General features: G+C 36.0%; 5 protein-coding genes across 6 annotated transcripts; 4 read left to right on the top strand and 1 right to left on the bottom strand.

The window, feature by feature from the left end:
- Positions 1–15,060: 15,060 nt before the first annotated feature.
- On the top strand, positions 15,061–18,196 carry LOC132272804 (uncharacterized). The gene is made up of 2 exons (XM_059773894.1): positions 15,061–17,494; positions 17,847–18,196. The coding sequence occupies exons 1-2, from the start codon at positions 15,061–15,063 to the stop codon at positions 18,194–18,196; spliced, it is 2,784 nt and encodes a 927-aa protein (XP_059629877.1).
- Positions 18,197–18,256: 60 nt separating this feature from the next.
- LOC132272795 (uncharacterized) lies at positions 18,257–21,421 on the top strand. The gene is made up of 2 exons (XM_059773888.1): positions 18,257–19,828; positions 19,973–21,421. Exons 1-2 carry the CDS (start codon positions 18,257–18,259, stop codon positions 21,419–21,421), a joined length of 3,021 nt encoding a protein of 1,006 aa, XP_059629871.1.
- Positions 21,422–34,007: 12,586 nt separating this feature from the next.
- Positions 34,008–35,082, top strand: LOC132272786 (F-box protein CPR1-like). The gene is made up of 2 exons (XM_059773881.1): positions 34,008–34,956; positions 34,999–35,082. The coding sequence occupies exons 1-2, from the start codon at positions 34,474–34,476 to the stop codon at positions 35,080–35,082; spliced, it is 567 nt and encodes a 188-aa protein (XP_059629864.1). The 5' UTR covers positions 34,008–34,473.
- A 3,485-nt stretch (positions 35,083–38,567) lies between these two features.
- On the bottom strand, positions 38,568–45,565 carry LOC132297891 (probable aldo-keto reductase 2). Its single transcript, XM_059794943.1, has 5 exons — positions 45,180–45,565; positions 44,900–45,100; positions 41,784–41,956; positions 41,595–41,697; positions 38,568–39,195 (listed from the first exon to the last, which is right to left on the bottom strand). Exons 1-5 carry the CDS (start codon positions 45,390–45,392, stop codon positions 38,860–38,862), a joined length of 1,026 nt encoding a protein of 341 aa, XP_059650926.1. The 5' UTR covers positions 45,393–45,565; the 3' UTR covers positions 38,568–38,859.
- A 1,055-nt stretch (positions 45,566–46,620) lies between these two features.
- On the top strand, positions 46,621–50,461 carry LOC132297907 (probable aldo-keto reductase 2). 2 transcript variants are annotated; one of them, XM_059794945.1, is made up of 5 exons: positions 46,621–46,911; positions 47,016–47,216; positions 48,313–48,485; positions 48,578–48,680; positions 49,873–50,461. In XM_059794945.1, the coding sequence occupies exons 1-5, from the start codon at positions 46,699–46,701 to the stop codon at positions 50,206–50,208; spliced, it is 1,026 nt and encodes a 341-aa protein (XP_059650928.1). In that variant the 5' UTR covers positions 46,621–46,698; the 3' UTR covers positions 50,209–50,461. The 2 variants fall into 2 exon arrangements, with proteins under 2 accessions (XP_059650928.1, XP_059650927.1); XM_059794944.1 differs by lacking the exon at positions 49,873–50,461 and adding an exon at positions 48,844–49,208 and having other exon boundaries at positions 46,631–46,911.
- The last annotated feature ends 21,628 nt before the right edge of the window (positions 50,462–72,089 follow it).

Genomic DNA, 72,089 nt, shown 5'->3' with positions numbered 1-72,089 from the left:
ATTGGAAAATCAAAATGAGAGCATTCTTAAGAGGCATAGATGTAGATGTTTGGAAAGCCGTAGAAAAAGGAGACCATGTTCCAACCAAGATAGTAGAGGGTGAAAATGTTCCAACACCCGATATTGAATGGACCCTCAATGACCGTAGGCTTATACAATGTAATGTCAAGGCTATCACTAATCTCTTTTGTGCCTTAAGCAAAGACGAATTCAATAGAATTTCGGATTGCGAAACGGCTAAAGAAATTTGGGATAAACTTGAAGTTACCTATATAGGTACTAGTCATGTTAAGGAATCCAAAATGAATATGCTTGTCCATAAATATGAACTTTTTACCATGAATAATAAAGAAACTATTAGTGAAATGTACTCTCGTTTTACTAACATTGTTAATCCTTTGAAAGCTCTTGGAAGAAAATATACATCATCCGACAATGTAAGAAAAATCCTTAGATCTTTGCCAAAGAATTGGGAAGCAAAGAAGACCGCCATCCAAGATGCCAAAGATCTTAACACACTTCCCATTGACGAACTCATTGGTTCATTAATGGCTTACGAGCTAGAAATGAATGATAGAGATGAAGAAACTCAAAAGAAGGATATAGCTCTACAAGCTACTACCAAAGAAGTTGCAATTGATAAGGCTCCTCATGATGAAGAAGAAGAAGAAGTTGCTCTCATTACCAAAACCGTGAGAAGAATCCTTCAAATGAAAAAGTTCCAAAAGAGCAACAATTTCAAAAGAAATGGGTCATCTAGTGAGCAAGGAAAAAGAGAAGCACCTACTTGCTTCCATTGTGGAAAACCAGGGCATTTCAAATCCGATTGTTATGCCTATAAAAATGAAAAGGAAAGGAAAAAGAAAGGAAAGGCCATGCAAGCTACATGGGAGGATGATGATTCAAATGGATCCGAAAGTGACGATGAACTCAATGAATTGGTTAATCTTTGCCTCATGGCCGATGACGATGAGGTAATTTCTAATCATGACTCATTTAATTTGGAAACTACTTATGATGAATTGGTTGATGCACACAATTACTTGCTAGATGCCTTTAGAGAATTGCATGATGAATTAGGCAAAATGGTTCAAAAATGTGCTACTTTAAAAAGGGAAAAGAATATCATCTTTCAAAACCTTGAAAAATTTCAACTTGAAAATGAAGCTTTGAAAAAGGAAAAAGAATTAGCTAAAGAATCGGTTTCAATAGATTTAATTTCTGAAAATAAATCATTAAAAATTATGATTGAAGATCAAATTGAGACTTTAGCAAAATTCACAAAAGGTAGAGAAAATTTGGGTCTCATACTTGGAAAGCAAAGAAATTTTTATGCCAAGGATGGACTTGGATTTGATCCTCACAACAAAAATTCTTGTTTATTGAAAAAAAGAGAACCTTTGAACAATTACTTTGTTAAAAATTCCTCTTTTAGTCCACAATGTAATTATTGTAAAAAAATAGGACATAAAATCAATCATTGTCCTATTAGGCCATTTAGGACAAAAGAAGTTTAGGTTATTAAAGGGACTTATACACCTCTTCCTAACTCTCATGGACCCAAGAGAATGTGGGTACCAAAAGAAGATTATTCAAATTCCTTTTGTAGGTTTGCTTGAAGTCTCCATATTTATCCAAGGACAAATGGTTTCTTGATAGCGGATGTTCAAGGCATATGACGGGAGATCAATCAAAATTTCACTCCATCAAACCTTATAAAGGAGGAAGCGTCACATTCGGTGACAACTCAAAAGGTAAGGTCATTGGCATTAGAACTATTGGTATCTCCTCCTCCTTATCTATTGATAATGTGTTACTTGTTAAGGGCTTAAAACATAACCTATTTAGTATTAGCCAATTATGTGATAAAGGATATGATGTTTTGTTTAAATCGGACAAATGCATTATCAAAAAGGATAATGTTGAAGTTTTCCATGCTCTAAGAAATGGTAATGTATATTCTTTGCTTTTATGTGAACTACACGATCAAGATGTCAAGTGTCTTGTATCCTCAAATGAGTATAGTTGGTTATGGCATAGAAGGTTAGGTCATGCTAGTATGGATTTGATTTCAAAACTATCTAAGAATGAATTGGTCAAAGGCCTCCCAAAGACTAATTTTTCTAAAGATAAAACTTGTAGCGCATGCCAAATAGGCAAGCAAATCAAGTCATCATTTAAAAGGAGAAAGGATATAACAACTTCAAGACTACTAGAATTAATTCATATGGACTTATTCGGTCCGGAGAGAATTGCTAGTCTTGGTGGAAAACTCTATGCATTTGTCATTGTGGATGACTTCTCTAGATTCACTTGGGTATTTTTCCTTACACATAAAAATGAGGTTCATACAATCTTTACTAAATTTTGTAAGAGAGTCGAAAACGAAAAAGAATGTAAGATCAAGTCCATTAGAAGTGATAGAGGTAGAGAGTTCGATAACCAAGATGTGGAAAGATTTTGTGATAAAAATGGATTCAATCATAATCTTTCGGCTCATAGAACTCCTCAACAAAATGGAGTTGTTGAAAGGAAAAATAGGTCTCTCCAAGAAATGGCTAGGACTTTGTTAAATGAACATAATTCTCCTAGATCTCTATGGGCTGAAGCTGTTAGTACCTCATGCTATGTCATAAATAGAGTCATCATTAGAAAACTCCTTAATAAGACTCCTTATGATCTTTGGAACAAAAGGAAACCAAATATTGGATACTTTAAAGTCTTTGGGTGTAAATGCTTCGTGTTAAATGACAAAGATAATCTAGGAAAATTTGAACCTAAATCAGATGAAGGTATTTTCCTAGGATACTCTTCTCGTAGCAAAGCATTTAGAGTGTTTAACAAAAGAACACGAGTGGTTGTGGAATCAATACATGTTGTATTTGATGAATCACCATTATCCCCTCTTAGATGCTCATTGGATGAAAATGAAGATGTGATTGAGATTGAAAAGAATGTTGAAAATCTTGATTTAAATGGTCCTTCTCATAAAGATCTCTCCAAAGATGTTCCAAAAGAAAGTCACTCCCATGAAGACACTCCTCCTAAGGCTTGGAAGCAAGTGCTTAATCATCCAATAAATCAAATTATCGGTGATCCATCTAAAGGTGTAAGAACTAGATCTCAAATGAGTAATATTTGCAATTATGTAGCTTTTGTTTCCCAACTTGAACCAAAAAATATTCATGAAGCCGAAAATGATGAATCTTGGCTTTTGGCCATGCAAGAAGAACTTAACCAATTCGAAAGAAATAAAGTTTGGCTTTTGGTTCCAAGGCCTAAAGACAAAACTATCATTGGCACAAAATGGGTATTTAGGAACAAAAAGGATGAATCGGGAATCATAGTAAGAAACAAGGCAAGGCTTGTTGCTCAAGGATATAATCAAGAAGAAGGAATTGATTATGAGGAATCCTTTGCCCCCGTAGCTAGACTTGAAGCTATAAGAATGCTCCTTGCTTTTGCATCCCATAAGAACTTCAAGTTATATCAAATGGATGTAAAAAGTGCTTTCTTAAATGGTATCATTGAAGAAGAAGTATATGTTGATCAACCACCGGGCTTTGAAAGCTATAATTACCCAAACCATGTTTTCAAATTATCAAAAGCCTTGTATGGTTTAAAACAAGCTCCAAGAGCTTGGTATGAAAGACTAAGTGGTTTTCTACTCGTTAATGGTTTTATTAGAGGTAAAATTGATAATACTCTTTTCACTAAAACCATCGATAACAACTTATTGGTCATTCAAATTTACGTTGATGATATTATCTTTGGATCAACCAATAGTGTGATATGTGAAAAGTTTGCTTCTAGTATGCAGAATGAATTCGAAATGAGCATGATGGGTGAACTTACTTTTTTCCTAGGATTGCAAATCAAACAAACACTTGATGGCATTTTTGTTTGCCAATCTAAGTATGTTAAAGATTTGCTAAAGAAATTTGGCTTGGAGGAAGTCAAACATGCCCATACTCCAATGAGCTCATCTTTGAAACTTGATAAAGATGAAAAAGGCACTGATGTAGATATTAAAAAAATACAGAGGTATGATTGGTAGTCTCTTATATCTAACCGCAAGTAGAACGGATATCATGTTTAGTGTATGTTTATGTGCTCGTTTTCAATCTTGTCCTAAAGAATCTCATTTATGTGTCGTTAAACGAATCTTTCGCTATTTGAGCTATACCACATTCTTGGGACTTTGGTATCCTAGACATACATCATTTGACCTTGTTGGTTACTCGGACGCTGATTTTGGTGGATGCAAAGTTGATAGAAAAAGTACTAGCGGGACTTGTCACTTCATTGGACAATCATTAGTATCTTGGTCTTGCAAGAAACAAAATTCCATAGCTCTATCAATGGCGGAAGCCGAGTATATTGCAGCCGGTAGTTGTTGCGCTCAAACACTTTACATTAAACAATAACTAGAAGACTTTGGAATCTATTTTGATCACATTCCTATTATGTGTGATAATACAAGTGCAATATGCATCTCTAAAAATCCTATTCAGCATTCAAGAACAAAGCATATAGAAATTAGATACCATTTTCTTAGGGATCATGTTTCTAAGGGTGATATTGATCTTATATTTGTGACTACTGAAAAGCAATTAGCTGACATCTTCACAAAACCACTCCAAGAGGAGAGATTCTATCTACTCAGAAGAGAAATTGGAATGATCACAGAGCAGAATGTCATGCAGTGAAGTAGCAGCAGCAGAGCCGGCTCCAATCTAAATAAGAGCCGCCTCTATAGAAAACAAGAGCCGGATCATCTCATTCAAGAGCCGCCTCTCCAACCTGCATCCAAGAAAATCACAAATCCTAACTCTCGGTATCTCTAGAGCCGGATCACAAAATTTCATGAGCCGGCTCCCCAAAACCTGTATCCATGTCCAAACTCTCGGGATCTCTCAAAACTCATCAAGAGCCGGCTCCAAAAATCAAGAGCCGGCTCCAAAAAGCTCTTGAGCCAGCTCCAATTTCCCATGAGCCGGCTCCAATCAAGTGTCTCTCTGTTTATTACCTCGGGCAGTAGTCATTTTGAAACAATCCACCATTCCAGAGAGCATAAACCGTAAGAGCTTCTTCACCATGAGTATGGGTGCTTCCCCTTATAAGGTTTCACAATGATTCCATCCATCATGTAAATGTCTAGTGGCCTTCATTCTGCATCTTGATTTATTCTCCTCTCACTGTTGTGCGAAAATTTCTCCATCTCAGGTAAAAACTTCAACCTCATTTGTTCTCCTTTCTTCATTATTTCGTCTATCATATATATGTATTGATCCATGCTTTGATGTAATACTCCATGAATTGCTTTAAACTCATCTTAAATTGAATGTTGTTGCATGAATTCCTTTCAATTTTGAACAAAATTTTGGTTTAATCTCCTTTATATTACATGTTCAAACCCTAGAAATGTCATATTTTGATCCAAAATTTTGGTCTTGCTTCATGAATCTAAGCATTCTCTTGTGGATTATGTTGAATTTCCCTCTTGGGTTTACATTTCCATAATATTTTACCAATTCCACATGAATTGTCATAATTGATTCAACATTTCTCAAGACTTAATTTTCTATCAAACCCTAGAAAATTAATACTTTCATCAAATTTTTTTTTGGGGGTTGCCTTGTGAATTCATTTCTTTTTAATTTTATTCCATTAAAATTCCATTTTAAGTCTACATTTCAAAATTCATTTTTTAAATCCAACGACAATCACATTGTTGCTCACAATTTTTTTGGGGTTTTCAAACATAGTTTATTTTATTGTTTTGTTCTCCAAATTGTCTAGATATGAAAAATTTTGTTCAAAGTCTTTTGAAAATGCCTCCATATCTTTCAAAATTAATATAAGTTTTGTTTTTAAATTGTGACTTGTTTAGGTCCCTACTGAGTTTCCATGGCATCATCCTCCCGTAGAAGGAATCCTTCTCATGGCAAAACTAGGATCACTCAATCTCATGACTCTATCCCAAATGAACAAACTCCTCCTCCAAGTCCAATTCAAATTTCTGCCACAAAGTTATATAGAACTCCTACTCACAAGAGGCTATATGAGAAAGAATTTCTTCATAGGAAAGTGGCCAAAGGAAAGGTTCTGTCACACACAATTTGTGATGACCTCAACCTCAACACCTACAAACTCTTTAATGCTATTGGCCTTGGGTCATTTGTTGGGATGAAAAACAAGTATTATCCAAGACTTATTCAGTTATTCTACACCCACCTTGAGAAAATGCCTGGTGTAGAGAAGTTACAATGCTATGTGGCTGGAATGGAATTCGATCTTGATGTTAAAAGCATTTCCAAAATCTTTCATTTTATGGATGATGGTATTCAATTCTACTCTCCTCAAAAATGGTTCACTGGGAAAGATTTTGACAAACTAGCAGCCATTCGCCAAATGAGCTATGATTCCCGCACTACCAATATCAAAGAAGTCAAATCCAAACAATTGACTATGGAAGCTCGATTGATTCACAAAATTATTGCATACTCCATTCTTCCTAAAACCGGCAGTCGCTCAAAAGTCTCTCGCATGGAAATCTTTCTGATTTGGTGTGTCTTAAATGGAAAAGATTTTGACTTGGCCTACATTATCTTTCATCACATGTTGGCATGCAAGAAAAAGAAAAAAAACTCCACTCCACTATGCCATGGTTCTCACTCACATTTTCATGGCTAACAAAATTCCACTTGACAAAAGTGAATCGGCCAAACTAGGCCCAAGAGATATCCTTGATGCTTTCAATCTAGACACAGTAGGGATAAAAAGGGATCCCGATGGTATGTGGTTTTATCCTAGGCAGAGAAGATTCGAAGAGGCTAGAGCTCGTGGAGAAGAGATTGAGGATGTTGATGATGGGGATGAGGAAGAACATGAAAGCAATGACAGTGCTGAAAATGAGGATGTTCCAGTTGCACATCGCTCAAATCATGATCTTTTATTGGAACTTCTAAATGTTTCTCGTCAAAATCAAGCCACTCTTCAAGAACAACAAACCACTCATGAACACCAACAACAACAACTTGACGAAGTGCTTATGACTGTTACTCATATCAGTGAAGACTTTGAAGCCTTTCGAAAAGGCCTTGAACCCCCTCCTCTTTCTACTTAGAACAATATCACCTCGTCTAAAAACTCTTTTTGTGCACTCACTTGTTTTATCTGCTTTGAAGAAGCCTCTTTTTACTTATGTCGTTTTTCTTTTTGAAGTCTTTATCATGATCTATGCTTTTGTCTAACATCTGCTAGTTATGTTCATATTTTCCTTATCTACTGTTTTGACTTCTGTCATCTATAAAATGACATATTTCCTATTTTATTGCCCTTTAAATTCTCATTCTCTAATAGTTCATGACTTGGCATGTATTTTCTCTTTCATAGAAGTAAACTTTTTGAGATGACAAAGGGGGAGAAAGATGTGTTATTATGCTATGTGTCTACTCTACTTTTTATATATATCTTGATTGATGCATATTGATAGGGGGAGACTTATAAAAATATCTGTAAAAAGTTAAATGAAATCAAGCATGATATGATACTTTAGATATGCTTATTGATAGGGGGAGCACTCTTTCAAATACAACTCTACTTTGTCAATAAACACATCAATGTTTTGTCATCATCAAAAAGGGGGAGATTGTTGGCCTAAGGATTTTTATCTAAAGGTCAAACTTATTTTTGATGATTACAAACCATTAATGATGTTTATGTACTAATATTTTCATTGAGTTATATATAGTTCATATCTTATATGATGAGCTAGATGAGCCATTTCAAGCATTCAAGTACTCAAGCTATGGACTCAATGAAGCCTCAAAGATTGCAAGAAATCAAAGAAAGACTCAAACTTCAAAGATCAATCAAACAATTTCAAAGAAGAAAGCAAGTCTTCATCAAGCTCAAAAGATCATGGTCAGGGAATGGAGAAAAGGGTAGATAGGATGGTGAGAGCTTTAGATTTAAATGTTAAAGCATATTTGAATATCTTCTGAAGCTCAAGTTTTTAGGTTCATGTATATTTTCTCTAAAAATCAGTGTTTAGAAGGCCTAAAATCTTTCCATGAACTTTACTTATGCATGCTCTCATAATAGGAAGTGCACAGAACAAGATGTGTTTCATTCTTAGTCTTACACAAGGATTGGAGCCGCCTCCCAAATGTAGGAACCTGCTCTTTGCACTCCAGTAGCCAAATTGTGTGTCGTAGAATGCATTTTGTGAATTGGAGCCGCCTCCCAGTTATTGGAGCACCTCCTATTTATTGGAGCCTCCTCCAATTTTTTGAAGAGCCGGCTCTTCTACGTTATTTGAATCTACAACGGCACTTTTCTGCATTTAAGTCTTCCAACTACTTCTAACAGACATATTAAGCTACGGTTGTCTATATAAGGAAGGCTCATTTACTGAAGTAGTGACACCACTGAATAATACATTCAAGAGAGCATTCAAGAGCATTCAATAAGCTATTTATTTTCTTCTCTGAGCTTTCACTTTCAACCATCACTACATTCTCTCATCCTAGAACTTGAGCTTCATTAATATTCTGATATTCTCTAGTTGTGAGCTTACACTTGTATATCTATTGAGAGAGATTCTTGTATTTCATTTACAAACTTTGTTACAATCTTGTAAGGGTTGGTGTGACCCAAAAGAAGCTTAGGAGAAGGGTGTTCTCCTAGCAAGGAAAAGAAGCAAGGTCTTGCTTCAAATTTGAAGGTTTGTTCTCCACCATTAAGGAGAAGCTCTAGTGAATTTGGGAAGTCTCAAGGGGGATCTTGAGCGGAGGAGTATGAGTTTCCGAACCTCGCTAAATCACCGAGTTCATTGTTTGCATCTTCCTATCTCTATCTCTTCTTTACTTGTGCTATATATTGCTTAATTTTTCCAATTAATCATTGCATAATAGTTGTTGTAAAACAAATTTCATAAATTGCGAAAATTGGCCATTGACTCTATTCACCCCCCCTCTAGAGTCAATTAGTGGTTAACAATATTTACTTTACCTTTCAAAAAAAAAAAAAAAAAAAACCTTCAATAGTCGATCTCAACCCCCCCTTTAAAACCTATTGAGACTAATGAATTTTGTTATCAAGTTCCAAAACATTGATCAAGATAACATTACTTAAAACATATTTTTAAGCAAAACTAAATTGACTATGATGAAACTATGATGTAATTCTTATGCCATACTCCTGGTTATTATGGAATCTTTATAATGAGATACTTTTGGTCTCTCGGTTGCAAGGGAGGACCAATGAATTATTGTGAATTAATATTTTTTTTGGGTGACTAATATAAATAATTTTTTTTTTTTAGCCTCCCTTGCTTGGTTGTATCTAGCATGTTTGTGTGCAGGTGATGTTTATGAGTGTGAATCTAACATGTTGTTTGGTTATAGAATCTAGCAGGTGATCACCTTAAAAAAAAAAAAATGGTTTTGGGGCAAAGATAGTAATTGCTGAATACATGAGCATATCAATGTGTTGGACTAAACAATTTGATATTGATATGAGTGGATGACTATTTTATTGGGTATCTGTTAACTTATGATCTAGAAGCCAAACGTGTAATGCATCCTCAAATTTTGGATCTAGGTATCCCTTGTTTATGGACTCGTGCGGATGCTTATACTGAGAGAGCTTTTATTTAATGCAAAATATCATGATAAAATGTTTTATACATGGAATTATTTTACAAATTCAAACGTAATTTAAAGATTTTTTACACTTTACCCAAAAATAAATAATAAACTCTCTCTCTATAATGTTAGTAACTAGGTATTAATAATAGGGTAAAGTGAAGGAAAAAAAAAAAAAAAAAACCTCTGTTAAACTATGTTCAAATTTGCAAATAATCCTTTTGAAGTATTTTTTGTGCATCAAACTTCTTGAACTATCACATTTAGTTACAAAATGCTCCATTGCCTTGACTATTTTTTATTAAATAATTATAATACCATTTCTTATTGAATTACACTTGATTTAACATATTTTTTTTTTAAAAAAAGGTAAAAGTAAATTCATTTCAAAATGCGGGAAATACAAAAAGGCCCAAAGGAGCTAGCACAGTGCTAACTACAAAAGAGGCCAAAGCCCAATGGGAAAACAAAATTGCCCAAAAGGCAAAAAAATAACCATAGGAAGAGCCCAAACCATGCCAAGCATAAAGAACACAAGACCGTTTATAGTCAGCAGTTATATTCCGATGAACAAGGAATAATCTCCGTCGAGAAGAATCTGCAATCAATCCGGCGATTTTTCTGATGGTCGAATTACTGATTCGGGCGATTCCCACTCTAGAGTGATCTTTCTAGAGTTGAGTGAATCATTGATGGATGAGATTAGGATCTTTTCTCTGACTGTTTCAAGAGTGAGGTGGAGTAATGAGTTGGCGGTTGCTGCTTTCTTCTGGAATATCTTGTGATTGCGTTCATTCCATATGTGGTACACAAGTGAAGCTAAACCCATTTTTGATATAGAGAAGTTGTGATATTCTGAAACACCACGCTAGTGATGTGAAGCCCAAATGATGAGCTCTCTCCATAATGAAGGTTGGATATAGAACCTGTATCGTGCTTGAAGAAATGCCCATAAGGTTGACAAAAAGGCATTTAAAGAATAGGTGGTTATGGGACTCTGGATCAGAGTTGCAGAGGATACACATGGTTGAGTTTATGTGTGAGGTACATCTCTTGTTCAGTGTTGGGAGCCTATTTTGAATAGCAACCCAGATGGTAAAAGAGTGCTTTGGAATTGATGGTTTGGTCCAGACCAGTTGGTGCCATGGAAGTGTAGGTAGGTGCTTGTTGAAGTGTTTCAGTGTTTTGGATATGGAGAATAAGCCAAAGTTAGAAAGGATCCATAGAAACTTATCTCTGCAGTTGGTTTTGGGGGTTGGTAGTGATGCAGTGCATTGCAACTGTGGAAGGATAGTTGTGATGGCTTGTGGAAAGGTCCAAGAGGTAAGAGTGATGAATGTACTTACTTTGGTTTTTGAATTAAATCTTGAATCAAGCATCTATTGCTGGGAGATTAAATGATGAAGAGGGCCAAGAGAACACCACCTGTCAAACCAGAAATTGGAATAGGTACCATCCCCAATTTTAAGTTTGACAAGAAGAGAAATTAATTCTCTAAGTCCCAGCAATCTCCTCCAACTCCAAGAGCACGGTCCAAGGACTTTCACTTCTAAAAACACTCCTATCCTTCAAAAGATAGGTATAGATCCACTTCACTCAAAACATATCTCTTGAATTAAATAAATGCCAGAATTGTTTCATGATTGCACATTCATTCCAGGTATGTAGATTAGGCAGTTTTAGACCCCAGCCTCTTTGGTAAACATCAATTGTCCTAAGCAATTTTAGCATAAGTCCTCTTGAGTGTAGGACCAAACCAAAGGAATGCACCAAAGATACTTTCAAGTTCTTGAGTGATGCTCACTGGAAGAATAAATTTGGAGCTCCAGTACATTTGTGTGGAGTACAATACAACCTTTATAAGTTGAAGTCTTCCTACAAATGAGAGGCTTTTACTTGTCCAGTGCCCTATTCTGGAAGTGATTTTATCAATAAGGATTATGCAATCATTTACTCTAGGCATAGGTGTCACTAATGGCACCCCAAGGTATTTCACAGGTAGGGACCCTTTGTCCAATCCAAGAATATTGAGGATGGTGGATTCTAACTACCCACTAACACCTGGAAAAAAAAAACTGACTTTTGTCATTGTTAAACACTAATTGACTCTAGAGGGGGGTAAATAGAGTCAATGGCTAATTTTTAAAATTTGCAACTATAAATTTCTAATTAATAAATATGCAATAATTAATTAAGATAGACAAGTAATTCAAAGCATAAATGTAAGAAAGATAGGGATGAGAAATTGCAAACAGTCGCTCAGAGATTTTAGCGAGGTTCGGAAACTCCTACTCCTCGGCTCAAGATCCCTCTTAAGATTCCCAATCCACTAGAGCTTCTCCTTAAGGGTAGAGAGCAAACCTTCACATGAAACAAACCCTTACTTCTCTTCCTTGCAAGGAAAACACATTTCTCCTAGACTTCTTTAGGGTCACACCAACCCTTACAAATTTGTAACAATGTGTATATAAATAAGGTACAAGATATATTCTCTCTCAAGAAGTGTTGTACAAATTTAGCTTACAACTATAGTAGATATATGAATCAAATGAAGCTCAAATCTCTAAGATGATATGAGAGAATGAAATATATGAAGTGAATAATCAAATAAGGACTTGAATGCTCTTAAATACTCTCTTGAATGCTCTTGAATGCTCTAAAGAATGCTCTCAATAGTTATGTGTATATTTCTTAAAGTTTAGCCCATATTTATAGAGAGAGGAGCACAATATAGCTGTTAGAGGTGAGGTGTACAAAGTCAACATCTGTAGGTAGTCGTTGGTTTTGAATCTGTGAATGTGTCGGTCGGCTGATGGAGTACTTTCGGTCGGCCAAAAGTCCCTTGTCGACCGGCTGACCCTCAATCATCGGTCGCCCAAAACGTCTATTAGAGAAATTCCAACTCTTTATTTTTATGAGGCTTCTTATCGGTAGGCTGAATTACCAATTCGGTCGGCCGAACCATTTTTCATTTGAACCCTATATCGTGAAACCCTTGTCAGTCGGCTGAACCTTATGTTCGGTCAGCCGAAACGTTTGTTGTCCAAAACTTAACTCTCTATTTTCTCTGTCGGCCGGTTGACTCTTCAATTTGATCAGCTGAAGCACCTTGAATGTGAAGCTAATTCTCTGTTTCTCTGTGCTAGGTCTTTAAGGACATGTTATGGACTGTGTAAGATGTCATTTGATTCAAATAATTATGAAATGTATGTTCTTAGGATGTGAGCTTCATGAATTTCATATACTACTTTGACATTGAAATCTAAAGCGCTCACCAATCCTATCTACCCCACTTGAATCGTCAGTCTTGATTATTTTTCTCCTTCATGTTTCATCTATGAGGCTTTGGGATTGAATGACTTGACTTCCTTTATCCTTGGAGTGCATAGAATGAGTCTTGCTTGACTTTTTCTTACCTTTGATTTCTTCTCCATTTTGGACTTCAATTTGATATATTTGTGTTGGCACTAAAACTTGGCAGCCACTTCAGCAGCAACATGGACCAATGGGAAGCCGATAAGGGTTGAGCATGTCCAAGAATGAATCGGCCAGTTTGAAGATATTAGGAGCAAATATAGAAAGATATATTTCAACCACCTAATGATATGGCAGTTGCTGAAATATAGCAACTCACATTTGACTTTTTTCAAAATAGGATGTTAACAGAAAAGGAAAAGGCTAGAGTTTGGATGAAACTCAATAACTAAATTCCAATAAAATAGGAAGTTTAGTTTGATGAAAGAAGGAAAGCTTTGAAGACATGGCGCTAAAGGATGGGCCACTTGGGATAGAACACGGCTGCTAAACTTAAGGAGGGGAGTTGCTAAAAATTAGTAACTTTTCAGCAACTTTCTAGCAACGTTTTAGCAATATCTCGGCAACTTACATGTGATTAAATCGAGGAAGGTTGTTTTTACAGAGATTTCCTACTGAAACAAAACAAGAAATGAAGCAGAATAACAATAGGATTTGACTGAGTTCAAATTGTGAAGAAAAAGAATCAAAGAAGGAGAGATTTTCTAGCAATAACTTAGGAAAATAAGTTGAGATAGAACTTCTATAAATAGAAGTATTGTATTCCATTTCTAACTTGTCCAGCACCACCACAAAACATGCATTTCAACTAAAAATGTTTTCAATTGACTCTACGTCATTTTTTTCCTATCAGTTTCTTTATTTCAATTTAATGGCAATTGATTAGATCATTGTCAACTATTTCAATTCAACCATTTACTTTCTTTCAATTTCAATTATGCCAATTTAAATTACGCAATTTTAGTTAGGCTTTTAATTCAATGGCAATTGATTAAATTCTTGCCATTGAATCGTAGTGACAATTGATTAAATTCTTGTCATTACTTGGCTGATGGCAATTGATTAAATTCTTGCTATCACGTTTCAGTGGCGATCGATTAAATTCTTGCCATTGTGTTTGGCTGATGGCGATTGATTAAGTTCTCGCCATCACGTTCGGCCGACAATCGATTAAGTTCTTGCCGCCTGTCTTCACTCGGCCATTCCATCCATTCAAACATTCATCAGCCGTTGCATTTCTTTAGACACTCTAAAAAGTCCTTGCTACAAACAAGGCATAAAAGAACCTTGCTGGGAGTTCTTACTAGTCTCTCTCCCACACAATCGCCTGAGAGTCAGCCATCGGAAAAAGGGATAGGCTGGTGTTCAATTACATATTTTGGGTATTTTGTACATATACTCTGGCACGCCCGCGAAGAGTCCAACGACCGGCGTAGGGAACAAAAACCGCGCGAACACGTTTTGGCACGCCCGGTGGGACTACTACTAGAGTGTTATAAAAGAGGCAAATATGCCTCGGCTCACAAAAAATTCTAAGGCCGTGGCTACTGATGAAGATTTGGAGGAAGGCGATCAGCCAGTACAGGCTGAGAACTCTGCAGCAGGTCCTACTGATGAGTTAGCCGTTCTTCAAGCACAGATTAGCTCCTTGGTAGATGCAATGGGAAGGATGGGAGCACGCTACAACGACTTGCATGAAAATATGTCCCAACTCTCAGCCTTTATTTTGAGCAAGCCGACTCAAGCTAACAGCTCCAACAATCAGGAATCGGCTTCTCAGCCGAATCTATCACAAGCTGCTCGGCCAGAGAGGGCCGTTGAAACATCACAGCCATGGCCGCCAGTAGTGACACTCCAACCAGGTACAACATCAAGTCAGCCGGTTCATACGCTACTCACCTGGGCAGAAAGCTATCCTCAGCCTACGTTGGCAGGTTCTAATCAGCCACCAGTAGTAGGTTCGTAGCCACAGGTAATTCCACCAAACCCTCCTCGGATACCTTTGAACTCGGGGGGCAATCAGATCAGGTGGAGGCCACCAAACCCACTGTATACTCATGTGCCACCACAGGTAGGGCTCGGGGGGCAGAATATGGCTAATCAGCCACATGATTGGCCGAATTGCTATCAACCAGCGGCTAATCAGCCGCCAGTTTTTAATCAGGTACCACCAATATTAAATCAGCAACCTCAAGTCATGTTAGATAGAAGACAATTAGCTGATTTACTCACAGAAGAATATGGCCTGGAACTTAGAGGTGCCGGCCGACCAATTTATAGAACTCCTTATCCAGAGGTGGTAGACCAAGTTGAGTTCCCTAGAGGATATAAAGTCCCTGACTTTGTAACCTTTAGTGGAGAAGGGAATCAGTCGACCGTGGAACACATTGGCCGATTCACGGTTCAATGTGGAGAGGCCAGTGTTAGCCCGTGGTTGAAATTGAGACTTTTTCCTAACTCTTTGACAGGGGCAGCTTTTTTATGGTATATTCGTCTACCTCCTAACTCTGTTTTTAATTGGCCACAGATGGAGGAATTATTCCACAATCAGTTCTACCGTACGGAGACAGAACCTACTCTGGCCGATTTATCCAGGCTAAGTCAATTGCCTAGTGAATCGGTCGAGACATTCATTGCAAGATTCGGGAGAGCAAGATTAAGATGTCGTGTACCTCTTCCAGAACAGGAGTACATTCGTTTGGCTTTGAACGGCCTTGATTTTGAACTTCGGAAGAGGTTTGAAGGAGTTCCATTTCGTGACATGTATGACCTGGCCGAGAAAGCTACCAGGTATGAGTTGGTTCTCAAAGAGGAGAAAGAACAAAAAAATTCCTCTAAAGGTACGTACTATAGGGACCCTAACTATGAAGTTTATTCAACTGATGTGGTTGAAGAGGAAGATTTTGAAGCTAATTTAGCCGAAGTCATTCTAAAGAAACCTTATGTATGTGACGCTTTAACAAAACCAAATGTATCCACCAGTGGTACCCAGCCATCGACTACATCGGCCAGGAAGGGTACGGCTGATACTGGTAAGGTTTATACGTTTGATCTGGCCAAAACAGAACAAATTTTTGATCATTTGTTGGCCGACAAACAAATCGTTTTGCCAAAAGGACACAATATACCATCGACCAATGATTTAAAAGGAAGAGAGTTCTGCAAATTTCATAATTCATGGAATCATACTACTAACAATTGTTATGTATTTAGAAATGTATTGCAGAAATCTATCGATGAAGGTGTATTGAAATTCCCTGAAAAGAAGCCAGATGTAATGGGGGTCGATGGCGATCCATTTCCTAATATTGTCAGTACCAATGTAATCAGCCTGGCAACTGAAAAAGCCGCTGATAATGGTAGACAGGAAAGATTACCAAAAGTTCTTGGAAGTTCATCGGCCAGTAATGATGAGCAAAAAGTTAAGGACTTGGAAATTCAGTTAAGAGAAGCTCAAATTGCCCTTATCAACCATGGTTGTTGTCCAAATTGCAAAGGCCGAAGGAATGACTCAGACAAGAGGGGCTATTTCCAATCAACCAGAAAGCGCAGTGTTCATGAAAGGTTAGGCCATCAGCCTAGACAGAATCACGAAGAAATCAATCGATCAATATTTAGAGAAAATGGGCCGAGGGCAGTGAGAATCATTCGGTCATCGGTGGCCGATAGAGTCCTGCCAGAACAACATTTTTATCCTTGTTTCAAAAGGAAACCAACAATTCAATCAGAAATATGGGTTCAAAAAGGAGAAGAATCTAGCCGTGTAAGAACGGTTAGGCCTCCTTTGGTTGACCATGGCAGATGGACTCGAGTAAGTCACCCAAAGTTTCCTAAGCAGCCTCCTACACGTACCCAAAAAAGGAGGATGCAAAGGAAAAATGCAGAACTCAAAAGGAAAGAAGACAAGATCGACCATGATCAACTAAAAAGGAAAATTGAACCAGTGGTGGCTGAAGACATGGAGGTCGTTACATCCTTTGAGAATAAGGCATGCTTTTATGAAGAAAAAGATGATCAGCCCGACCAGGATCCAAAGCATGCGGCCAAGTACAGAATTCGTTTTGGTTCTCTCCCGGATAAGGTAAATTGTAACATGGTATTTGTTTTGCCTTCTGTGTTTGAAGCAAGGATAGAACCAACGATGAACAGGGATGTTGAGTCAGCCAAGCAGGAAGAAAAGGCTGAATTTTCAGAAATTAAGAACGATTCGACAAGTTCATCGGCCGGGATAGGATTGATCTCTCAGGGTCAGCCATCTGAGGCCGATAAAATTATTTTTGAAAAACCACCTTTGTCCATGACACAGCAGTTGAGGCCGTTGTATGTTAAAGTATGGGTTGAGGGACAGCCAATCAATAGGGTTTTGGTTGACAATGGTTCGGTGGTGAATGTCATTCCATCAACTACTTTGAAGAAATTGGGTAAAACCATGGATGATGTAGTTCCAACCGACGTGGCCATCAGTGGTTTTAATGGAGGATCTAGTAACACCAAAGGTATTCTACCTTTGGAAATTCCTATTGGCGGTAAGACATCCTTTACGGCTTTCTTTATCATTGATTCAACCGCGGCCTATAATCTCCTTTTAGGCCGAGATTGGATTCATCCTAACATGTGCATCCCATCAACCTTGCATCAAATGTTGATTTTTTGGGACGGAAATGAGGTAAAAATTGTTGAGGCCGATAACAAACCCTTTATAGCTAGGGTGTATTCGGCTGAGGCTGCACTTTATGATGAAACTGTTGTACCTATCAAATTTGTTGGCATTAACAGGATGGGACGACCAGCAGCGGCAACAATGAAGAAGAATTTAATTAATGCTGATATTAAAGAATTATTGTCAGAAGCAGCTCGGCCGAAAATTGATATTTTCAGGTCGACCATCAAGGACATTGAAGATGTTACTGATGGATCACAAAACCAATGAAGAAAAGAAGCGGCAAGCTTTCAGGGCCGCTTGCATCAGACTGAAAGCATATCTGGCTGAGAAGAGATTGGCCAGAGAAGAACAACTATATGAAAAGGTATCGGCCAGCACGGCCGATATAATTGAAGAAGGTTTCGAAAAGCTGGATGCAATCCAACTTGAAGATTTGGAGTCAGCCCCTTCCAGGATGGAAGATAATAAAGCAGAGGTGCAAGATCCTTTATTGGAAATAAATGTTGGTACTAAAAAAGATAATCGGCCATTATTTGTTAGTGCTTTGCTTGAGCCTAAATTCTAGGCCGATTTGATTAAATTATTAAATGAATATAAGGATTGCTTTGCTTGGAGTTATGAAGAGATGTCTGGCCTGTCTAGAAAATTGGTAGAACATAGATTACCGATCAAGAAAGATTTTCAGCCATATAAACAACCACCAAGAAGGATGTCTTCGGAAGTAATGCTCAAAATTAAAGAAGAAATTGAGAGACTTCTTAAGGCAGGATTTATTCAAACAGTTAGGTATGTTGAATGGTTGTCTAATGTTGTTCCGGTAATGAAGAAGAATGGCAAACTTAGAGTTTGTGTGAATTTTCGCAATTTAAATAATGCCACTCCAAAAGATGAATATCCAATGCCTGTGGCCGATCAACTTATTGATTCGGCCGCTAAGCATGAAATATTGTCTTTTATGGACGGCCATTCAGGTTATAATCAAATCTATTTAGCCGAGGAAGATGTTCATAAAACGGCTTTTAGATGTCCTGGGTCAATTGGTACTTTTGAGTGGATTGTGATGCCATTTGGCCTAAAAAATGCTGGGGCTACTTATCAAAGGGCAATGAATTCTATCTTTCATGATATGATTGGCCGATTCATGGAAATTTATATAGATGATGTAGTTGTGAAATCATCGGCCAAGAGACAGCATTTGGACCACTTGAAAAGGGCCTTTGAAAGGATGAGGATTCACAAGTTGAAAATGAACCCATTGAAGTGCGCATTTGGAGTTTCAGCCGGGAATTTCTTGGGGTTCTTGGTACATAAACGAGGTATTGAAGTTGATCAGAACAAGGTCAAAGCTATTATAAATACTAGGGCCCCAGCCAACAAAAAACAAGTACAAAGGTTCCTCGGCCAGGTAGGTTTTCTTAGAAGATTTATTTCTAACCATGCTGGCCGAGTGCATGTCTTTTCGACTTTAGTGAAATTAAAGTCACATGAGAAATTTCATTGGGACGAGTCCCATCAGAAGGCCTTTGAAAAAATAAAAGAGTATTTGGCAAACCCCCCGGTTGTAATGCCTCCAAGAAAGAAGTGGCCGTTAAAGCTTTATTTATCGGCCGCAGAAGAATCAATAAGAAGTATGCTCGCACAAGATAATGAACATGGAAAGGAGCAGGCTGTCTATAACCTGAGTAGAATACTGACTGATGTAGAATGCAGATATTCCTCAATTGAGAAACTTTGTTTATCTTTGTACTATTCGGCCATGAAGTTGAGAGTATACATGCGGCCTGTTGATGTTTACATTCTTTGTCAGACTAACGTGATCAAGTATATGCTATCAAGGCCATTGATTACTGGCCGAATAGGTAAGTGGGCTTTGGCTTTGATGGAATTCAATTTTATCTACGTCTCACAAAAATCAGTAAAAGGAAGGGTTCTGGCTGATTTTTTGGCCGATCATCCTTCAACTGATATTGATCCATGGGTTTATGATGAATTGGAGTCATCAGCTATATTCTTGACTCCTTGGATCTTGATGTTTGATGGATCAAGCACGGCTGATGGAGCAGGAGCAGGTATTGTTATTATTTCGCCAGCTGGCAGAAAGGCTTCGTTCTCTTTCTTTTTAGATTTTAAATGTTCAAATAACCAGGCCGAATATGAAGCACTTATAATCGGCCTAGAAATTTTAATTGAAATGGCTGTTAGAGATGTAAAGATTTTGGGAGATTCAAACTTAGTCCTTGGCCAAATTTCTGAAGATTTTAAGTGCCTAAGTTGGCAATTAAGGCCGTTTCATTCTCTGGCCACTTCATTAATTAATCAATTTGATAATGTTCAACTTAAGTTCTGGCCGAGAGGGCAGAATAAGGAGGCCAACAGCATGGCTCAAGCAGCCTCTGGAATAAGAGTACCAGCCGGAATAGAAGATCAGTTGATAAAGATAACACGAAGATCTTTGCCATCGGCCGAATTGAGAAATACTATGTTTGATACTTGGACAATTGATGTAGAAGATTTAGCCGACGATGACTGGAGGATACCATTTATAATGTTCCTTCGAAATCCAAACATCAAGGCTGATAGAAGTATTAAAAGAAAAGCGATCAACTTTGTGCTTCTAGATGGGGATCTATACAGAAAAGGGTTAGAAGATGGGCTCTTACTACAATGCATAAGCAAGGAGGAATCACTTCAGGTTATGGCCGAGGTACATGAGGGCAGCTGTGGGGCTCACCAAGCTGGGATTAAAATGAGATGGCTGATTCGCAGGTATGGATATTATTGGCCGAGAATGAGAAAAGATTGCATAGATTACTCAAAAGGTTGTCAAGCTTGTCAAAGACACGGGCCGATTCAAAATGTACCAGCAAAAGAATTACAGCCAATAATCAAACTTTGGCCATTCAGAGGTTGGGGCCTTGACCTTATTGGTAAAATTAATCCACCATCAAGCGAAGGCCATCACTGGGTGATTGTTGCCACAGATTATTTTACTAAATGGGTTGAGGCCAAGGCTTGCAAAGCGGTTGATCAGCAAACAGTGATTAATTTCATGGAACAAAACATCATCCACAGATTTGGGATTCCAGAAACACTTGTTTCAGACAATGCAACAGTATTTAGAGCAACTGATGTACTACAATTCGGCCACAACATGAATATTCATATGTCACCCTCTACGCCATACTATGCTCAAGCAAATGGCCAGGCCGAATCTTCAAACAAAATTCTAATTGAGATCATTGAAAAAATGATCAAAGATAAGCCAAGAAGGTGGCATGAGACTTTGTCTGAAGCTTTATGGGCCTATAGGAACTCAAAAAGAACAGGCACAGGAGTTACACCATACATGTTAACTTATGGTCATGATGTTGTTCTGCCTATGGAGATGAAGGTTAAATCAGCCAGAGTTGCTTTTCAAAATAATCTAACTCCAGCTGATTATACTCAAGCAATGTTGGTAGAATTGGAAGATTTGGATGAATTTAGAAGGGATGCCTTGGATCATATCATAGCTCACAAGAAGAAAGTAATGAGGATCTACAACAAGAGGGTAAAACCTAAGTCTTTTGCTGAAGAAGATTTGGTTTGGAAAGTTGTTTTGCCAGTGGGTAAAGTCGATAGGAAATATGGAAAGTGGTCCCAAAAATGGGAAGGGCCATACTTGGTCCATCAAGTCTTAAGTGGAGGAGCATATAGGCTGAAGTATTTCAGTGGTCGATTACATGACTATCCCATTAATGGCAAGTACCTTAAGAGGTACGTACCGACAATCTTTGAAAGGGAAAATTAGTGTTAGCCAGTACATATGGCTGACCATGTGTACCTTTATGTAATAAAAATCGGCCTATTTTTCTAGGCTGATTTGGCTATTTTAATAAATTTTTTCTCGCTAAAATGTTGATGCTTGTTTGGAGTAACAAAAGAGGCCATTTATTCATTGAAGTGTAAAAGATTACATCATTTAAAGATCATACACTAAGATGGCCACAAAAGGAAGCTAATATAAAAAAAATTCATATGTTTGCAAATTTTTCCTTGAAATCGGCCCAAATAACTAAAGACCGATTGAAGGCCACCATGGCCTGCCTCTTTGATTCTTCCAATTGGGGTAATTCTCCACGAAGATTCGCATGCTCGTGAGCAAGGTCTTGAGCTTCAAACTGCAATGTGGCAGCTTCAGCAGACAAGATGGCCTTACGAGCATGGATCTGGTCGATCTCTTTCTGAAGGACATGTTCTCTTTCCTCAAGGCCGATGAACTCTGTATTCACTCTTTCAAAGGAGGAAGCTTGAATTAACAATTGGTTAGCAAGGGTATCCTTCCTGTTTTTACTCTTGTTGAATTGGTTGATTGCTTCATTGGCTTGGAAAATATCATCGGTCAGAGTTGGTAGCTGGCCTTTAAAGGTAGCAATAGTGGCTTGAAGATTAACCCAAAAGTCTGGGTACTGGCTGAGTGTAGAAAGCACTGCTGTGAGTTCACTTTCAAAATTAGGAAGATCAGCAGCATCCCTTTTCAAGATCTCAAGTAAAGATTTTTTGGTCTCTTCTAAGGATTGTATAGGGATATTGGTTGAAGTGACTGGGGTGGCTCCAGAAGATTCACTTTCTTTCTCTTCGGTCACTGAAGCCACCACATCCTTAAAAAAATTGCTCAAAGCAATAGGGATGAAGCAGGAACTTTTTGTGGAGGAAGTAAAGGAATAATTTGAGTTTTCTCATACACAACCTGACAAAATGAGGAAAGATTAGATCTTAAGTTTTTTTTTTTTTTGGGGACATGAGATAGTCAATACCTTAGATGATTCGGCTATGTCTGTCACTAAGAGTGGCTGATGACTGGTTTCTGGAGGAGGAAATTCTGGCTGAACCGCTGTGCTATCTCCCTGGGATGAAGTTTTAGCAGGAGCGACTTGAACATTGAAGGGCACCTCAATGGGATCATGAAAATCCTTCAGAGGGCTGAAATTTCTAACTGGGCTATAGACCAAGTCAAGAAGAGGAGATTGCTGCAAAAGAGAAGAAATTAAGGACCATATTAATTGAAAAGTTTGGAAATTTCAAGTACAGTTATCTTTACCTCTTTTTCATCTGAGGAATGATCAAAAGGAGTGTCAGTCACATTAATTACGGGGTCATCGGCCACGTCTTCTGTAGGATGAAGGCTTTCTAGATTTTCTTCCACTTCCTGTTTCTTACGTTTGCTCAATCTTGTTCTTTTTAAAGTACCATGAGCAGTTGATTTCTTTCTTTTCCCCTGGAGATGGAAGCTTTATTAAAGTTTGTTTCAGCCAATAATAGTTGTGGCCGAGAATTAGAAGTCAATATCGGCCAAGAATTTTAATAATTGGGCCGATATGATTGTTTTCGTATGTTAATAGATAAAAACTTTTACCTTTGGAGGAACTGGAGGAACATTAGGGATGATGATTGATTCAGTTGTTGTAGGCTGAGGAGGTTGGCTTGAGGAAATTTTATCATCTTGGGGCTCAATGTTTTCTAGATTAGGCAAGGCTGATAAAGTTCCACTGTCTGAATCTGCAAAAAAAAAAAAAAAAAAAAAAAGGGGGGGGGGGGGGGGGGGGTAAGAGAAATTCAATTAAAAGTTTATATATATATATATGCAAGTAAAGGAAGATTGTACCCTTGAGGAGGCTGACAGTGGCTTTGGCCTTGGCTTTTCTCTCTTTATTGGTCCTTGTTGGAGCATCTGTTGGCTGAGAGAAAGGGAGTTTCTTGGCCGCTTGTTTTTTATCTTTGGGAGGATCTTTTTGAGGCATCTTCTTTGGGGTAACGGCCCGGGAAATTACGAATGCCCCTTCAAAGGCCACAGATATAAACTTGAAAGATTCTAATATTTTAACAACAAAGGACTGGCTGTCAGCCGTCCTTGTAGAAGTAATGTAAGAAGACCACCATTGATCAAAACTAGAATCTGAGGCTGGGTTTTTGATGAAGGGTTGGAATTGGAACCCGGCTTGCAGATTTGAGAACCGGGAGGACACGTTCTTTACATAGGAGTCATCTGGAAATACCACACGCCTATGGAAGTTTTTGTTGAAAGAGAAATAAGGGGGCATGGGGATCATTTGAGTCAAACCAAATTGCCTAGCAAGTTGGTTTGGATTGTAGAACTCAACTCCAACTTTTGAGTTTACTGTGCCTAGAGGGCCAGTGTTGAAGTGAAGGTCTCTTGGAAGTAAGAAACTAGCCCACATGGCCGAATGCTTATCAGCTGATTTTTTGGTAGATACTCCTTGAGGAGGAGTCAGCCATCGAGGAGCTTGTGAGCAATGAGAAAATGGAAGAAATTGGCTGATAGTCCTCTGTTCAGAACCGGAGTAAAAGAAATTGAAACAATCTCCAAACGAATGGGATTTAGGTACGGCTGATGCGTAACTTACAGAAAGTAATGGGTCATTGGCCGAAGGCCTTACCACAGGTCCGAGTTCAGGAAAGTACACTTGAAGCCAAATTTGAAATAACCAGAGGGGACCACCATAGCGTCCGAAGTTGGAGGTAAGCAAGTCATAAATCCCTCTATATAAATGAGAAAGCACCAAGGGGGCAAGAGCAAGGTGTTTACCTCTTGAAAGAGCAACGGCCACATGAATGAAATCCTTTGTGACTTGAAAGGCCGGTACGCATAGAAGAAACTTGTTCAGCCACGCCAACAAGAAGGCAATATGCTCAGCATCATTCACAGGGACGCGAGGATTCATGGTGGAAGTTAAGTATTTGCCATAAGAGGATTCAGATGACTTGGTTCCAGTTTGCTTTGAAGGGAAGATGAAAGGAGAATCCTCTTCTACCAATAAGGTACTTACATCAATCCCAAAGGGTTTGAGGCCGGTTAGATAGCACACGTCTTGAATGGTTGGAGCCATCATGCCACATTTCAAGTGTAAGGAGTTGGTGGTGGTCGACCAATTAAACATGGCTGCTATCATCAAGGCCCTGTCTTGGGCGATGTTAGTTTTACTTAGCTGAATGGCATCATATATGCCACAATCCTTCCATACTTCTCCCTTTACAGCTCCAACCCGGTCGACCCAATTGATCCAAGCATCATTTGGAATATACCATGTTCTAAAATGAAAGTGTGGCAAACTGCCATTTTCATTAGGAGGGAAGGTTTGAAGGAATGGAAGAACGTCGGCCGAAGGATAGAAAGTTGAGATTGATGAAGGAGCTTCGTCAAGGAAAGCAGGACCTAAGCCTTTGAAATCAGTACGAAGATTGATAAGGGTATTGAGACAGTATTTGTAAGGAGATAGAGTTTTTAGGGATTTTTCTATGATGTTGCCATGGGTTGAAGGATCGGAAGGTTGAGGGATAGAGGTGGAATCAGTTGATTTAGTTTTCTTAGGAGCCATAGAAGACTTCAGGAATGATTTTGCCGAGAAAGAAGTTTCAGAGATAGAAAGTTTAAGGGAAGAAGAATGATTTTAGGGATTAGAGGACATCAAGCTAAATACTTGTTGGATGTAATAGCGGATTAGTGTAGTCGCCGTTTTAATTGGGAAAGATAACCATTAAAGCAGGTGGTTGGGAAAAGGATTTATTACTAAAATTTGAATTACAATTTTAGGCCGATTCAAATTCCAAACGCTTCGTATCATAAGTGATAAAAGCCTTTGAAATTCAGGGGGCATTTGTTGGCACCAAAACTTGGCAGCCACTTCAGCAGCAATGTGGACCAATGGGAAGCCGATAAGGGTTGAGCATGTCCAAGAATGGATCGGCCAGTTTGAAGATATTAGGAGCAAATATAGAAAGATATATTTCAGCCACCTAATGAGATGGCAGTTGCTGAAATATAGCAACTCACATTTGACTTTTTTCAAAATGGGATGTTAACAGAAAAGGAAAAGGCTAGAGTTTGGATGAAACTCAATAACTAAATTCCTATAAAATAGGAAGTTTAGTTTGATGAAAGAAGGAAAGCTTTGAAGACATGGCGCTAAAGGATGGGCCACTTGGGATAGAACACGGTTGCTAAACTTAAGGAGGGGAGTTGCTAAAAATTAGCAACTTTTCAGCAACTTTCTAGCAACGTTTTAGCAATATCTCGGCAACTTACATGTGATTAAATCGAGGAAGGTTGTTTTTACAGAGATTTCCTACTGAAACAAAACAAGAAAGGAAGCAGAATAACAATAGGATTTGACTGAGTTCAAATTGTGAAGAAAAAGAATCAAAGAAGGAGAGATTTTCTAGCAATAACTTAGGAAAATAAGTTGAGATAGAACTTCTATAAATAGAAGTATTGTATTCCATTTCTAACTTGTCCAGCACCACCACAAAACATGCATTTCAACTAAAAATGTTTTTAATTGACTCTACGTCATTTTTTTCCTATCAGTTTCTTTATTTCAATTTAATGACAATTGATTAGATCATTGTCAACTATTTCAATTCAGCCATTTACTTTCTTTCAATTTCAATTATGCCAATTTAAATTACGCAATTTTAGTTAGGCTTTTAATTCAATGGCAATTGATTAAATTCTTGCCATTGAATCGTAGTGACAATTGATTAAATTCTTGTCATTACTTGGCTGATGGCAATTGATTAAATTCTTGCTATCACGTTTCAGTGGCGATCGATTAAATTCTTGCCATTGTGTTTGGCTGATGGCGATTGATTAAGTTCTCGCCATCACGTTCGGTCGGCAATCGATTAAGTTCTTGCCGCCTGTCTTCACTCGGCCATTCCATCCATTCAAACATTCATCAGCCGTTGCATTTCTTTAGACACTCTAAAAAGTCCTTGCTACAAACAAGGCATAAAAGAACTTTGCTGGGAGTTCTTACTAGTCTCTCTCCCACACAATCGCCTGAGAGTCAGCCATCGGAAAAAGGGATAGGCTGGTGTTCAATTACATATTTTGGGTATTTTGTACAAATACTCTGGCACGCCCGCCAAGAGTCCATCGACCGGCGTAGGGAACAAAAACCGCGCGAACAATTTGTCACATATTCTCAAGGCAAACATTAGTCCTTAAAACATCATTAATGGTTTATGATCATCAAAATTAATCTTAGGATCAACAATCCCCCATTTTTTATGATGACAAAACATTGATGTGTTTTAGAAATAAGTGGAGTTGCATTTGAAAATGTTGTCCCTATCATTATCCTTCAAGATCCTTTAGCAAATGATCAAATGATACTTTTAATTTGCAAATAAAGATAACCATTTAATGCATAGGTTTACATTTTAAGATAAGTAGAACAAAACCCGAGAAGAGAAGTCCTCAATAAGGAGGAAGATCACCATCCATACGCAGCTCCCGGAGATTCTTGTTAAAAAATGGAAGCTGCACCAATTTGTGTTACAGTCGCAGTGGATCCATCTGGCATTTAAACATGAGAAAAAATGGAATTTGTGGATAAAGAATGAAGCATCCGGGGTGAAGAACGCATATGGTTTGTGGCCCTACTATTAATAATCCACGAGTCAGAATGAAAAGAGTTAAGAGCGGTACTTGCAAAATTGCTTGAGAGTTCAGTTCTACCTTGTTGCAAGATAGCTAATATCTAACTGGATTCTTCTTTGCTGATTGTTTGTTGAGGTAGAGACTCGGACTGATAACTGGAAGGTGATGGAGCCAAAGCAGGTACCGAGGATGGTGAAGAATGAGAAGGTTGTTTAATTGAAGCTACAAGATCACGTGAGAGAGGGCGAGGAGTGTCACGTGCACCATTGTTGGATTGTGGTTGGAATCCATGTAATTTGTAACAATTAGCAACAGTGTGGCCATCATGACCGCAATGATCACAGTGAGTGCGCGAACGACCTCTAGATCCACCTCGTCTAGACCCAGTGTGATTACGAGATGTTGGCCTATTAGTGAACTGATTATTGTAGTTGGATGTTACTGCCAAAGCAGAGCCTTCGTGTTGGTGTAGAAATAGAGAGTTCACGTTACTTTTCTTCCTGAAGAAGAAGTGAATAAATTTTATTAACTGGTGGCAGTGATTCTTTTAACAAAATCTGACTACGAAATGGAGCATATAATTCATGAAGCCCTTGGAGAAACTACATCATACGATCTTGATAGAGGAAATCAGCCACAACTTTAGAGGCACCACACGAACACATAGGTATGGTTATATAAGATCCCAATTCATCCCATAAAACCTTTAAACGGGTATAATATACAGTGACTGAAAGAGTATTTTGCTTTTAATTAGAGATTGATTGCTTTATGTCAAAAAAAAATTGCACTATTTGGTTGAGAGCAACGCTTTTGTAAATCGCTCCAAATTGCTTATGCCGAATCGGTGTAAATGATACTAGCCGCAAGTTCTGGTACCATCGAGTGAATTATCCATGATATAACCATGTCATTCACACAAATCCATTATTCATAGATTGAAGAAGAAGAATTCGGTATAGGAATTGTACTATCAACGAAACCGAGCTTATTCCTTGCCCATAAGGCTATACACATGGATCGATACTAGGTATTGTAGTTATCTCCATTGAGTGGTGTAGACACTAGAACGGCTATGGGATTGTCATAATGGTGCAAGGTGTATGGGTTCAAAAAGGGATCAATGATATGAGGAGAGACGGTGTTAGTCTGGAATATAGAAGTCGTAATTATAGTATCGGTAGTCGCCATGGAGGCAAAAAAACAAAAAATGAACTTTGAAAAGAGACCTAAGGCTCTAATACCGTGTCAAAAACTATAAACTTTGAAAAAAAATAATGTTTTTCCTTATTGAGTGGTTAACTCTATACAGAATTTATCTGGAGATTTCTATAGTGTTACATACGTAAAGATCATACCTAAATCAATGCAAGAGATCTTGTTAATTTGTGTGCTTACCCAAAATAAAAGCTAAATCAATACAAGAGATCCCACTGTTTGTTTGTGTGCTTGCCAATTATATGCTAATCAAACAGACAAAAAAGACTTTAAGGGAGAGAATAAACTGTTACGAGTATTCATTAGTTTTTACCATCACTCCTAATCGGAATACCGTGATGCGCACAAAACGGTCTTAGTCACCTGTGTGTAATGTGAAAAAAAACAAAAAATCTGTGTATATACACATCTCATAAATGGTCTTAGTCACCAACTCAGTGATGCATGCTTGACACCTGTGCATATATTGATGGGACACAGAAGTTTTAAAAACTTTTAAAGGGATTTTTAAATAAAGATCTTGGTTCATATGTAGAGACAATTTTTATGCATGAAGAATATGATGATCCATTCAATTTAGAGTTAGTAAACTTACATCAAGGTTTGAGTAAACTTTAGATCTCTCTTTTATAGTGAATGTTCTCACTTATTATAAATCCCTTTGTTAGATGCCTCTTCCTTGAATCTCCATCTTGCTGGTAATAATCTTGTTTTTAGGAATCACCCATAAACCTCCATGAATAACCTTGGAGAGCTAAGCTTGTAAGAGCCTCCATGAGATGAGAACACTAACCCTAAAATCTTAAAGAGAGAAAAATCTTTTCTTATCTTCCAAAAATTAATGCACAAAGACATACCCTAAAATATATATGAAACTTATGTATATATAGGCAAAATAAAAATAATAATTGAAGACAATATATTTTTCTCAATTTCTAAAATTCACGTGACATCTCAAATCTAATGGGACTTCAATATCAAGTTGGGATATGAGTGATAATCTTTTGAGCTTATTATTTTCTTGGTTACAATGAATTAATAATTGACCAGATCCATTATACCATGAACCTGATTCAATTAATTCATAAATTAATTTCTACTCCACTAAAAGAAATTAATTAAACTCCAACTAAATAATAAATAACCTCTAACTCAATGTTGCATTTTGACCCTTTTATGCAAAATTAGTTATCGGATAAATAAAGCTATCAATCCAACAATTAAATTAATATATTTATTTTAGGACCTTTGATTATTTCCGACTTGATCTCAATAAAACATTTTAGGTGTCCAAAATATCTTAGCTCATATAGTTTGGTCAAATAGTCAACGAACCACGCCACATCATCAATAATGCCCCACATAGCTTGGTTAAATGATCAATGGTCAAAATTACGTGGCACTTACCACATCATTAGTATACCTCGAACAAAAGATCAAAGACTTGAAGACCTGAGTTGGGAGCAGGACTTAAGATTACTTGGGATCCGAGGAGGTTCTTAGTTTGGTGGATGAAGTTCAGGGCTTGTCGAGTTGACCTCGGACCTGACTCGTAGAGAGAGATACCATTTTGACTCCTGTACATTTTTTACCCATCTTAATTAACATTATTTTATAATGTTAATGGGCCCACATGTGCTGTCATGTGACATCACCCAACTTCTCACTTGGCCTATATAAGGAGGTTATCCAAGGCCAAGTGGAAAGTAAAGCAAAAAAAAAAAAAAAAAAAAAAAAAAAAAAAAAAGATGAGCAAATAACTTCTCATGCTTTCTCCATGTATCTTCATCAAGTGAGTCAATGATATACTAATATACACTGCCATCTTCACCCTTTCTCTTGAGTTTGCCTGTGCTTCCACCTCTTCCAGTTCACCTCGAATTCTATTATATTATTTGGACCACTTAGATTTGTGTATGATATCACCATTTATATGTATTTTATTGTGTTATGAAAATGAACACCTACAATTTGGCGACTCTACTAGAAATATCAACACAAAGTCAATGGACTTAGGCGATTAGCTGATCCGGTCAGAACAAAATCTACTATGGACTCACAATTTCTCGCACTGCCTTACACTAGTGATATTGCTCTAAAACTCATGCTCATTATTTTCTCATATTTCCTTTATACTTGATGCACAACCAATTTAGCATGAAATCTGAAGCTTATTTTTTAAATAACTAACGCCCACACACTATTAATTTGGCGTTGGATTTCAAATTCTCTATGAAAGCTATACATGCTACCTGTTGTTGATTTTTCCTAGTGACCATATCCAAGAACCTAACAACCGCTGTCAAAAAATTTGGTCCATAGGTGGCTTTATTTATTTGTGCATGCAGATGCAGTCACTCTACAATAGCTATATCATTAGAACATATAATTATGTACTATTTAATTATATGTTTGCTCATCACTTGAAGACATTCTTTCTTCTACGCAGAAGGATTTCTATTTCAGATCATATTTTTATATGATTCTATTTCACAATATATATTTAAAGTGGTAGCCTATAAAGTACAAATAAGTACTGGCCTACTAGCTTACTGGTTTATATACTGTGTTATATATATAAAGGCATATAGGCCAGTCAGTCCCTTTACTTTCCTAATGGATACACACATATTTATGTATACAGATACTTTCTGACACTTTAGAAAATGATTATCTATATAATAAATTAAGTTAGGTAAAGTGCACTAAACCCCCTCAATTATGACCTAATTGCAATAAATCCCCCAAAGTAAGTAAAACGCCTAAATTATTATTTTGTTACATTTAGTAACAAGTTGCCAAGGAGCCGTCAACGGAAAAAAGGAAATTACTATTTAGCCCTACCTTCAACAACATCCTGTTATAGTACATTATATCTCTCTCCTCACTCTCTCCCTCCTTGTGCTGCAACCCGACGACAGACTCTTCTGTCCTTCCTACGCCTCTACCCTTCCTCTTCTTTCACTTTCTTAGACCCCTCTCTCTCATCCAAATCCTAAATCTAAGGCCATGTCTTTGTTGATTTCTTGATAATTTTTTCAGTCTCTTTCTATCACTTTCTTGCCTATCTGGGTTGTGCGGCGTCTAAGCTCGATAACCTTCCGGACATGGCACTCTGCCGCGAGCGGTGCGCTTTTCTGGACGAAGCGATTCAGCAGCGTTATATACTCGCCGAAGCTCACGTCGGCTATGTAAAATGGATGATTAGAATGCCATGAATGAAGATCTCTCACCTTGGGTTTAGGACTTCAATTTTGTGCAAAAAATATTGGTAATGGAGTGAGAGAGTGACCAAGTATAGAAAAGAAAATTTGAGAATGTAGGGAGAGAGAGGAGGCAAAGGGGTGAGCGATAGCCACGTGAAAATCGTTGCCAGAAAACCTGCATATTTACAATTCCGTTGAAATTCGCTCAGCCACCAACAACTCCATAGCCAAACGACACTCATAGGCTTCGTTCTCCATCTGGCTACACCATACCTCTGTTAAGTTGTCTTTTATCATAGCAACTTCATACCTCTATTAAAGCCTACCACCACCATGGAACCACTTCAAAATGTTCTCTCTTTTTTCTTTTTCTTTTTCTCTCTCTACGGTTAAAAAAACTATATTGGCCACATACAATTTCAGTTGAAAACAATAGAAAAAGAAACGGAAAATAAAAAAATATCATTCACAATATCAATTGAAAACAATGAGAAAGAAATGGAAAAGGGAAAAAAATTCATTACTGCAAAAGAGAATTTTAGATTCGCTGATCTACTTAGAGAGAAAGGTGAAGAAAATGAAGATAAAAAGGGTATTTTTGTTTAAATTTTTTTTGAATTTTTTTTTGAATTTAACAGTTGAAGAACAGGTGGTTGCAACAAAAATGATAGTTTAAGTTGTTTTTTTTTTTTAAACTTTTATAATTTAAGAAGGTCTATTGTAATTGGGTCAATAATTTAAAGAAATTTAGTGTACTTAATTCTAAAATTATGAATATCATCAATTACCTTTTCATTTTATTATTATAATTATAATCATTTTCAGTTAATGATTTTACCTGCAATTAAGTCAATCTTTCGTGACTGTTTTAGTTTGAGCCACATAATTTTCTCTCTACCCAATATACAACTACTTCTCATACATACATTAATATAAAAAAATATTATTAAAGTGCACAGAGATTTACACATTGATGTGTTGTCACATCTAATATGGATATTTAGAGTTTCTTGTCCTAACACAGGTAAAAAAAAAAAAAAAAATTACTAATTGATAATGCTACTGTATCTTACTGTCACAACTTTTGCTTTAACATATCACATCATACTTGTTTAGTGTTTCAATGTGTATTTTTTTACTTGACCAAAACACAGTTTCCGACTAAAATGTCATCCTGCTCGAGGTCCAGACATCTCAACTCTGAGATGTGTCTTTTCATCAAAACAGCTCAAGAAACCATGTATATATATATATATAGATATTCATGACCGCACGTGTGCTAGTATACTGTTACACTTTAACCATGTTTGTACATCCAGCTCTATGAATAGGTGTGCGCAAACCTACTAAACTCCATGCACATCTTTTTAGGTATACCAACATATACAATAAATGCCATCATATCTCCTGACTCTACCACGTGATGACTTTTCGTAAAAATTTTCATAAATCAAGTACCAAAGATTCAGCTCCTCCAGAATCATTAAAACTGGTTTAAAAATCTTTTACTTTTCTAAGCTTACTGCAATTTTTTTCTAAATGTTAAATAAAAAAAATAAGCAAATTTCACAAATCACCTACTAAATTTTTATATTATGCATGTAAATATAAATTATAATAATATTACACAAAGATTCATATTTTTCATCATAAAAAATTAATATAAATTTGTCTTTAAAATTAAAGCATTTATTTTTAATATTTTCATGTTTTTTTATTTTATTTTATTTTATTTTTTTATTTTTGGTACTATACTTTCTACATATTAATGATTACAACGAAAATGATTTAAATTTTTTTGACTTTCGATTTTGGAACTCTTCTTGTGGGTTTTAGTAGTTGAGTATGGACTCTTCAATGATACCTTAAAGTATAGTCTTACAGTCATATTTGTTTCTTATTCTCTTTATTTATTTGTTTGGACGTAAAATATTATTTTAATTTTTTTTTATTTTTAAGTAAAATATATATATATATATATATATATATATATATATATATATTTATTTTTTCAGTATTTGGTAAAGACATAAATCGAGATTAAAGTCGAACATATCAGACATATAAAATAACTTATACGAAAAATTTATGAGTAAATTAATTTTAAAAATATTAAAAATAAATAATTTAATTTTAAGATCAAAAGTGTAAATTTATATTAATTTTTTGTGATCAAATGATCAATATAGATCTTTGTATAATAGTGCTATAACTTTATTTATATGCATAATATAAAAACCTCGTAGATATTTGTGTAATTTGCCCTAAAAAAAATTATAAGTCCTTGAATCCTTCTTTTACTATATCCAGCCTTATAGCCTTCTATTTGTAACTTTGTATGCAAATGGCCTTTGATTTAATGGTATAATTTTTTTATCTTAAAAAAAAAAAAGAAAAAGAAGAAGGAGAAGAAGAAGTAGTTCGAATCTCGTAAAATAAGTATGTGTATTTATTTTACCATTCAAAAAAAAACTTTGTATGCAAAACTATGGTATGAAATTAAGAAGCAATATAATATCATGGTTGGTCCCATCAAAGGCTAAGCCGTATTCACTTTCATGCTATATGATCAGCTCACAGTAGCTACTACTAAAAAGGCACATAGACTCCATTTATTTCTTATGTTACAAAGGTGCACTTTTTTTCAGGTCGACCAAGGATGCATGCATATCATTTCTTACATTTGCAAATCATTTCAGCCTCCCCAGTCGCCTCCATCTCTACTGTCGTTCTGGACTCTGAACTTGCCCTCTCTCTCTCTCTCTCTCTCTCTCTCTGCAACTGCAAACTACAAAATCTACAAGAATCAGAAGTTCAAAACCCATATATTTCTTTTTAACTATCTGTCTGCAAGAATCCAAAGCTCAAAACCCTTATCTTTCAGTTTCCATCGCCAAGGTCTGTAATTCTTGTTTTGCAAACTAAAAGCAAGTTTAGGGTTTTCTTTGTTCATTTCCAGTCACGAATTGAAAGAAAATGTCAGATTTCCTACCTAAAGACCTTTTGATCGACGTCTTCACCGGACTACCCATCAAAACCCTCGGTCGGTGCGCTTGTGTCTGCAAATTATGGTACTCTTTGATCACAAACCCTAATTTCATCACCACACAGGTCAATCGATCGTCCGCGAACAGCGACAACAACCTTACACTAATTCGAACCGGTAACGGCAAGAGCATGCTTTACACAGTGATAAATTCCAATTTCGAAAACGCATATGGGGAGCTCGAGGGTCCACTGAAGAGCTGCAGGGACCTAAATTTGAGGATAATTGGTAGCTGCCATGGCTTACTGTGCCTTTCCGAAGATTTGCACAGCTACAAGGAGAAGCTTTTTCTATGGAATCTATCGATTCAGAAGAGGATGGATCTCCCGCCATTGCGGGTCACCTCTCGATCACACGGTCGGCATATGCACAGCATTGGATTCGGGTTCGATTCCGTGACTGATGACTACAAGGTTGTCAGGATTGTGTATATTGCCGAGACTGATGACTACAAGGTTGTCAGGATTGTGTATATTGCCGATATGGGTTTTGGAAATCCTCCGGAGGTTGACATTTTCAGTCTGAGCACAGGGACATGACCTTCTCCCCACCCAAACTCACAACTCCTCGTTGCGGTTGGGCCACCTGCCTACCGGGTAGACTTAGCCGGACGCCTTCCGGACTACGGGTTTGGCTCTGATACCAATTGTAACGGGTGGGCGCTTGTCCATTTAACCAAAAGCTCGAACGATTAGGTAAGGCTGTATACCACCCATTTATACTCAATCTCTTTCCCATCCGATTCTGATGTGGGACAAAATGAACCTTGTTACAGCGGGACATCACCCATTTGGGTCTTTCACATAACATCCACGAGAGGTCTCCACAGGTTTATCTCAACGGGGCTTCACATTGGCTTGCTCACGATCGGAAAAGCCCCAACAATGTCTTCCACTTGATCGTGTCATTCCACATGGGTGATGAGGTATTTCGCGAGATCATGGTGCCCGGAATCATTTTTCGTGCGTACGCGGAGGGAAGTGTTAATGTTGTTAAGTTTCAAGATTCACTGTCTCTAATTGCTGGTATTTTGGGCGATAAATATTGTTGGGTATGGGTGATGGAGTATGGCATACCCAAGTCTTGGACAAAAATGTATTTTATTTTAATTCTTATACGTTGTATATGCCTGGGTTCTATCGTATCGCGGATCCTGCATTTAACGAACCCCTATAGCATCACTACGGTATTAGTAGGTAGCATAAACTTAAAATTTTGTCGGTCAATTACAGTTTCATATTCGTATATTTGAGGAGTTACAATTATTGTTTATCTTAATATTTTCTTTCAGGGTTGAAAATCACGAGGAATCCAGAGAAGGTTGACAACTGTTGAAAGAGTAGAAGTGGCAGCGTGAACTCTTTCCCTGCTTTTTGTTGCTTTTACTTTGCGTACGGTACATAAATCTTACAAACATTTCATTTGTTAAACCTAAGTGTGGAGTTGCATGGATGATTTGTCTAAGTTGTTTTAAATGCATAAATGTGTGACTTGAAGTCGAAAACTTGTTCTTAAGTCTTGAAAATGAAAAGTCAAGTCTTAATGCATGAATGTGTTTTGAAATGGAACTTTTTGCAAGTTTTTAAACTTTATTTGATGTATGCTCATGGTTAAGGTGCAAAATTTTGAAAAAATGATCTTTGAAAGTTGGAAATTTCATTTGTGAATAAGTTATTGGTTTTCAAAAGTTGAAAATGAGTTTTTGGAATTTGAATTTGAAGTGTGATGTAAAATTTTATTTTCTTTCAATTTTTGAGTATTTCAATGCACGATTCTTGTGAGAATGCCTATCTACAATGCATGTGAATGCTAGAACTCCAAAGTTTTAAAAAATTTCACTTTTGAACCAAAGTTTGGAAATTTTCTAAATTGTCCAAAATGCCCTTAAATGATGCTACTGCAGGGTAGGATTAGCACCTCTAATTGGTCAAAAGTCTATCCTCCTATAAGTTTTGAAATTTTCTAAATTGTCCAAAATGCCTTTAAATGATGCTACTGGTAGGATTAGCACCTCTAATTGGTCAAAAGTCTATCCTCCTACAAGTTTTGAAATTTTCTAAATTGTCCAAAATGCCCTTAAATGATGCTACTGCATGGTAGGATTAGCACCTCTAATTGGTCAAAAGTCTATCCTCCTATAGATATCCGAGATTGATTGTAAATCAACTTGAATGGTATTCGAATAGCTGTTAACCCCTCATCATTCTGTTCTTCATTTGATTCAATAGGATGAGACTACCACACAGTGTATGGCCTTCATGCCACTTATTACCGTGTTTAAGTTTCAACCATTCCTTTTGGCCTATTGGAAGGAAAAACTTTAGAGTAGATCTAGCTCATATAAGATGTGCCTTAGCCTTAGAGGAGCTCACCAGCCAGAAAAAGGTGGCGACGATTTGTTTAATTTACTCTTTTGGCTTCATAAAAGTTTGTTTGATAATATATTCAACCATCTCATTTGCACAAATAAAAATCAATTAGTTTTCATATGTGTGTGAAGCCCGTTTCTAGAACCGCCCATAACTTTTTGCTCTTTATCTTCTAATTTGAGCTCAAAATTTTGATGAAAACAGTAATAATGAGGCGTGTGTTATATATAGTCTCATAGTGTATGATATATATTCTCATGTAGAGGTATGCTATGTGTATGTCAATTATATTTAATACACTTTTAAAGGTTTTCTATATATATATATATATATATATATATTTCCTCTATAACTTTAGTTTCTTTTCTCTATATTTCCCAAAAATAACACACACTATAATAAATGAATAAAAATATATATAAAATAAAATTTAAAATGTATGTATCTCATCATCTTTTGTTTCTTGTGCTCATATATGTTTTAATAATATTTTGTTTATAAACTCGTATTCTCCAAATTTATACATGTATAAATCAAACGATGTATACACATATTACATATCATTGTATGTGTATCACAAAATGATATGTTTTAAATAATATGTAAAATATATATTATGTGAGCTGGGGCTTATTCGCACCAAATCAGTACTTTGGGAGTGTGCACGTGAGGGTGTAAGACACCCGTTAAGCCCAGTAGAGGTATGTTTTCCACTCTTTTAAAACTTTTGGCCTTTTTCGTCATTTCACAATATGACATTCTTTAAATAATATATAAAATGTGTAATTTGAACACTTCATTTCGGTTGGGAATTATTTGTACTAAATTGATAATTTTGGGGGTGTTTTGTGCACTCTAGGAGTGTGATGCACATTGTTAGTGTAGTAGGAGAAATTATTGGCAGTATCGTTACTTTGCTGACATGGCATCACAAGCCAATAGAATTGAGTCTTGCTGCACAGCTGTATTTCTCACCCTGTTCTCTTTCTCTCACTTTGCTGACATGGCATCACAAGTTCAAATTGGACGACAGTGACACAAGGGCCTGAAAACAACAAAATTTGATGGTGGCTTGGACAGCCGGTTCTTCGCCCGCCGGTGAGTGAAGGGGAAGAAGGGGAATTTTGGGTCTGCGACTTGCGGTGAGAGAAAGAGAACAGGTGAGAAATACAGCTGTGTAACAAGACTCAATTATATTGGCTTGTGATGCCATGTCAGCAAAGTGACGTGGAACCTCAGTTGCTGCCAATAATTTCTCGTGTAGTAGAGGTGTGTTTTCTCCACCTACTCTTTTTACTAACCGCCTCAACTTTGCTTAAAACATGAAAGATACTTTTGTAAGCAGATTAGCTAACTAAGGTTCTATTCGAATCTAATTACTGCTATTTATTTAAATTTTGATATTTTTTGTGAACTGACACAACTGTGTGATTTTTATTTTAAGGTTAAATGTAAACCCAACCCCCCGCCCAATATATATATATATATATATATATATTGACTTATTGCAACAAACCTCTTTAAATTACAAAAAAAAAAACCCTATAAATTTGTTTAAATTAAAGACATTCCTACAGTTGGGGTGATCGAAAAAATCAAAAGACCCTAAAATGACGCATCATTCAATATATTTTTTCATTCTGCCATACACACTATTTTGTAAAATTGACAAAATCTAGAATTTTATTTATTTTTTTATTCCATACCAGAATACATGCCATTATTTCTCCAGATTAAGCAACTTTACAATCATGTATGATATACTATTACAAGCCAAAGACTCTTCTACTTCGTAGACTCCTATTTTCTTCATAAAATCAGAATTATACGAGGCAATGCAGGAACCAGTCACATTTTTAATACACTCCCAAGTCCCAAAGCAGATCAACCACACAGTTGTTCTTGAACCATGGAGACACTATTTGCAGAGTTGCAGGCATGTCATTACTAAGCATTCCATGAGGACAAGGGTGGAGTGTCTGAATTCTCCCAAGTAGCCACCTTGGACGGATATCTATCCCCCTTAACTGCATCAGCTGAAGCAATGGCTTCGAGTTCTGCCATTTCTTCAGGTGTTAGTTTTACAGACAATGCCCCGATGTTCTGCTTGAGGTTCTCAATCTTGGTGGTACCGGGTATCGGACACACGTCATTCCCTTGGTGATGGACCCAGGCCAATGCTAGCTGGGATGTGGCGCATTGCTTCCTTGCTGCCATTTCACAAACCCGCTCGAATATATTTTTGTTATGCACAAGATTCTCAGCTTGGAACCTCGGAAGATGCTACAAGACAGAGATGTCAGCATCAGAAATGCATACTCACATATACAAAAGAACCAAGCACATAAACATTAATTATACATGATTTGATATAATTAACACAGTATATATATGTTTCCTAGTCATGTTCTGTGTTTCCAATAGATCAAGCAACATTGGAGGAGGAAATAGATGCTTGATAACTGGGAAAACTATCAAATATAAGTTCAATATAAAACTCCCAACAATTGTAATCAAATTATTTGCATTTTATGAAGAATGTTACCCATTACTATTAGAAGGATCCGCATATTCCATGGAAGAGCTAAATAGAAATTCAAATTAGTTTACTTTCTTCATTTTTGTTGAACACTGACAGAGAATCAAACTTCTTGTTGTCAAATTGCCAAATTGCAAAAGAAGGTTGAGTAGTCTACCAATCATTACATCAAGTTCTTGTAATAGCAAATACAACCCAAAGGAAAACCAATACCAAGGAAAACCAATACCAGGTGATCGTAACCTAGAGATGGCTGAATAAGTTATGATTAATGAATAAAGATTGAATCTTTGAATGAAAATACCTCAATCAAGGTACCTATTATGTCACTAGACCATTTTAATGTATGAAGATTGAATTTTTGGAAGAAAATAAGAGTTTTGAGTTAAACTTATTTGAGTTCTCTTTGACGTCACGAAGAGTGTTTTAATGATTAAAGATTGAATCTTTGAATGAAATTACCTCAATCAAGGTACCTATTATGTCAATAAACCTTTTTAATGTATAAAGATTCAATCTTTGAAAGAAAATGAGAGTTTTTACCTTAACTTATTTGAGTTCCCTATGAAGTCGCGAAGAGTATTTTAATGACTAAAGATTGAATGTTTGAATACAATCTCCTCAATCCATCGGTCATCCAATCACATAAACAATTAATAAGTAAATAAATGCAGTAAAAGTAAAAACATAATGGATACAGAGATCTTTTTTACGTAGAAACTCCAAAAGAAAAAACCACGAGCCTTAATGTTGACATATCAAATTCAATATAGGGAAGAGATTTACACTAGGTTAACAGTTCTCAGTCCTTGGAACTCCTAGTTACCTCTTGACACAAACTCATCTACCAAAATATCCACTTGAACCTCCAAGCACATAGTCCGATTTGTCAACAGATCTGCTCCTCACTGGAGCTGCTGCTTAAGCACTTTGATCTCTAGTTCAGTCATCCAATCAGTCATTCTGAAGGGTTGCTTTTTGCTTGGTGTCGGATCAAATATATGTGCAACAACTATAGAGGATCAACACCGCATATGCATACCCACCAATTTAAATGAATGATGAATATGAAATAACCTAAAAACCCTAGCAAAGGATTACTAGAATGAACTCTCTATGCTCGCAGAAAATATATGTAGCATATCTAGGTTTATTTCGAAAGCAAGCAGTGCAATGAAGTTCCTATTATTTTTAACTCATACGATGCAAATGAACCTCGTCAATGTGTATGAAAATTCTGTAGATGTTGCTGTTTGTATGATTATACACACATGCAAACCTCAAGTTTTAGGCACTAAATTTGCTAACCTAAGTCCTATTGCCTAACAAAGTGCGTACCCTGTAATTCAGAATTTGGCTCCACGAGACAACGGGGTATTATAACTAGAAAATAAATAATGCTTGCTAATAATTTTCGGCATATATATATATATTGGCGCTACCTTTTAAAGTACAGAAAATCGTTATTCGTGATGAAGTTTTCATTGAAAACTGCTATGTAACCGGATGATGTTGACTACATATTATGAAGTTTTCATGGAAATGGAGGTTGTGGTTTCCTTGGGTCCAAGTACAACTGAAATATAGAAGGGAAAATTTTAAGTTCTTTATATGGCATCTAGATCTCATGCTGCATATCATAGCATTGATGCCCTTAATGAGCATGAAGCATTGATTGTGAAGAACCTTGTAATGTATATGATATAATGAAAAAATAATTTTACAGATCATCGTCATCCATACTCAATTCTGAACAGAGCATGAACAACCCCAAAGTTAAAAGGCTAGTGGAGGAACAACTGATTTTATACATGATAACAACTACAGGAAGGATTCTGGCCAATAAGTAGCTTCTGGGATGTCAACTACCAATCGAACGTTACCAGGTGGTCAATTAGGAAAACTTTCTAAGCTTCGTAATATCGATTAATTAGTAATCCACAACGCCATCATGACATTAATTCAGGACATGGTTCTTGATATTTACAACGAAAAAAAAAATCATTATGACATTAGAAAATTTATGCCTTCTTTAGAAGTGAATATATTTCTTTAAAAGGTATTGAAAGAAGCAAATTTTATATACCTATTGAGCTCTATAATAAATTTTGGAACCCAAAATGCATGTGTTATACTGACAAACCTTTCGGATGTCCTCATTTGACAAGTTCTCCACCAACTTTGGACCAGATGAAAAGAATCCGCTTCCTAGAGGACAGTATGCAACAATCCCAATGCCAAGTTCCCTGAATAATCACAAGGGGAAAAAACTTAGGACCATGAAACACTTGTCACTCCCTAAACGGATAAATTAGAACAAAAGATGTCTCACCTGCAAGTAGGAATTATTTCTTTCTCCGCATCTCTTGACCACAAGGACCACTCCAGCTGTACAGCTGTTACCGGATGAACAGCATGCGCCCTTCTGATCGTTGAAGCTGACGCCTCAGATAGACCTATATATTTTATTTTACCCTCTTCAACCAGTTTCCTGAGCTCTCCCATCTTGCAAAGGACATTCCAAAAAGGATTTCAGGAATATTATTGGAGATACTCAAATTATGTAGACATAACATGTAAGAGAAACAGATAAAATTTCTATGACTCTGCCACACGATTTGTTAGTGTAACAAAACAACTTTTAAAACTAGGTAACTACCTTAAGATGGAATGCCTTCTGCTTAAGAAAATGATTGCATGTGTTCGTGACAGTATTTTTTTATAAGTAACGTGTGCATGATAAATGCTCTCTACCAAATGCTATTTTTGTTTTCCATTTGTTGGAACAATTTAAACTACAATTAAAAAAATGAACCATGGTGGTTATACAAGATATGGGAAATTTTCTCTTACATGATCAGGACAATTCCTATTATAATGACGTCAAATCCAAGTTGCTTGTGTTCATGATAAATGATCTCTACCAAATGCTAATTTTTCTTTCCCATAGGTTGGTACAATTTGAACTACTATAAAAAGTGGACCATAGTGGTTATTAAAAAATATGAAAAAAAAAAACCCTCTTACACAATAAGAACAATTCCAATCATAATGATGTTTATTCCAAGGTGAATCTAAGTGTAGACACAATTACATATAGTTGGACTTGGTGACCTAGAAAACGTCACTTTTTTAGTCTTGTGGCGAAATATAGGACAGCACAATAACAGTCAGAATACGAGGAGGTATATGGAAGCAAATTATATGAGTGGGTGATGAGATGTGCTACAAAATCGAAAGAACAAATCTATTCTGAGGGCCACTCTCACTGTTAGCATTTTTTTTTTTTTTTTTTGATAAGTAAGAATTCGTTAAATGCACACAAAAGGGGAGCGCTCCCAAGAGAATACACAACACTCTCACTGCTAGCTCATGTCTTCAATCGAACCCTCAAGGGTCATGTAAATTGAATGCATTGATGTAGAAATCTTTAAATCAACATAGTAGGAGTTTGTCAATGTCCCAAAAGTCATCACAGTGGGAGTGATGAGTAACTGTTTGAATACGTATAATTGGTTAGATACATGCTCTCAACCCTATACAAAGTTATTATAGCCCATTTTTATGAAGTGGCTTCTAAGTGTTTCTCTCTCTCCCCTTCTCTCCCAATATCAATTTCTTATTCTATCCCTCTTATTTTCTAACAAAGTGCTGTTAGAGCCAGATGATCCTGAAGACCTCAATATATTATAGCCCCAATGATCCTGAAAGGTTTAGCATTTTAAAGGACAAAATATATATCCTTAAAGAAGAAGAGGACAAAATCTATTAAAGACGAAGATTTTCATCACTTCACATCTCAAAGCATGTGATTTGTGGGAAAATGTTGGACAATAGTTAAAAATTGCATGTCCAACAGACTTCTTGCACTTTGGTAAAAAGGCAATACATCAAGAAACTTGGAAGCATATTAGAGAGTCCAAATCTCCAAGTCATGTTTGGAAGATGCTGGAGACAAATATCTCTAGTCATAAACGTTGATCATTACCTATGGAGTATTGGATACAAAGCTTTGAGAAAGTGAGTTTACAAAGGAAGATTATGACATTCTTGAATCTACCCATGGAGTACGGGGATGAGTTTTATATGCATGAAGTTGATGAAACTAAAGATGCAAAATTTGAAAGACAACTTGAAATGGTGAACAAAAAGGAAGAGGAAAACTAAATATGCAAAAATGATCATATACACTAACCAAAATGAAAGAAAACTATGAGCGGTCATATTGTTATAGGGATTTATGAACTTATTACGGTGAAGTTATTCCATTCAAGTGTGAGAGTAAGAGTGAACATCAAGGTAGTATAGATTTCTCAAATTGTTATTCTAATTTTTAAATTGGTATGGAGTACTTTGTAATTGATATATGTAGGATGAACGTAGAAAAAGAGAAATCAAAAAGCACAAGTGAAGTTCAAAAGGTAAGGAAAATTCATGAAGGAAAACCATTGGTGTGCTCATGTGAAGAAGAAAATGATACATGATCATGTAAGGATATTATACAAACATGTAAAGATCTTTGACAAGCCCTACACATGAATGGAAATGGCTACAAAGATTGTAGATAAAATGGAGGTGGGAGCACAATTTCATCTCAAGATCAGATTATCGATATTTTTCCCAAGCGTTGGCTATCATGTTTGATGTGGATTGTAGGCTAAGGAGTTGACTTTGAATAACAAAATCAAGTTTAAGGGGGGCGTTTAAAATTGATCTTGATTTTATTTTCTAAAACTTATAGTCCATTCTACATGCATGGTATTTGAATGGTTCACGTTGGACAATGAATGGATTTATATAGAAATCTTGAAGTCATCTTAGTGGGAATTAGTATATGCCCAAAATTCATCTTAGTGCAACAGTGAGAGTCTGTACTTGTCAAACAGTCAACGTAGTGGGAATAATGGTAGAAATGTTTGAATACATATAATGTGTTAGATACATACTTTTCGAAGCCTATAAAACTTATGTACTCTAGCCATATTTCTGAAGTGGAATAAAAGAACTTTTCAAGTGTTTCTCCCTCTCTATTTCTCTCCAAATTCCAATTTATTCTAGCCCTCTTATTTCCATCAAGTGTGCCCTCATGATAGGTTTACCCAATTCAGAATGAGGGATATAAACTGGGGCAGAGTGTGTATTCCCAAAAGGTTACCTACCACAAAGGGAAATGGAGGGAGGAAAGGAGAAAAAAAACAATGAATGACCCAAATAAGATGATTTTAAGCAATGTGGCATCATAATCCCAAAAATAACCAGGAGATATTAAAAAATGAAGTTATACAACATCTATTCCTAGTCTTCCATTTGCACAATAGTCAAATAATTGCTTATCATCCCCTAAGAATAGGAAAAACAAATAATTAGATGAATTCAATACATGACCAATATTTATCATTTCTATGATACATATAATATATATAGAGAGAGAGGCCAAAAGGGGCTAACCGTGACTTCAATGGGGAGGCGAGTGTCGATTCGATGCTGGTAATAGAGATCAATGCAATCGATGTCAAGCCTCTTCAAGCTGGCTTCACAAGCAGCTCTTACATAGGCAGGATCGCCCTTTATTTCCCTCTTCCCATCCACAAGGCTGATCCCGAACTTCGTTGCCAATTCCACCTTCTCTCTCATCCCTCCCTTCAATGCCTGCGCCAATCAAACCCTAAATTGTTCACATTTGGTGATCATCTACATAATTCAAGCAAAATTGGAAAAGGTGTCGTACCTTGCCGATGAGAATTTCGTTGGTGTGAGGGCCGTAGAGGTCTGAGGTGTCGAGGTGGGTGACGCCGGCGTTGACGGCGTGGTGGATGAGGGCGATCATGTCCTGGTCGGGCTTCGGAGGACCGTAGGCGGCGGACATGCCCATACAGCCCAGTCCCTGAGCTGATACCTCTAGACCTTGTGAACCCAACTTGATCCTCTTCACTGTTGCCATCTCTCTGTTACGTTGTTGTTTTCTTTGTTGATCTAGACTTCTGTGTGCATCTCTATGTATGTGAGTGTGTGTATATAGAGGCGGGAAGGTGTTATCTGGGAGTGTTGGAGAGAGAGAGAGAGGAGAGAGAAGGCAGTGACTCCTCCACTGTGTTGGGCGGAGGGAGTTGGTACATGAAAGATAAAAAAGCTTACTGTTGTGCTGACGTAAGGGATTTCCTCACAATTTTGAGCTGACGTAAGGGCTTACCTCGCACCACAAAAAAATGGTAGTAAAAAAAACAAAAAAGGGTAGACCACCTCAGCTATTAGCCAAAATGCAATTCACTCTCCTGGACTATAAAAAAATACAATTAACTCCTGAATTATGTTAGTTCATTGCAATTTATCCGGTTCAATCACCGAAAAAAAAATTTTAATTGTTAATCGGCGAGTGCATTGATCAGATTCAATCTATAATAAATCAACCATTTACAATAATACAAATCATTGCATCTCTATGTACGTGAGTGTGTATATAGAGGCGGGAAGGTGTAATCGGGAAGTGTTGGAGGGAGAGAGGAGAACGCTGTGACTCCTCCAGTGTGCTGGGCGGAGGGAGTTGGTACATGAGAGATAAAAAAAGCTTACTGTTGTGCTGACGTAAGGGATTTCCTCACAATTTTAACCTGACGTAAGGGCTTACCTCGCACCACAAAAATATGGTAGTAATAAAATTAATAATAAATTACAACTTATATATTTTAATATTTTTAAAAATTAGTTTCTTGTTCACTTTTAAAAAATTATTTTTAGGAAAAAAATAACAAAATTCTCCTGTATTATTAAATTAAAATATATAAGGAGTAATCTTACAATAATATTATAAATAAATTCTCCAAGCAATGGGTGTGGTGAGAGTTTTAGAAAGAGGTGAGCGGTATTTTTGTAATCTTACAATAATATTATAAGTTTTAAATTTAATAATTAAATTATAAGGATACTTTTGTCATTTTATACTTATTTGGGGCAACTTGATAACATTTTTTTTTAGTTTTAGAGAGTTTTTAAATTTAGTGGGATTTTTTTGCACCGATTTAATAGTATAGGGGCCTTTTTGTGATTTTTCCCCTTATTTTTAACTGTATTGTTTTGTAACGAAAGTGCTTACGTCAGCACAACGGTAGGCGGCCAGTACCTGCTAGCTCCGTACAGTGGAGCAAGTTGGCAACTCATTTCTGCTTTCTCTCTCTATAAATACACTTCTCTTTCTCTCTCTAGCCCCTACCCACGCACACAGAGAACACAGAAAGCAACAACAGAGAGAGATGGCTACAGTGAGAAGAATTAAGCTGGGTACACAAGGTCTAGAGGTATCAGCTCAGGGACTGGGCTGTATGGGCATGTCCGCCGCCTACGGTCCTCCGAAGCCCGACCAGGACATGATCGCCCTCATCCACCACGCCGTTAACGCCGGCGTCACCCACCTCGACACCTCAGACCTCTACGGCCCTCACACCAACGAAATTCTCATCGGCAAGGTACGACACCTTTTCTAGTTTGCTTGAATACACCATTTTTTCCAGTGCGAGAAAATGCAAATCAAATCACCAAATGTGAACAATTTGATGTTTGATTGGCGCAGGCATTGAAGGGAGGGATGAGAGAGAAAGTGGAATTGGCCACCAAGTTCGGCATCAGATTTCTGGATGGGAATACCTTAATCAATGGCGATCCGGCCTATGTGAGAGCTGCTTGTGAAGCCAGTTTGAAGAGGCTCGACATCGATTGCATCGATCTCTATTACCAGCATCGCATCGACACTCGAATCCCTATCGAAGTCACGGTTAGCCCCCTTTTGCCTCTTCCTCCCTCTCTGTAAACATATGGTTTTTTATCTGGTTTTTTTCATCTGGTTTAAATAATTAATTTTAATGTACATTAGGATTCATCTGGTTTTTTTCTTTTTACCATGTTTAGGAAATGATAGGTAAGCAATTATTTAACCATTGTGCAAATGAAAGCAAGGAATTGCTATTCTTTAAGTCATTATTGTGCAAAATGAAAGACAACGAATTGTTATTCTTCAAAAAAAAATAATAATAATAATAATAATAATAATAATATGAATTGCCTACATAAAAATGTTTGCACCAGGATCAAGTGACTTACCCACCTGAGCCAACCCCTTGGGGTTAATTCAGTGCATAAATTTAGTATAGGCTTCAAGAGCATGAATCTAACCAATTACATGTATTCAAACAGTTACTCATCACTCCCACTATGGTGACTAAGTTGATTTTAAGATTTCTACATCAATGCCATTCGAGAGACCTCGAGGGTACGATTGAAGGCGTGAGCTAACAGTGAGAGCACCCTCATAATAGATTTGTTCTTTTGATTTTGTAACATATCTCAGTACCCACTCGTAGAATTTGCTTCCATATACCTCCTCATATTCTGATTGTTATTGTGCTGTCCTATATTATTAGATATAAAAAGAGAGGTATTTTGCCTCGACTAAAAAAAATTACATTTTCTAGGTCACCAACTCCAACTATATGTAATCATGTCTACACTTGGATTCACCTTGGAATTAAATTCATTATGATCAGAATTGTTCCGACTGTGCAAGAGAAAATTTTCCATATTTTGTAATAACCACCATGGTCCACTTTTTTATGGTAGTTCACATTGTTCCGACCCCTGGAAAAGAAAAATTAGCATTGGGTAGAGATCATTTATCATGAACACAGTACTTATCCAAAAATATTATCACATTAACACATTCAATCATTTTCTTTAATTATAAGCAGAAGGCATTCAATCTTAATGTAGTTACCTAGTTTTAAAAGATGCCTCCTTTTTTTTTTTTTTTTTTTTTTTTGAACAAGCTTCTAATTCACCTTTTCTTAATCCTTTTTGAAATGTCTTTTTGCAAGATGGGAGAACTCAAGAAACTGGTTGAAGAGGGTAAAATAAAATATATAGGTATATCCGAGGCCTCAGCTTCAACGATCAGAAGGGCGCATGCTGTTCATCCGATAACAGCTGTGCAGCTGGAGTGGTCTCTGTGGGCAAGAGATGTAGAGGAAGAAATAATTCCTACTTGCAGGCGAGACATCTTTTGTTCTAATTTATCTGTTTAGGCCTTAGGGAGTGATAAGTGTTTCAAGTCCTAAGTTTATTCCTCTTATGATTATTCAGGGAACTTGGCATTGGGATTGTTGCGTACAGTCCTCTAGGACGGGGATTCTTTTCATCTGGTCCAAAGTTGGTGGAGAACTTATCGAACGGTGACTTCCGAAAGGTTTGTCTATGTATAACACATGCATTTTGGGTTTCACAATTTATTACAAAGCTCAATGGGTCTATCAAATATAGTTCTTTCAATACCTTTTAAAGAAATATATTCACTTCTCAACCAGGCATAAATTTTCTGATGTCATGATCATCTTTTTTGTAAATATCAGGAACCATGTCCTGAATAAATGTCATCATGATGTTGTGGTTTATAGAGAGAGAAAGCAGAGATGAGTATCCGTTGTATTTCTACCTTTACTGCATTTAAGAAGCAGGTCCTGTGAGGAGCAGAACTGCTGATACAGTGGAGATTCAAGTGGATATTTTGGTAGATCAGTTTGTGTCAAGAGGTAACTAGGAGTTCCAAGGATTAAGAATTGTTAACCTAGTAGTGTAAGTCTCTCCCCCATAGTGAATTTGATCTGTCTGGATTAGGTCTCGTGTTTTTTTCCTTTGGAGTTTCTACGTAAAAAAAATCCCTGTATCCATTTGTGTTTCTAACTTTACTGCATTTATTCACATACTTTTTTGTTAAGTAAGATTGTATAAAAGGCGTTCAAACGGAAAAAGCATCCCACGAAAAGCTACATTTATTTACATATGAATTGTTTATGTGATTGGATGCGTGATGGAGTGAGGAGACTGTTAATTTGTTTGGTACTTAAATTTTTGAATAGTTGTTAAATCAACAAAAAATTCAAAAATTTGCTAAAATTAGTTAATTTAGCTAACAAGACCTATTCACCCCTCTATAAGTCTAGATTAGAGCCCAAGGTTACGTTCGTGCACCTCTTACTCTTTTTTCTCGTTTCATCTATCTGAAACTCAATGTTGTGTAGATCACCTGGTATTGGTTTTCCCTCGGGTTGTATTTGCTATTAGAAGAATTTGATGTTAATGATTGGTTTCAGACTACTCGACCTTCTTTTGCATTTTGACAAGAAGTTTGATTATCTGTCAATGTTCAACAAAATGAAGAAAGCAATCTAATTTTAATTCCTTTCCATTGAATTTGCTGATCCATCTAATAAATAACATTTTTCATTAAATTTTTGTTGTGTAAATAACGTTTTTGCTTGATCTGTTGGAAAGACACAGCATGACTAGGAAACATATATACTGTGTTAATTAATGTTATGTGCTCGGTTCTTTTGTGTATGTGAGTATGCAGTTTTGATGCTGACATCTCTGTTTTGTAGTATAACCCCAGGTTCCAAGGTGAGAATCTTGAACATAACAAAAATCTATTTGAGCGGGTTAGTGAAATGGCAGCAAGAAAGCAATGCACCACATCCCAGCTAGCATTGGCCTGGGTCCATCACCAAGGAAACGACGTTTGTCCGATACCGGGTACTACCAAGATTGAGAACCTCAAGCAGAACATCGGGGCATTGTCTGTAAAACTAACACCAGAAGAAATGGCAGAACTCGCAGCCATTGCTTCAGCTGATGCAGTTAAGGGCGAGAGATATGGGCCGTCGATGACTACTTGGGAGAACTCAGACACTCCACCCTTGTCCTCGTGGAAAGCTTAATAAAAGATATGCCTGCAACTGTGCGCAAATACTGTGTGGTCTGGTTTTGGGAGTGTATAATGTTCGGTTCATGTTCGGATTTTGTCAGCCGGAGAGAGATACGTGTCTAGAGAAGTAGAAGAGTATGGCATGTAATAAGATCATATATGATTTCAAAGTTTTTGGAGGCGAAAGTTGCTTAATCTTGAGATGTAATGGCTTGTATGCAGGTATGGAATAAAAAATAAATAAAATTCTAGATTTTTGCAAGATATGTCACGATGTTTATGACGTCAAATTTACAAATTATTGTGTGTAATATAAAGATATATTGAATGATATGTTAGATTGTGTATGCATGACACACGTGAAAGAATTATTTATTTATTTATTATTATTATTATTATTTATATCCGTGGAGCCTTTATCTTTAACTTTTAAAGGGAAGATAACACTAGTTAACATACCATTCAGCGATATTTTAAAAAAACTTTAAGTTATATATATTTGGCAAAGGTGTAAAAAAACTCTTCTACACAATAATTTTTTATGGCATAAAAGTGAGTAAGTCAGTCCCTATAATTTTAAATGTGAGCAACTTGTCCCTTTACATTTTACTTCCGGCCACTTTCAATCTATTTTGTGATGCGCATTAGTGATACTTTTTTATTAATTTCGAAAGTACCCTCAATATGACTGTCATACCCTATCTTCCTATAAATAGGCTTTTGCATTCCTTTGTTCCAATCAAATTCATATTTTGCTCTCTCCTTTCCATTTGCATATGTTCTCTATGCTATCCGTCCAACGTTAGTTCATTTAAACATTTAAATATATATATATATCATTATTCTTGGACCATGTATATTTCTTTTACTTCTATCTCTTCTGACTGCTAGAAGAGTTTTGGAAACTAAATTATATCATATGTTCTGTAATGTAATATAATATAGCTGAGAAGAGAATAAAACTATGAATGGTATGTAGTCAAAGACTGTCACTGGTGGAATATGTATGACTAGGACAATCCAACCTGAAACTGGCACTAGATGGACATGAACCAAAGTAAAGTGATATGAGTATTATTTTATCACTAATAATAACAATAATAAAATATTTTAAATTTTAGATGCATGTGTCATCACAAGATTATATATGCCTGACAATTATCACTCCAGCTATCTATAATTGCTTAAATTTTAATAACTATTATTTTATTATTAAACATATCCAAATAACATGATTGATAATCACAACACAAGCTTACATCAAGTACCACCTCACAAGCAAAATTTTAATAATTATACATTAATTATACATTAAGTGTTGTTAATTAATGTATAATAATAATAATTATTATTATTATTATATACGGTTGCTCACAAAAGCATACATCCAGAACTCATTGATACACGCTCGTGCAAGTACTTCACCAACCACACTTTTTTTCTCTCTCTCACACACATGTAAGATTATTTATTAATTGTGTGGTCCACATGATTTGGACATGTGATATATTTCATTAATTATTAGTTAAGTAAATAGATGAGCGCTAAAAAGTGCGCATTTAAACCCCCTAAGCGAGGGTATTTTAGTCCATTCATCTATCTTTATTTACCTGTTTTAGTACTTATTTGTGTTTTTGTCTATTTCAGGTTAATAAAGTTAAAAGGAGCTAAAAATGGATTCTTAAGGCCTTTTTGAAGTCAAACTAAGTCTTGGTGAGAATTTGGAGTAAAAGGAGGCTGATGCTAAAAAACTACCAACTTGGATCTATCGAACTTATTTCTGATCGATCGAACTTATTTTAGATCGATCGAACTCTGATCGATCAAAGAAAAGTTGGATCGATCGAACTGTTCGCGAAAGTTATTAAAAAAGTATATCTAAAGCTCATTTTGAACCAACTCGAGCTGTGCTTGAAAGGGAAGATCCTAGCGCCGAGTTCTCACATTTTTGGGCTTTAAAAACCTTGTATATAAGAGGGATTGAACCATTTTTGTAGGGAAATTGATATTTTTACATTATAATTTCTATATTTTCATTAGTTTCTCTCTCTACAAAGTTAGAGATTAGGGTTAAAAGAAAAGAGGGAAGTGGAGGCACATCTTAAGAATACATCTCTAGATCCACACACACATACTCTCTCTAGAGCTTCAAAGAAGAAGAAGAAGATGATGGAGCCATGTTTGGAGCTTGCCCTTGATGGTTTCATGACTACATCCACCTCCTTCATGATTGGCTAGATCTACACTTAGGGCTTGGATGAGTCCTAAGTCTTGTGTAATCTAAACCCTTGTATTTCTATTTTTGGGGATTTATATATATATTGTTGTGATTAGTGCTTAGCCTTGTGATTGTTGATTTAATTCTTCCTTATGATTCTCTATTTTAATTACATGTTGTCTTATGTATGATTATTTGGGAATTGATCTCTACAATAGATTCTCTATGTTGGTTGCATGTCTATGTGTGATTAATTAAGAATTTAGTGATGGCTAAGCATGGGTTTTCATTGAATGGGTTTGTCAATTAATTTGATGAATTATACTTATGCTTGATGGGTTGTTCTACAATTTAATTCATGCTTGTAGGTAGGTAGACAATCTATACTTGATTTGATATTCCATGGCTTATTATTGCAAATTCCATGATTCTCTATATTGATGTGTACTCTCATTAGACCCATTTGTTAATTAATTGATGGATTATGCTTTTGTCTTGGTGGGTTGTTCTACACTTAGTTTACTTATTGGTTAGGTAGACAATTCACTCTTGCATTAGATAGTTCACACTTTTACATGCAAATTGTATTTATGATTGTGGCTACATCTAGATTGTAATAATATATTCTCCATTAATGGAAAGCAAGGGGTTAATTACATGAGCTTAGTGGTGATTCCAACACCCTAAGACCTCTCTTCACATCTCTTAAATCCCTGTCTCTCATTAGTTTACTTTACTTGCATTTTAATTAATTGTTTTCTAGAGTAATCAACCACCCAACCTTCCTTTGCAATCTTTTGATACGCTAGAGTCGAAGTTAAATTCCAACACGTATAATCTCTGTGGACGATCCCTTCTCGCTATACTTCATTAGTTGTAGTAGTGGTTTTTATAAATGTAAATTTGATTAGAGAGGCTTCCGAAACCACATTCATATTTTGACCTTGAGAAACGACCTCTCGCATTAAAAAGTTCGTTTTCTAAACACATAGGAAGGGGCTCTCATAAATATATATCAGATTAATATTATATTATTTAGTCAACTTATTAATTACCTTTTTGGTAATTAATTATTGGAGAAATGTTTTCCTATTTGTTTCTTACTTTGATAGAAAGTGGATATTAAGTTATTAAAAGGAAAACTGATCATCTCTTTGTCATTATAAAAGACTTTTATATATCCTATCAATTATGTATGCTAATGAAACAACACGTATAAAGTTTTATATGTGCAAAAGGATAAGAGAGAGAAATTTGTTTTAGCGAATAACACCTTAACTTCTTGGGCCTTCGGACCTTCAGCATAAGGGAAGGACACCTCCATGTCCGCATCTAAAGCATCTGGATCCTTTGTTTTATTGCCTGAACCTTGAGCGAAGCCATACCGGAATGCTTTTGCACTAAACAGGCGCACCAATACTGAATAGCGCTCCTGCATCTGCTTCGCAGCAGTTATGCAAGTGTTGACTGCATCCCTCCAGCGCAAGTTCTCAGCTTCCAACTCCTTCATCTTAGCCCCAGCAGCTGCAAGATGACTTTTGTAGACATCTCTCACATTAGAAGCCATCTTAGCATCCGCAGTCTTATGGACTAGTTTCTTCTTAGCAGAAGCAAGATCCCTCTCCAATTTTCAAACAGAAATTGATTGAGCCTTAGTAGTGGCACATAAGGCCATAGTGTGGTATAGGCTCTACATAGTCAACAATAACAATAATAGTGTAAATGTAGTGGAAAAAAAGCTGAGGAAATAACAAAGAAAGGAAAAGGGCAAACTTCCATAGCTCGAACGGGGCAGAAGGCAGCAGCTGCTCTAGCCCCATGTTGCTTATAATCTGTTCGTCCTTAGGTAGCCACATCCGACGTGCAACTGCCAGTGCAGCAAATGAATCAGTGACTACTGAATCTCCTGAATGGAACACCGATTTGTTAGCTCTGGAGATGGTTGGTTTCCAAGCTTCTCCTTTATCCGCCAAGATAAAGGCCTGAACCTCTTCTTCAGGTGCCACCTCTTTATCTTTGTTTCCTTTTTTCTTCCCAAGGTCAACACCTTTGCTTTTGGAAGAAGGAAGGTTTTTCTTAGTTTTTTTAAAAGGAGGTTTATCAACCTCTTTCTCATGCTTAGTCGAGCGTACAACTGCAAGAGGTTCATCGGCTTTCTTCTTCATCACTTCGGCTTTCTGTTTTTCTTCCTCAGTTAGAGGAAAGCTGTCGAAAGAAGGAACTGCTAAATCCATGAGCTCAGTAGCTGAAGCACTAGAAGCAATTTCCTTAATATTGGATGAAGAGAGTAGATCCTCAACCGAAGGGGGATTACTCCAAACTTGTTCTTTAAGGAAATTGAGCCTCTTTCTAGCTACAGAGGAGGGGAACGTAGCTAAAAAAATACCATGAAATTCGTAAGCATAACGAAATAGTACAACTTGATAAGGGAAGCAACCAGAGCATTTTTTATGAAGGGAGGGAAAATATTCTATATCTAACTTCCCAAATTTGTGAGGGATTGGGAGTTTATTTGATTGATGAACAAACCAGTTCTCCTTAATAATTATCTTCTCTTTCCACTTCTTCTCGGAGGAAGGGAAGTCCTTACATATCCTCTGTTGAAGAGAGAAAGTAAAATAAAAGCGGCCAGGCTCGGTCCCATGCCTAGAGATGGTGTAAGTAATCAGTAGGTCAACGAGAGTCAAGTCAAGACTCTCTAGTCTTCAGCGAACAAGAAGAGTCGCGACTATGCGAAGAAAGTTAGGGTTTACTTGAAGAGGGGTAAGACTGTGACAGCCTTGGTTTTTCAAGCCAGTGCGTCCTGTGATGAACCGAAGATTGACCCACTAACGGATTCGAATGCGGATGCGAAAACAAAAAATAATACTCTAAGAAGTCAAAGTAACCTTCCATAAGGTTGTGGAACTCAATGAGAACTGATGTGGAAACAAAAGATAAAAAATATGACAAATAAGCCCCCAGGGGTAAAATGGTAATTTTCTAAAAATATGAACTCGGGTGCCACCAAGTACACCGCTAGGAAGATAACAAAAAATTAATTAAGATCGACTCAAGAATCGCATGATTTAGAGTTTTGACGAAGGAGAAACGACATGACGAAGAAAAATGAGCACTTAAGGCAAAAAGGGTAAACTGGTAATTATCCAGGAAGATCCAGGTGCAACCGAGCATACCGTTAGAAAGATAGGGAAAAATTAGTCAAGTTCAAAAAATAGTTCACTCGATTTGGAGTCCGAACGAGGGAGAAACGAGGGTTTGAAGTTGAGATGTTGCGGCAACCCGATGGCCATGGCGAGCCCGACGCCCATGCGCGAGGCCACCGGTGCCCCATGCGGTGCCCAATGACATGCACATGCTGACAACAAGAAAAAAAAAAAAAAAAAAGAGTTTCCAGAACTGAGGCTTGAAACGGAGGTTGAAACGAGTTTTTCTAGAAAAATACAAAGAAGAACCCCCCTCCCCCCCCCCCCCTCCCCCCAAATCGAGTTTTCTACCCAATAGCACGGAAGGAAATGAAAAAAACTCACTGCAAAATCCCCAAAATGCCCCTAGATCAAAACTGGACAAGGGGGCAAAAAGTTGCTACAGTGACTGTCCACATCTGAGATCAAAAACGGGCTACCAAACGAATTTTTCTAGAACAACACAAAAAAGAAACCCTTCCCAAAATCAAATTTTCTACTCGACAACGTGAGAGAAAATGAAAAAAACTTACTGTAAAATGCCCAAAATACCCCTCCAAGAAATCAGATCAAGAGGGCTAAAAAGTTGCTAAAATGCAAAACTGAAAGCTGAACTTCACGAGAGATTTCCGGTACCAAGACGACATTTTCTGGAAAAACGTGAAGAAGAAGCCCCCATAAAATCACATTTTCTAAGTGACCATGTGAAGACCGGAATTCATTTCTCGAAAGAAAACACCAAAATGCCCTAAAATCAAATTATGCAATAAAAATGTAAAATGAGACCATAAGAGGCTCAAATCACCAAGGATGAGTTTTTTTTCTTGAAAATGATTATGCACGCAAACGTAACTTACCCATTAGGACGTGCTACAATAGTACATGGCTTAAAAATATCGCCGATGCAAAATTCGACCCCCCCTCCCCCCACGGCCAAAAAGGCAAAAATGAACTAGAAATGAAAATTTTGAAAACTAAAATTAACAAATGATTTCAAATTACCGTTTGGCCCTTAGCCACACTTCATGCATATTAAATAGGTCCTAATGAATGTGCTTGTGCACACTTTGCATCAGCCAATTTGGAAATGAACCCTTAAAGGCTCGAATTTTACTATTTTAGCTCAAAATGCAAAGTATGAAACTAAAATGCAAAAATGAAAACAAAATGGTGATTGGCCCTTAGCCACACCTCATACATATTAAATGAATGCTAGATAATGAATTTCATACCCGATGCACACTCCGGTGCAAAAATGTCATGCTAAAATTCTAATTTCTCATATATTCTCATTAAAGGCAAGATTTCAACATTTATGAATATACATGAATTTCAAATATGGTTTGGCCCTTGAACTCATATCATATACATAAAATGAGAATCAAAAAGTGTGCTTAGGCACACATTACAAGTTTCGAATCAAATATACACATTTGATAAATAAGGCTACAAATGGCTTTTCAAGTCAACCTTTACAAGAATGGAACCTTTAAGTTCACAAATCATCCAAGCATAACGAGAATCTCAACCTTGATTCCTGTACCTGAAAAATGTCCCCACTACGTGGGTGAGTAACATAAAGCTACTCGTAGGAAATGAGCATACATCGACCTAACGTTTTACAAAGTTATTACATTAACTTATAACAATTCAAAAGGGTCATGCCACCTAACGTCTATGTCGAAGGTGAGACTCAGGGAGCATCCTAAGTTACCTTAAAACATTTCTAACATAAATCACATCATTCATGCAATTCAAACAATATAGAAGCATGTTATACAAAGCAACAATATATAGATCTTCAAAGCCATTGACTTGAAATCTAAAATGTAAAAACAACTAAAGTGGGTCATACCACCTAACGTCTATGTTCCAAATGAATCTATAGGATCATTTCTAAGTTGTATTTGAACAATATAGCATAGATGTACTTAACAACATCAAAAACCTGCAATGATTCATTAGAAATCATAATGCCTGAATGTACTTAACAACATTAAATCACTAATAACCAAAATCATAAGTCACAATTAAATATTGGTTGCCAACTTGGAATTGAATGCGAAATCAAGTAGTAGAAGACTTGGACATCAAATTCTAGATAAAGCCAAGACCTATGGTTATTCTGGACTTTAACCCGCTGGGAATACCACCCTAAGTGCGTACTATAAATGGGGAGAAATCATACCTCCCGCACTAGAGTCAAACTCTAACCATGTCTCTATAACAATGTCCCAAGTGACTCCAAAATAAATAAGTTAACAACTTATATACGAAATATATATAAAGCACGAAACTACATGTGATACCCCCGAATTTCCGAATGCGGATTGGCCAGGCCCACGCCCGAATACCCGAGGATATCAAAACAAATTGATAATAAACGAACACAGAGTACAAAAGAATAAAGAAGAATAAATAAAATGCTGACAAGAAACTAAAATGATAATCTAATAATAAACCTCATAATATATTTTCATTAATTAATAAACTCTTCTGATACAACTGATCCTCCAAAATACAACTCAGGAATCCATACTGTGTGGACCCCTAGAAAATCCAAACTAAACAAATGACAGTAATCTAAAACAGGAAACTGAATCATAAAGGAACTCCTATGTAGCATCGGAAGAATGAAGTAAACTGATCCCCGCTCAGCACGAACAACCTCTACTCGTGACGAACACCTGAAAAATAATGGTGGGTCAGGCCCATAAACAAGTTATACTCTACTACAGTCCAAGCAGAGATCTGATACACGTATACATCCTAGTCAATCCAATAATAACTAGTAGTCCGTATATATATATATAGACACACACTAAAGGAACCTCACTAGACTATAGGGTTGTCTCAACCTGAATAGTAGGCAACATACAAAACGCACATATAGTGGGCATGAGTACCTAGACCTAACAGGGTACACAACTACACTATATCTAGCTACACATCCCTGGCGATATACGCGCCCTAACCATTGATCCTGAGACTCAAGCTCATATCATGGCACCAAACTTATATATATAAAATCTAGTAACCATCCTATCCAGTATAAATTAATCCTCCATAAGTCATTCAACTTGTTCAGCTGACCTGACTTGAATATAAGTAGGATTTAATATTTTAGTTAATCTATTCCCTTATATAATAAATTAATCATCCATAAGTCATTCAACTTGTTCAGCTGACCTGACTTAAATATAAGTAAGACTTAACATTTTAGTTAATCCATTCCCTTATATAAAATAGGTAGGACTTAACTAATAAGTTAATCCATCCCTAGAATGCCACCGTCCCATACCGGTGCATTAAACAACACAATCCAACAATTGATGTAAAAATTAAAGAAATACATCAAACATTCCATAAATAACTATGATAAATATGATATCAAGTTATCACATAATAGGAATGACTTAATATTTCTTTAAACTTCCTATATTATATGTCCTACACAAACTGAATCTTATACATGATGATATTTTATTATACCGTTAAATAAGGATTCTCCATATCCAATTCATCCTACACATTTAATCTCAATTGCTAAAATATTTTAAAAGATTAAATCCATTCGTTTGTTTAAAACATTCAAATAGCAAGCATCATTATGATTGAGTCTATTTAAATTTATTAAAATCCAAACCTAATCCCTATTTAATGTTCAGGAATCTTAGGCATGTTTTTACGTTCCATCATTTCATAGATATGCAAAATACATAATTTAAACATGTAAAAATTCACGTAAGAAATCAAATCAAAATCATGCATTTTATCAATTCATAACACAAGAACAGATATGAACCAATTTTATAAAAACCTATGTTTTAATCCAATTAAACATGCATAATTATTTAATTTTATGTGTTTAATAAATCCTGGAATTTCCTAGGCATGTACAGAAACACGAATCAAATGGAAAGAGATAGAAGAAGAACTTGCTTTAAACTTTCGGATTGAAAGTTAAATTTCTTCTTCCTTGATCTACTCTCTAAAGGGTTTTCTCCTCCTTCCTTCCTATTTCTCTTTCTCTCTCTAACTCTCTCTCTCTAGAATATATTACGTGATATATTTTCACTCCTTTTTCAACCTATAGTTGTGTATTTATAGGCTAAATAATAACCATATTCCTTTTCCCAATCCAAGTCAACTTAATAAAGAAAAATAATAAAAAATATATATATTAAAAAGGTAACTTAAAATATGTTACGTATATAATTTATGTATATCCTTATTAATTAAATAAAATATATACATTAGATTATTTAGTAATACTAAAGTTACCATAATATTAAAAGTTAACTTAAAACATGTTACATATATAATCTATCTATATCCTCATTAAATAAATAAAATATTTACATCAGATTATTTATTTATACTAAAGTTACCATAATATTAAAAAGGTAACTTAAAACATGTTACGTATAAAATATATGTATATCCTTATTATATAAATATATCAAATATATACATCAGATTATTTATTAATACTAAAGTTACTAGAATATTAATAAATTACTTTCCTTTTTATATATATGTATATACATATATATCTATATATATACATATACAACTATCCATGGGTAATTATCCATACCCATCCAACCTCCTAACCAAATAGTCCATGGGACCCAATTAGTTAGCCCATTACCACTAACCATAACCATAAAATAAAATAAAATAAAATATTTAATCATTTAATTTACAATTAATTACAATTAATCAAATACAACATTTAAGCACACAATCTAATTAAACAAATAATACAAATAACACTTAGACAAAATACAAATAATACATAGATAAGTAGCCAATTAATCAAGTAATACTTAATTCAATTAAACACATAAATAATTAGTCAAATAATCAATTAAACAATTAAAAAAAAATATCCTTTTAAAATTAGGGGTATTACATTCTTCCCCCTTAACAAAAGGAATTCCGTCCTCGGAATTCGCCCTTACTTCCTTCCATTATTCTTCCATTATGCTTGAAAACTGTGAGCGAAAAACATCCTCCTATTCCCAAGTAGACGCAACCTCACTATAAGGGTTCCATTTAACTCCAATATATCAAGTGGTAGACAGGGTTCCTATATTTTAAGAAACACAATAATCATACGATGCGTAGGTTGTATCAAATAACAACGTAATCCTCCCATGTCGACAAGGGAATGATCTACATACCTCCAAGTGCCATAGAATATACGCACAAACTCCTATGCACCCAACGCTAATAATTAGGTAACGCTAATTCAGAGGCGACTGCCTCAATTGCGAAACACAATCCTCTAAAAGTCAATGTAATAAGTAAAATTGACCTTTCTCCAAAAATCGTCTTTCTTCCTACATAGAAAACAGAACGAGCAAACTACTCCCTGATAAAAAATCTAGTATATGAGGTCGATTATTTACAACATCCCACTGCTGCCTTCAAATTGTGCGCAGTCCATTATAAAGGGGAGTATTTCTCTCCGACGTATTTTTAAATGAAGTCGAGGTCTGATTGTATAATCCTTACTTCCATTTCCAACCAACAAATGAGAAGTATGCATTGTGAAAGATACAAAACCTCCAAAGTTGTCATACTAACCTCCTTGTGCCAACAATATCACAGATAAAATTTCGACAAGTGAAGTAAACACTTCCAACTGTCCATGAAAATCTAGGATATACACCTCAAACATATCATTTATGGTCTAATTTAATCTCTCGATTAATTCCTCCGTCTATAGATATGAAGTAGAGCTGCTACTCCAAAATCTTCATAAAGCTCCTTCGAAATAGCACTTTGCATCCACTAATATGGACATTCACATGCTATAACACCACTATCACTGAACTATAGAACTACTATGAAGTTCTAAAATAAGTATTACTCAAATTTATGTCCTCAAGCGATCTTTCTAAATCCACCACTCAGATTCCATATGGAAAATTGAAATTCCAAATCAATGTCGATCATTCCCATCGACCGTCACTTCTATTTAATTCAACTTCCATATTTGTTATAAGAAGTGACTAAAGATTCCTACAATATCCGATGATCAACTTTCCACCTTTGTAGCAGGTTTTACACTTAGGGCAATTGTATATGCATCCTTATCTGTATCTGTTCACCAAAATCGACATTTGATGTCGTGATGTACCTTCTAACCATTTGGGTGTACCAAGAAAATTATAAATTTCCATCTCAGTCGCCCGACCGTCATATCATTATTTATAGAAATTACGAAATCCTCCTCGAGTACCTTAAACTCCATCTGAGTAAGGTAACACCGTCTCCAAGGTCAGCTCCAATATTCAAAGTTGACCTTCTCAACTACCGTAGTAATAACAAGTGTTATTATTACACCTGCTATAAATGCATCTAATAACTCAACAACTAATCGAAAGATTTAAATATTCTATCATTTGTTAAGAGCATCCACTTCCATAATTGCTTCTACCAGACGGAACTTGATATAAAGTGTGAATTACCACTTCTATCTATCTAAACCGTCTCGTGATCCATTCTATTCGTACGAACTAAAGTCCTACCAGTTCGAAATAGACAAGAACTAAGCTGACCTAACTTATCAGTCAACTAATATCCCATCCAGAATCATGACCTTTGTGCGAAGTCAGCAATCCCTCAACTAAATCCGTAGAAAATGCTATCTCATTTCCATTTCAATATAGGGAATAGCTGTAAATGATCTAGTGATCTCTAATGGTCCATCTCGACTATTTAATAAATATTAGACTTAGAGAAAAAACATTATATTCCTCTTCCTACCTGTCCTCCAAACATCTGTTTCATACTGTGAAGCATCATATTTCTACTAGGGTGAATAAAGAACTAAGAGTTGTGAAACTCAATCCTCGCATCCTCCATCAAATTTGTCTACAGAAAGTATCGTTAGTCCGGTACCACCAGCTTTCGTCTGTACCCATTGTTTAAATTAGAGTATCTTCAAAAGCGAATTCTGTAACTAAATCTATCCACCATTGATCCGTGATAAACTTGCCGATATTAAAAATCAATCGGTAACTCAATTTATCAATAGTTAACTATGATTTTAACTCAACAAAAGTCAACAAACTACGACCTTTCCATACATACCATGCACCTCATCTTTATATAAGTATTTGGTCTCACCATCTTGTCTTTGACACACCCTGCTTCTTTAAGACAAGTTAATGACAATCCGACTTCTTTGTCTAACTTCAAAAGAATAGGAAATCTTCCCATCCTCTACATAAGTCATCAATTTCCTTGCAACAGCTAATTGTTGCAAATTGTGACTAAATAAATAACTCCATATTATTTATGGAAATAAAGAGACTTAGTTTCCTCCTCCATGTGCAACACCGGCAAATTCCTCCTAATGACACACCCTCTTGAATAAATTTTTGATTAAGAATTTACTGATGAATATTTATTCAGTCTCCTATCCTCACTCGGTGTCATTCCAATAAGTACTTAATCCAGTACTAAATCCTCCTTCTGACTTGGTAACAACTTCTGAAATTTTCAAGAAAATGTTTAGCAAATCCAGCACCTCTGATATATCATCATGGCGTTTTAGTGATCTATATTTACCACTACCTCACGCATACCGAAACATTAACAATCACCAATATCATGGCGTTGTAATATGATACGAATCCATACCTAACGTAAAGTATATTAAATTAATCGTTCTAGATTGTTTGACTCATAGTGATGGTTTAATTATTCCATCCTAAAACACACCATAATGACACATGTCCAGGTCTAAAAGATTGGTTAGATTTATGTGCATCTACTAAATCCTATGACCGTATGCTCACAAATTTAGCGTAAATAGCGCTATGACTCCATGTTATTAAAACAATAATTGGTTGATCACACACTTATGTCCCCAACTAAACCACATACCAAATCCCGAGTAATTAACAAAAAAATAAAATAAAACACGTATGATAAACACAATAGAACAAAATATACTCCTACTTAGGACATCGTTCTTTTTAGAAAAGAAAGTCTCCTTTGAAATCAACCTTACTAGATTGTTTCAAAATTTCCTTTTATAGTTTCGTAAATAATCATTCAACCTCAAAACATATCCTTTAAAACATCGCTTAAAAGCACAAATGTTTTCCTAAGCAAATACCAAGGGCTTAACCCTCATCCTCTTTATATGCGGAATGTAAACTGTCTTACTTGACTTTATAAATCGAATTAGAACGTCACAACATAATACCAATGCCTTTTTGTATGTGATTTAAAAATTATGTATTTCGTTCTGATAAGAACACATCCGATCCCCAAACTTCTGAATAATACTTCTTATATACCTCTTTTAGAGATGATAAGAAAGATTTAATTATTTGTAGATTGATCAACCCCAATTCTACTAATAACATTCGCTATACTACTAGCAATTCAGATCACCTCGCGCAATCATCCCTCTTCAAGATTTAGTACCCTCTCTATTGGATACACATAAATCTCCTCCATTAGGATCCTCTTCGGCTCCTACTCCTTGCTTGTCTCCTTTTTTAGATCAACTGAAGTCGTGTTGGTCCCAATATGCGGTGACCTATCACGTACACCTAAATCCTTCCTTGGCTTATACTTTTAAAGTAACGCCAAACGAACCTAAACCGTTAATCCTTAACTCTGCCTTCTGGCAACGAAATCGATAACATACTCCTCTACTCCTTTGGGTCTTTATTGCTTTCGCCTTAAACCCATCCTTTTTCTAGTGCCAACCATTCTATGACTATAGAATATAATTGACATCAGCTCCTCCTAACAAACCGTAAATAAAGTACAACGAATCCTAATATGGGCTCTAAGTTTTAAAAGATGCAACGCGGAAGTCACATAACGAAAGACACTCCTAAGGACACTTGAATCTGGAGTGCTCTGATACCAACTGTGATACCCCCGAATTTTCGAATGCGAGTTGGCCAGGCCCACGCCCGAATACCCGAGGATATCAAAACAAATTGATAATAAACGAACACAGAGTACAAAAAAATAAAGAAGAATAAATAAAATGCTGACAAGAAACTAAAATGATAATCTAATAATAAACCTCATAATATATTTCCATTAATTAATAAACTCTTCTGATATAACTGATCCTCCAAAATACAACTCGGGAATCCATACTGTGTGGACCCCTAGAAAATTCAAACTAAACAAATGACAGTAATCTAAAACAGGAAACTGAATCATAAAGGAACTCCTATGTAGCATCGGAAGAATGAAGTAGACTAATCCCCGCTCAGCACGAACAACCTCTACTCGTGACGAACACCTGAAAAATAATGGTGGGTCAAGCCCACAAACAAGTTCTACTCTACTACAATCCAAGCAGAGATCCGATACACGTATACATCCTAGTCAATCCAATAATAACTAGTAGTCCGTATATATATATATATATACACACACTAAAGGAACCTCACTAGACTATAGGGTTGTCTCAACCTGAATAGTAGGCAACATGCAAAACGCACATATAGTGGGCATGAGTACCTAGACCTACCAGGGTACACAACTACACTATATCTAGCTACACATCCCTGGCGATATACGCGCCCTAACCATTGATCCTGAGACTCAAGCTCATATCATGGCACCATACTTATATATATATAATCTAGTAATCATCCTATCCAGTATAAATTAATCCTCCATAAGTCATTCAACTTGTTCAGCTGACCTGACTTGAATATAAGTAGGACTTAACATTTTAGTTAATCCATTCCCTTATATAATAAATTAATCATCCATAAGTCATTCAACTTGTTCAGCTGACCTGACTTAAATATAAGTAGGACTTAATATTTTAGTTAATCCATTCCCTTATATAAAATAGGTTGGACTTAACTAATAAGTTAATCCATCCCTAGAATGCCACCGTCCCATACCGGTGCATTAAACCACACAATCCAACAATTGAGGTAACAATTAAGGAAATACATCAAACATTTCATAAATAACTATGATAAATATGATATCAAGTTATCACATAATATGAATGACTTATTATTTCTTTAAACTTCCTATATCATATGTCCTACAGAAACTGAATCTTATACATGATGATATTTTATTATACTGTTAAATAAGGATTCTCCATATCCAATTCATCCTACACATTTAATCTCAATTGCTAAAATATTTTAAAAGATTAAATCCATTCGTTTGTTTAAAACATTCAAATAGCAAGCATCATTAAGATTGAGTCTATTTAAATTAATTAAAATCCAAACTTAATCCCTATTTAATGTTCAGGAATCTTAGGCATGTTTTTACGTTCCATCATTTCATAAATATGAAAAATACATAATTTAAACATGTAAAATTCACATAAGAAATCAAATCAAAATCAATGCATTTTATTAATTCATAACACAAGAACAGATATGAACCAATTTTATAAAAACCTATGTTTTAATCCAATTAAACATGCATAATTATTTAATTTTATGTGTTTAATAAATCCTGGAATTTCCTAGGCATGTACAGAAACACGAATCAAAGGGAAAGAAATAGAAGAAGAACTTGCCTTGAACTTTCGGATTGAAAGTTAAACTTCTTCTTCCTTGATCTTCTCTCTAAAGGGTTTTCTCCTCCTTCCTTCCTATTTCTCTTTCTCTCTCTAACTCTCTCTCTCTAGAATATATTACGTGATATATTTCCACTCCTTTTTCAACCTATAGTTGTGTATTTATAGGCTAAATAATAACCATATTCCTTTTCCCAATCCAAGTCAACTTAATAAAGAAAAATAATAATAAAAAAATATATTAAAAAGGTAACTTAAAATATGTTACATATATAATTTATATATATCCTTATTAATTAAATAAAATATATACATTAGATTATTTAGTAATACTAAAGTTACCATAATATTAAAAGGTAACTTAAAACATGTTACGTATATAATTTATCTATATCCTCATTAAATAAATAAAATATATACATCAGATTATTTATTTATACTAAAGTTACCATAATGTTAAAAAGGTAACTTAAAACATGTTACGTATAAAATATATGTATATCCTTATTATATAAATATATAAAATATATACATCAGATTATTTATTAATACTAAAGTTACTATAATATTAATAAATTACTTTCCTTTATATATATATGTATATACATATATATATCTATATATATACATATACAACTATCCATAGGTAATTATCCATACCCATCCAACCTCCTATCCAAGTAGTCCATGGGACCTAATTAGTTAGCCCATTACCACTAACCATAACCATAAAATAAAATAAAATAAAATATTTAATCATTTAATTTACAATTAATTACAATTAATCAAATACAACATTTAAGCACACAATCTAATTAAACAAATAATACAAATAACACTTAGACAAAATACAAATAATACATAGATAAGTAGCCAATTAATCAAGTAACACTTAATTCAATTAAACACATAAATAATTAGTCAAATAATCAATTAAACAATTAAAAAATATATAATAAAAATAAATAAATAAATACCGAGACTATCCTTTTAAAATTAGGGGTATTCCATTACATTCCATGTACAAGTAGGTTGTAACCACACAGCTCATGCTTTAAATCCACAACTATTATAGGATGACAAATGTCGAATCTTTAGAGCGCGATTCATTACGCGCTATAATAACATCACATGTCGAATCTTCAGTGTGCGATTCGTTACACGCTATAACAATATAATTCAATATTGAAAACATAAATTGAAGAATCTAATACAAGTCCAAAATCATGATTTAAATATATAATCAATGTCAAACACATGATTAAATCATTAACGCAATAGAAATGAAAATTAATTATATAACCTAATTAATTTCTCTAAGTTTCAAATCTCAATTAAATGATCCATAATTAACACATGTTAAACAACATAGCATGGTCTTTACATATACCACATCAAAAACTTAATTAGGTCATTGAAACAATAAAGTGGAATTTAATTAAATCATGATAATTAAATCCCTAACTTCTAAAGCAAATTCAAATGGTCCCAATTTTATATATGCTAGTATACAAGTCCTAGTCATCACAAATATCAAGTTAAAAACTCAATTAAGCCAATAGAACCTTTAAATAGATTTTAATTAATTCATTTAATTAAAATCTCTTGATTTTCAAATTTATCCAAATGCTCTCAAATTAAAGTATATTAAAGAACATGCCAAGACTCAATTTAAAAGCATATCATAAGTTAATTTCATACAAGGTACGTCCATGAGAATTAAACTTTTACCAAAGATTATTATTAAATAAAAAATACAATTCTTATTCAATTAATCCTAATTTAATATATGTTAACAAACATATTAAGGCCTAATTTATCATTATACCACAATTCAATTCTAAGTTACGTACATCCTTGTAAATTAAATCTTATATAAAGAAATAAATATTACTAATTTTCTAGATTTGATACAAGGCACGCAAACAAGTTATATAATCATAGAAAATACTCAATATAACACATACATAATCCTAAAACATCCCCTACCTCAATTTGAGATGGAAATCTCAAAAGCCACCAAAATGAAACAGCTCCGAATCTGACAATACTTCGGGTTTTTGTCGGGGACAATGTCGTGAACATTAAACTCTGAAGAGGACCTACCAAAATCCTAACTTGACCTCAAACACGAACTCAAAAATTGGCCAAAAACAGGTTCTAATAAGAGAGAAAGATGCGCGTAGTCAAGACAAACACAAAACGCAAAGGCATCATGACTTTTTAACAAAGGGAAGAAGGTTTAATTGAGAAAAGAAGGGTGGCAGCCCCCCTTGGACTGCCATGGCAGCTTCTGCTAATGCATGAAGAGAGGGAAAGATAACTTTTTAATTTTATAACCCCCTATTTATAGGAAAACCCTAAAAGTGCCCCGAACGGGCCCCTCCGGGTCTGGAAAAGTGAAATTTGAGCAGATGTGCTCAAACGGCAAAACTCTGTGAACAAAAAAGAATCGAAATAAGAAAATATGAACAACGGAAGAAACGGTGTCGAAAACTGAGTCCCGAACAAAGAGATATGCCCCGAATAAGTTCATCGGCAACTAGGGCCAAAAACTGGAGAAAAACGACTAGAAGGGAATTCTAAGAGTATGCGACTCGATGAAAAGTGAAAATGAATCCCGTTCAATGATTCAGGCTCAAAATAAGGCATTTAGTAATAACTTTCATTAATTGCACAATGGCCCTTCCAAAAAGTAAAAACTGCACTAATGGCCAAAATGAAAATATCTTCCAAAAATATTTTCTTAAAAACCTCTAAAATAAAATATCTTCAACAGATATTTACGAAAAAACCCCAAGAAAAGAAAAAGATTCTGAAAAAGTATGCATCCATGCCCTCATGGACACTAAGAGCAATTAGAGTACTTTACTGCAAAAGTAAAGATACGTATTTCATGAAAACCACTTAGAATGAAGATATGTGAAGTCAAAAACTAACTCCGAACACAAAAATTGAGGTTATGCCAACAAAGTGACAAAAGGGGAAAAGACAAAATAGGGAAAATGGCGAAAAGTGAATAGTGTCGAAAAACGAAAAATGTAAAAATGATTCGGTCCTTAAATGAAGTTGTCAATTCAAGGGAAAGAGTCTCAGAAACCATTTCCGAACACTCGAGACGACACTAAGTGATGAGAAACCAAACACCGAAAGGAAAAGACAACGGAAAAAATTTATCCGTAAAATTTGAGGAAAAAGGAAAAGAAGAAAATGACCGGGTCATTATAAAGACCTAATTTATTGAGGACTAGATGGTAGAAGGGGTGAAGAGGAAAGCGAAGAGCATTAAGGTGCCCGACTGATAAAAGCAATTCATTCTCTCTGACGCCCTCGCCTAAACTGAAATCAGCCATCCTTGGGTATTCAACAATTTCTATCCCCTCGGGGATTTCAAATTCCTCTATTACAGAGTCAATGGTGAAATTGAGACGCCAAATAAACAAAATCATTTCTTTCTCCTCCTTAGTGAAGATACTACCCGACCCAGAGGTGGATACTTCAGCTTGAGGTAAAGAATCATCCATTCGATTGGCCAAGTCGCTTGTAGATTCAAGAGGGTTAGAAACCCTAAGAGGAGGAACCCTAATGAGAGTAGGGGAAGACGAGGGTGTGGAATCAGAATCTACAATGTCTATGTGGTCGTGAGTGAATGAGGTGCTCATGATGCAGGATCAAAGAAATGAATGGAAAACTAACTTGGAATCGCGATGAAGCAATGAGCACAATAAACGCAGTGAAGCCAAAAACAAGATGCAAAGAAACCCTTTGGTCAGAATGTCAATGGTCGCTCCTCGAAACCGCCTCTTACAAAATTAGCAACCATACAACTTCAATTTCCTTCTAATTAGGAGCCGTAGCCCAATTAAAAAGGGAATTGGGGGCAAAGTGTGGAGGAAAAAATCCCCCTCCAATAAAAGCCAGCCACATAGCCATAACAGAAGCTTTATTTTTTGGGTTACAAAAGCCAAGCCCTATTCAAGCCCAGATAAAATCACTAACGGCCCAAGATCACCAATATTAAACTTCTAGCCCGTTAATAAAGTCAGCTAGACCAAGTTGCATTCGGCCCAGATTTATTTAAAGACAGAACCAGTCCTACCAAATAAAGGATCCTTCATACAAGGAAGTTCTACAGAAAGAGAAATCCGGCATGGAAAGAAGTATAGAAGGAAACAACATTATAGGAAGGAACATTGTATATGGAATGTATTAGCAATGCAAGTCCTACTAGAATTTTACCATCTTTTTGTATATAAATGAGACCTAAACCTCCAATAAAGATCATCGAGCAATATACGTTTTTTCTCTGAATTGTTCTTGTTACTTATTATTTTATTTTGAGTGAGTTGTATTATTTTTTTTTAATTCTTTTATTGGGCAAGCGTTCAACGTGGACTTGGAGATTTGCAATCATATATCGAGATATTTATATTTAATTACTTTATTTATGCATTATAAATATGTGAAAATAATGAAGTTAGAAGATTTGCACAGCTACAAGGAGAAGCTTTTTCTATGGAATCTATCGATTTAGAAGACTGGAGCTCCTGCCATTGCGTGTCACCTCTCGATCACACGGTCGGTATATGCTTGGCATTGGATTCGGGTTCGATTCCGTGACTGATGACTACAAGGTTGTCAGGATTGTGTATCTTGCTGATATGGGTTTTCAAAGTCCTCCGGAGGTTGACATTTTCAGTTTGAGCACAAGGACATGGCGGGACATTGGCCATTTGGGTCGTTCACATAACATCTACGAGAGGTCTCCACAGGTTTATCTGAACGGGGCTTCACATTGGCTTGCTTACGATCGGAAAAGCCCCAACAATGTCTTCCACTTGATCGTGTCATTCCACATGGGCGATGAGGTATTTCGTGAGATCATGGTGCCCGGTATCATTTTTCGTGAGCACGTGGAGGGAAGTGTTAATGTTGTTAAGTTTCAAGATTCACTCTCTCTAATTACTGGTATTTTGGGCGATAAACCTTCTTGGGTATGGGTGATGAAGGAGTATGGCATACCGAAATCTCGGACAAAAATGTTCACCATTGACTACTCCTATAGTGTATGTGGCTTTACAAGGAAAGGCTACATTTTACATATTGGTGCATATGCAGAATCGATTCTTCGAAGGGACTCGATTTATACAGATGATTACATAGAGAGCCTAGTTCTAGTGCAAAATCTCGTGATACAGTCACTTGTGAGGATGCAAGGAATAAATCCAGGAAAAGAAATGAAAGAAGGGGCAATAGGCAGATTGTATTTAATTTTAAATCTTATAAGTTGTATATGGCTGAGTTCTGTTATCGCCGCATGTGAATGTAAAACCTCAACCCTGCATTTAAGTAACCCCTATAATATCATCACTACTGCATTAATAGGTAGCATAAACTTAAAATTTTCTTGGTCAATTACAGTTTCATATTCGTATATTTGAGGAGTTACAATTATTGTTAATCTTAGTATTTTCTTGGGCTTGATGTGCAATGAATGTTCTTTCAGGGCTTGCGATCAGGGTTGAAAATCATGAGGAATCCAGAGAAGGTTGAGAACTGTTGAAAGAGTAGAACTGGCAGAGTGAACTCTTTGCGTACGGTACATAAATCTTACATTGGTGTAGTTGTGTAAACTTTGTTTCGGTAATATTTAACTCTGCTTTTGAACTCTTGGAGCATTTGGGCTTGATGTGCACTTTCTTTGGGAAAAAGTTGATTCGTGATGCTTTTCGAATTCTTGGAACATTTTTGCTTGATATGGCTTGAGAGGTTATGCTGAAACTATTTGTTATCCATTATTGCTCATCTTTGATGTCACATTAAATTATATGAGAATTAAGTTGTAAAGAGCTACTTCTTTGGTTTGAGTTACTGGATGTCAGGCCCATTATTTAGACGTCACTAGTTGATAATATTTTGTAGGCTCGGATAGTGCTAGC

The sequence above is a fragment of the Cornus florida genome, unplaced genomic scaffold, assembly GCF_030987335.1.
Source record: "Cornus florida cultivar Cherokee Brave unplaced genomic scaffold, ASM3098733v1 CherokeeBrave_3.0.0_Hap2_Chr01, whole genome shotgun sequence".
Taxonomy (NCBI): Eukaryota; Viridiplantae; Streptophyta; class Magnoliopsida; order Cornales; family Cornaceae; genus Cornus; species Cornus florida.
The sequence above is the reverse complement of the archived record's forward strand: the minus strand, read 5'-3'. Positions and strand labels throughout refer to the sequence as shown.

Bases quoted from the DNA above. Each gene is read 5' to 3' on its own strand.
- LOC132272804 (XM_059773894.1), top strand. From the start codon at position 15,061: ATGGCTAATCAGCCACATGATTGGCCGAATTGCTATCAACCAGCGGCT. The intron at 17,495-17,846 runs GTAAGACATCCT...TGATATTTTCAG, and splicing joins TTTGGAAATTCCTATTGGCG to GTCGACCATCAAGGACATTG.
- LOC132297891 (XM_059794943.1), bottom strand. From the start codon at position 45,392: ATGGCAACAGTGAAGAGGATCAAGTTGGGTTCACAAGGTCTAGAGGTA. The intron at 41,957-44,899 runs GTTAGCCCCTTT...GTCCTTTGCAAG, and splicing joins GCCTCCCCATTGAAGTCACG to ATGGGAGAGCTCAGGAAACT. The intron at 39,196-41,594 runs GTTTGTCAGTAT...TCTGTCTTGTAG, and splicing joins CAAATGAGGACATCCGAAAG to CATCTTCCGAGGTTCCAAGC.
- LOC132272795 (XM_059773888.1), top strand. From the start codon at position 18,257: ATGTCTGGCCTGTCTAGAAAATTGGTAGAACATAGATTACCGATCAAG. The intron at 19,829-19,972 runs GTTAGAGATGTA...GTTCAACTTAAG, and splicing joins AAATTTTAATTGAAATGGCT to TTCTGGCCGAGAGGGCAGAA.
- LOC132297907 (XM_059794945.1), top strand. From the start codon at position 46,699: ATGGCTACAGTGAGAAGAATTAAGCTGGGTACACAAGGTCTAGAGGTA. The intron at 47,217-48,312 runs GTTAGCCCCCTT...TCTTTTTGCAAG, and splicing joins GAATCCCTATCGAAGTCACG to ATGGGAGAACTCAAGAAACT. The intron at 48,681-49,872 runs GTTTGTCTATGT...TCTGTTTTGTAG, and splicing joins CGAACGGTGACTTCCGAAAG to TATAACCCCAGGTTCCAAGG.
- LOC132272786 (XM_059773881.1), top strand. From the start codon at position 34,474: ATGTCAGATTTCCTACCTAAAGACCTTTTGATCGACGTCTTCACCGGA. The intron at 34,957-34,998 runs GTTGTCAGGATT...GATGACTACAAG, and splicing joins CCGTGACTGATGACTACAAG to GTTGTCAGGATTGTGTATAT.